We start from the raw sequence: 55,917 nt of genomic DNA, 5'->3' as shown, positions 1-55,917 counted from the left end.
ACATTTCTTTATTTTTTTAAATTAAACGGGTTTACGGGTTGACCCGGTAACCCGCCGGGTCAACCCGACCCGACCTGTTTGATTAAACGGGTCAAATCTGTGAACCCGAACCCGACCCGTTTATCAAACGGGTCGGGTCCAACCCGGATTTTCCGGATCGGGTCCGGGTCGGGTTGTCGTGTCGTGTCAAATATTGACACCCCTACCTCTGTTGCCTACCGATTATTGTTTTGCCAACCAAACAAACATATTAATATTGATTCATTCAAGTCCCATTATGTAATGCATGTTATATGATTATTACATAAGTCAAGGCCTTCCCCCAAGGAAGGGCCTCATTTATAATCAACTACAAATAATAGTGGATTCATTCAAACTGGGCCAGGCCCCATGATTTTTCCTTTTTTTTTTCAGAATTTTCCACGTAAAAATTTTAGTCTCTTATGAATATTGCACCATATCTTTTATCTGATTATGTGTTGAATCTTCATATAAAGCTAAGACGTTAAAATTTATATTTCTCTATTGCCACGAATATTCTAGGACGCAACAGGCTTAATTAATATCAGTTGATTAAAAATATAACTGTTTATGAATATGAAATAGTTGATCATCTCTCATAATCTTTGAGTCGGGAATAAATTTGATTGATTTGTTAAATTTTAATATTCCTATGATTTATCTTTAACAAGTGGTATTTAGAACTGATGGTTTATATTGGATCAATCATATATTAATTAAGTAGCTTTGTTGCATGTTAGAATGTTCGCGGCAGTAGATAAATAGAGTTTAACGACCTACGAAGATATAACACACACAGAGATAAGAGACTCGTGTCAAAATCTAATAGTTTGTAGGAATTGAAATTTGGATTGTTATAAATTTAATTTAGGAAATTTTCAATTTGAATATGCTTTGAGATTTGCGCATGATTAAGATGATTTTTGGTGAGTTATCAAATTTATGATTGTGATAGATAATTTTCTAAAAATCTTTGCGAGTTAAATATGAGAACATCATCTTGTTATTACATGAAGCATGTTTGAGGCTTTGTTTGTGACAACTTCCTTACTATTTTTTGAAGCAATTTTTTTGTACAAAATTTTTTAGTTTAAGAAATTTTAGTACTAAAAAGTTGTCATCTCAAACGAAACCTGAGTGTACTAAAAAGCCTTATTTGGGCAAATATATGAAGTGGGATAAAAGTTGCTATTTCAATACTTAGGTTTTTAATTTTAGATTCATAATATCAAATTCACACTTATAGAAGTTACTAATAATTTGAATCTTATTATTTAGGAATTAAAGTATAATTCAAAGATGCTAGCAAAGATAATTTATATTTAGATATAAATAATATAATTTATTATAAAATACATTATTTTATAGGCACATGAAAAAGCGACAAAATGATATAAAAAGTAATTATTCAAATGAAATTTGTTTTATGAAGGCAATTAATGATGTGCATGAACCATACCATATTTGGCATATTAATCAAAATAATTGTATAAGTTTAAAATGTTAAAGTTTGTACAAATTGAAATAATAATAATAAAAGAAAAATAAAGCTAATCTCCACAGCACCACAGATCTAAAAAATATTACTAAAAAACCAGAGTTTGTTTTGTTTCCTTTCCTCCACTCAAAATAAGGGTTCCTTTGGATATGATTGTGACTAACTATTTTATATTTTGTTCACTTTTCAATCATAATTTGCAGCGGCCCACAGCGGAGGTTGTGGCCGTTTCTCGTTGTTTGGCCACGTGGCATGGGCCCATTACTCGGGCCCATATAAGCGGTTAGAAGCAAAACGTGGCTCTCTTTTGACGGCTCTCTGATAGTAAAACAGTAATAAGAAAAAAAAAGAAGACCGATGCATTAAAATAAAAAAAGAGGCAATTTTTACGCTGAGGAGAAACCTTCCGTAGGGGAAAAGGTGAAGAAGATTAAAGAATCGTAGCCATAATGGGCGAGGCAGAGCCGATAGTAAACTTTGGCGTCGTACTGGAGGAGATATTGGCAGAGAAATTACCATTAAAATGGAAAATTTTGCAAGTTTTTGGTCCTATTAAGGGAGAGAGAGAGAGGTCAGGAGGAGATGAGAAGAAGGCTTTAAATGCAGGCACATGGGTTGGAAGGAGGACTTCGAGCAAGTGCTGCGGTTTCTCCTCTTGTCTGCCTCCTAGATACACAGGAGACTTCACGTGTTCTTGCTTTTCTCGTCTCTGCTTATCGCTTTCTGTTGTTTTTCTCGGGCATCGGGAGCGGTAGGGTAGAAGAAAGGAGAGGGCTTTTGGTCTATTATTTGCCGTTTCAGCGGTTTTGTGTTGGCTTTGTTATTTTGTTGTTACTCTGTTGTTGGTAGGGAGATGGAAGAAAAGAAATTGTCTTTCGTCGATGAGTTTTTCCCTGAAAAGGAGCCTGCTTTGCCCTCAAAATCCGATATTTTGAGTACCATCTTCCCTCCACGATCGCCGGTATTATTTCGCAGCTATATTCTGTTTGATTTTGTTGTTTGGCGTGCTTAATCGTTGCCCTTTATTTTAGGTTTAGGGTTATTGTTTTGTAGTTCTTTTGAGGTGGTATTTTGTTATAGCAAAACAGTGTAAACCGCTATGTTAGTTATTAAGTTCAAGTCATGCATGCAGATTGATTTCTTTTCTTGCTTTTCATTAGAATTTTGAAGGATCGATTTAATTATTTGGGTAACAGGTTGCAGTGAAGGATTCAGTTCATTATGAAGTATCGGCCGTGAGGGCAACAAAACAAGAGAATGAGGGCCAGAGTTTGACTGAGCAGATGGGAGCTTCAAGTATATTAACTTGCCTCTTTCTTCTATCTTGAATTAGTTATTTGTGTTTTCTTCGAATTGCTAGAATTTTATTTCTTGTTCTAATCGAAGAAAGAAGGAACTTTTGGGTTGTGTTTGTGAATATCAGAATCATGCTTGTTTTCAGGTGGCAGTTTCCAAGTTAGCCCTGGTAAAAACCAGGAACAGGATGGGTTGAAGAAAAACAATGACCCCAATGTGCCTTGTGAAATAGCAGAGCCTTGTCTTATGAGTTCATCTGTATATTATGGTGGCCGGGATGATTTTATTCCTGAGATTTCATCTTCTTACAAGTCTGATAGCGCAAACAATGTAAGGATTGTAATTTTCTCATGGTACTGTTGTTCTAAAAGATTATTAGGATGGTGATAACATTTTGAGCAAAATTAAATGAAGATGAGAGATAAAATAAACTAAAGATTTCAAACACAAACACATAAGTTCACATAATTTAACGAGATCCATCTGCATCCATGACCCCACAGAGATCAACTATTTCACTAGCTTTCTAGAGGTATATTAAGAGATTACAATTTATATGAATTAAGATAATACCACTTTTTATATTTTAATGATTGAGAAATAACACAATCTGCTGTTGTGAATATGGGGGCTGGACATGAAGAATAAGTGGTTGGCGATGCTCTCCTTCACTCATCTCTTTTCCGCTGCAAGATTTTGTTCCTCTTATCCCTCTTCTCTTCCTCTTCTTTCCTTCTCTAACCATTAATTTCTTTCATTTTCAACCATTAATTTCTTTCATTTTCATAGTTAGAATATAAGGCAGCGGGTGTGAGGAATTAAGTATGAATAGAACTTGACTTAGGTAGTCATATTCTTATAAGTCAAGTATAAAATAATCTCGAGTTAGTTATTTACAATGCGGAAAAATCAAGAATGAATAAATTAAGAGTTGGTAGCCACAAATATTAGAAAATCACAGTCAAATTTTATTCAAGATAATTAATGGAATTTAGACTGGACGCTTAGCAAAGACTTCTCTAAAAGCTTATGTGTAGATCACTTTGATAGTATACTTGTTTGAGATTGGGTCTGTGGTCGATGGAAGAAATTCCTCCCATCTCACCTGGGCTCAAATCCCCTAATTGATCCCCAAAAAAAAAGTATACTTGTTTGTTCACAAGTTACTGAAATGAGTCTCTCTAACCACTTTGTAGTTACCCAAGAGATCAAGTTGGCCCGAGTTCTAGTACCAAGACAAAAGTTGTCTTTATTATTGGATGGGAAACATTTCTCAATATAATTTGCCAAAACTTGTTAAAATCTCATCACTGTGTTAACATTCTACTTCAATTTCAGTACAAGAAGGATAGTGAAGATGGTAATAATTCGGATGTGGCTAATCGAGGGGAGTGGTGGCAAGGTATAATTTGCAGAACTGATAATATTTTGAAAAATATGCTGATTAGTTCAAATAATTTTTCTTCTTAACATTTTATTCTGAACATTTCCTTGTTTGTAGGTTCCTTTTACTATTGAAGATATTATCTGAACATATATGCTCTCCATTTAGGTATGACAGATTTACAAGTTGACTCTAGAGTTTGTATAATTAATTGCATCTTTTATTTTTGTAATGATTTTAGTTATTTTATTGGAAAAGAATGTTTATGTTCTTGCACGTCTTGCTCTTGGGAGCCTTGACTTGTTAATATTTTATTATTGGTTTGCCAATAAAATATGATCTCAAAGTTTGGTTGCAATAATATGTCGTCTGCCTTTAAAAGCTACATATATATTTGCGTCAAAAAGGTCCATACTTGCAAGAAGAAAGTGGGAAAGAATTGTACTGTTTGGAAAAATAAAGCTTTGATTAGTCAAATAAACATTAAACCTTTGAAACAGATCAAAGATTTTATTTAAAGTGAAAAACTGACCGCATCTTAATAGATTTCATGCACGGTATTGCATTGCATTTATATAAATGTGGATTGTTGTCATTAGCTGTGCAGGAGAATTGACATTTATGATTAAAAAGCACGTAAAAACACTTTCTGTGTGGCTTAAAGGGCCTTACATTTTAGAAAGTGTGGTAAGATTTTTTATATGCAAACAGGTGGTTGCCAAGATTATTTGACCTGGAGAAATCGTAAATGCTATCATATATAAATATTCTACATATTGTACAATTATTCTCTCATTGTGTTTTTTGTTATTATTGCTTTCTTCTTCGGGCTTTATGTAATCCTTGTATTTGTTTGTATAAATGCAAAATAGAATATTGAGCCATCCTTCCTCAAATTTTGCTCCCATGGATATCTCTCTTCCTATGCATAAATGGGCTTGTCAAGCTTCTGTTGTTGTCTTTTGAAGGCCATGTAGCAGCTCTCTCGCTTGCTCTTAGATTCGCAAATGTCGCCGCCTACTAAAGCCCGAAATATTGTCACCTCCTCTCGCTATGGTTGTCAACCCTTTTCAAGCCTTCACTCTCCATATCAACTAGTTTTTATTATCTCCTCTTTCTCTGTTTCCCTCTCTCTCGAATCTTCTCTTGGTCAAGCACAATTGTCACCCTCTCCTACTTTATTGTTAACCATTGGCAATTTTGTTTCTTAAGGTTATTTTACTACCTTATTGCCTCATCCTCAGTTAACAACCATGAACAATCTGAGCACATGCATCCACACTGCTGTTCTAGATTGCTCTAACTATAGATTTCCTTCAAAGCTAAGAAATTTCTCAAAAGCTTTCGAGTGCAAGAGTATGTCATTGATGATGATCCTATACTTGCAACTTTTAGATGTTTGCTGAACCGTTGGCTGAACTTGTGACTGTATTGCGACATCTTATGGCTTGCGGCGGCTGGTTTATTTGTTCCATTTGTCTTTGTTCATCTTCGTTGGTAAACCTGAATGTGCATATTGCTGTCATTAACCTTTTCTTCTAATTTTTTTGACCCAATCTTCACATTATTTCTGCACTGTAGTTGAATCTAATTGAATGTATTGGTGCTTAACAATGTTTCATATGAGAAATTTCTTAAATATAAGAGGGGAATTGATTTTTAAGAATCACAAATATATAACCTAGATCTGCAATGTCTCAACTCTTATTATTCACACAAAACTTTGTAGTTATGATAGTATATGTTTTTCTCACTCAATTTTCTACTATTGATCCATCTCATTGATATCAACTATGTCGCACACTTCATTATCTTTAACAAGCCCTTGGACAAGCTATTAATAACTTTATTGGTGAAGTTCGTTTTCTTTGGGCTCAACTTGATCCAGCTTTTAATTAGGATGGCAACAAGGCCAATCTCTCCTGCACAATGATCAGGATCTTGTTTAGTTCATGAATGTAATATGTGATGAATTTTTACTCAATCAAAGTCATTTTGCTAACTTGAAAACTATCATTTTTGAACTTATCTAAGAGGAGATACTACGCGGTACATCAAAAGTCTATTGGTACTCCTATACATAATTTAGTAGCTCATTTCGATCTTTAAAAAAATTCAAGGTAGGAATGATTTGGATGGCATCAGCCCTAACTAGGGTCTTAGAATGCGTCTCGTGTTATTTCCTAACGATCTTCAACTAGAGGATGAGCAAGTCAACCCCATGAAACTTTAGCCAAACCGATTTACCCATGTCAAATCGGTCAACTATAGTCATTCCATCGATGTCCATGAGGGTTAGAAAATGATCCAGAAGAGACTTCTAGTTCCTCCGTTCCTTTATAAATACCAACTCCAACCAAAAAAGATTTCCAACACCCAATGGCAGTGAAGGCCTACCAAAACGCCTGTAGAATTTTGTAAAAATAAGGTGGATGTTTTGCTCTGAATTCAGCTCTGTGTTTTTCTTCTTCTTTATCTCGTTGCATTTTGTGTGACTCTGGGAAGTGCCCTCAGAGTGAATCTAAGTGCCAGTGAGGCTCATTACATCTGTTTGCTGATGATTTCTGCATTGCAATGATATGTTCAAATTTCAGTTTCTAGATATTTTAAGTTGAGATGCATTAGATTGATAGGCTTATATTTGAGTTGAAAGCCATTATGACATGCCATGATGGTGCTGAATAGCTGAAGAGGATCTTAGATTTAGTTTAAGTCATAAATGTTAATAAATGCTATTATATAAGGATGTGCTGAGAATCTTTGTGATGTAATGTGAACTTGTGGTTGGCCATCTTCATTTACATCTCGAAGTGCTTTGGTTGTGTCCTGCTGGACAAGAAGTAAGCTTCTTCTTACTCATAAACTTATATAAATTGAACGTAATAATGCCCTTCCTTTTTATAATAGGTTAAGAAAATAGTGCAAGATGATGATAAATCAAGCTAGGGGTTGTATGATCGTGTTATGATGTTGCTATTGCTTTGAAATAAAAGCAACAATTTCATAAAAATATGAGCTGCTTCAAAAATCGTTTAAAACTGTTTTTCATTGAAAAATGTTAATATTCTAGCATGCTTTTTTATGAAAATTAAAACTGGTTTTAACAATTAAATGGAAGAAAAGTTGATTTACATGAAGCTTAAACAATGTGAATTGAGGTGCAAAGTATGTTTGGACTTCGAAACTTTAAGCTTTTGGGGCCTTGACCTTTCTGTATATATTAGGGGAGAGTTTTAATGGATTATGTTTCCAAAAAAATTTTTGAAAGGCAAATTAGATAAGGATAAGACACTACACAAAGATTTCGCTCTCATATGCGAGTATTTAAGATTTGAGTTTTAGTTTTCTATAGGTGCAAACCCCTATTGTTAATACCTCTCTCGATAATGGGAGAGCACTTTCGAGTAAGGTTAGTTGTTAGTTAGACACTAAGTACTCTTCGCATAGTAGCTACAGATTTAAATATTTTAATTTGGCCAAATTTTAGAAAGGTGCATGTTTAATGCGTAATTAAGCAAACGAAGCGTGATCATTAAAAAATTTTAAAAGGAGCAAAAACGTCAAATAATTTGTCGTTTTCTATAGAAAATGCTAAATAATTAATAAAACGTCAAATTATTTGACGTAGAAAACGCCAATTAATTTAGCATTTTCCATAGAAAATGATAATTAATGAAGAAAAAGCCAAATCATTTGGCGTTTTCTTCATTTTGGCTTTTTCTTCATTAGAGAGAGAGTGAGGGGGAGAGAGAGAGAGAGATGATTAGGGAGAGAGAGAGGGGAGAGAGAAAGATGGGAGAGAGAAAGAGACAGGTGATGTGGGAGAGAGGAGGGGTGAGAGAGAGAGAGCTGATGGGGAGAGATTTTTAAAAAAATAATTAAAATAATTCTTTTTTAAACAATTAAAAAATTATTAATTAAACATTTAAAATATATTTTTACTAATATTTGAAATATATTTTAACTTATTGTTAAAATTAATAAAAAATATTTTTTAAATATTTAATTAATAATTATCTTAAATATTATTTTAACTGTTAAATGATAATTATTTTAACTATTTATTTAAATTATAAGGAAATCCTTAAACATTTAAGCCACCAGGTCAGAGGGCCTTAGACAATCGTTAGGGGTGTCAAAAAAGATTTTCAGTTTGGGTTCGGGTCCAACCCGGAACAGACATGTCTTCAATTGATCCAACACAAACCCGACCCAATAACACAAATGAGTCAGCTCAGAACACCCAGACCCTCCACCCCAAACCCGAGTCGACCTGACCCGACATTTTACTCGAGCTAGTGCATTGATCGAGCAAGGCGGTGAGCGTAGTGTGTACGTGATCGAGCGCATCAGGAGCAGCGGGCGGGTGCACGCGATGGTTATGATGCAGGAAAACGTGTTTGAGGCGCGGGTTTAGGTTAATTTTGTGTTCCTTTCGAGACCCGAATTCGACCCAAAATCTCAAATGGGTCATAATCCAAGACCCATTTTTCAAATGGGTTAACCCTAGGTTTTTGTGTAATGTCAAATGATCATTTATCACGTGAGGCTATTCGGCCAAGTTTAGGATGTAAATAATTCACAATTTTGTTTATTGGAACCTTGTCAATTCCTCCCACTTGCTAGTATAGAATCGGGTTACATTATCCATTTTTTGAGTTATAATATAAATGTTAAGAATGAAGAGCATATATTTTTTTGACGAGTTTCTTTAAATTAGCCTTTTAAGGCCTAATGTGGATTTTAAAATTAAATATCCTAATGGATTTGTGATTAGATGTTTTCTTGTTTAATCAAAGTAGTGTCAACTTCGGTCCTTTCTAGGAGGAGAACTGATCTTGAATATTTAACTCATGCAATATTTTTGGACTTTAGGTGATTGTATGTTTTGCACGTTTGTCGATGCACATGCAGTGAATTTGAATATTTTTTAAATGACATACATATTTTTTGATGCATATGTATTATGCATTTACATGCTCTTCGGAGTGCTTGCACAATGCATATGCATGCTTTTAATGTTGTGGCATATTTTTTTGTGCACTTGCGCAATGCATTTGCAGGCATTTTGATGCATTTGCATTGCGTATTTGCATGTTTCTTGCTTGCATGTTTTTCAAGGTAATGCATTTTGTTGGATCGTTGCATAGTTCTCGAGGTAGTGATATGCTTCTTGAGTCAATAACATATTTCTTGGGCTTATTGCATGTTTCCCGAGATTGTTGCATGCTTTTGGAGGCGATGATGCAGTTCTCAAGATGGTTTGTTTAGGTTTGGGAATTTGCATTTTAATGTATGTGAGTATTTAAAATATTTAAACTTAAACATTTACATGAGTGTTCGCTATAGGAATGTGTGCAAAGTTTTATTGAGGGACATAGTATATATTTTGTCTGCTTGTTCATTTGTTGTGGATCTAGTGGTATTAAATATAAAGTATATTATGTTTCAAATTATTTTAACTCTCAAATTAGACAAAATTTGTCTTTATATGCGTCATTTTAAAGGCAAGCGGAGCCTTAAGAGATATATGATTATCTTCTGGTGATTGTGATTTTCATCTTTATATTGATTTTATAAAGATAGGTGAAACCTGCTAATTCTATTCCGATCTTCTGATAGTTATAATCATTGTCTACAAATGAATTTTTTAAAATATAGACTTGCGAGTTATTATTTTTCTTCTATAAATAAAAAATATTTAGTTCATTTTTTTTATTGAAGTTCTATTCACAGTGTAAGTCCTTTGAGGTTTATATTCATTCGTGTGTTAATGAGGAGTTTTTATGCTTGCAAGGGAGCTCTTCTTACTCATCTCATATTCCTTATAATTCTTTTAAATTTTATAAAATTCATTTAATTATAATTTATTTTCAATATTTATTTAGGTTTGGTTCCCTATAAATACATTTAGTTTGAATTTGGTAGCCTTTCAACATTTCCTCTATATAGAAGAAATTTTGAGGTGCACTAAAGCCAGTCTGCCACAGTTATTTGAAGAGGGATGCTTGGTGTCAGGTAACACCATGGTCGAGAGTCTTCTTCCCCAACTCGCTTATCAAAAATTTATGGGGTCTTCATCACATTTAGAAGCGAATCTTCCAGTAATGCTTATCAGAAGTGAACGAGTACTTAGGTTTACTAGTTATTCTCGTCCACATTTATCAAAAGTGGATATATACCTATATTGAGTTTGAAATTATACCAACTCAGCTTAGCTGTCATCTGGTTATAGTTGCCTTGAGCATATAATTTCAAAACTCAATATAAGTACATGTTTACTTCTAATATGCACGATGGGGAAAACTTACAAACCTAAGTATTCGTTCACTTTTGATAAGCGTGGTTGAGACATTTGCTTATTTTGGTGATCAAGATTCTATGTGTTATTTATAAAGTTTGTTGTGGAAGAAGACCCCTGACCGTGGTGTCACATGATATTAATCGTCCCGCTTATGATAAGTGTGATGGGTAGTCTTCAGCGCTTCCCAAATTTTCTCTTACATGGGGGAGACATCGGGATATTGCCATAATTTAGACTAAGTGTATTTATAAGGAATTAGACTTAAATAACTGTTGAAAATAAATTATAATTAAGTAAAACCTATGAAATTCAATGGACTTATAGGAACTTGAGATGACTTTGAAGAACTTGCGAGCACAGAAACTCTTTACCAACACTAAAATAAATGTAAACCTTAGAGAATTTGCTCAGTGAACAGAACTGCAATGAAAAGAATGAATTGAACCTTTGCTATTTATAGAAGGAAAAACAATAACTCATAGGCTACGCATATATTTAAAAAAATTCATGTGCAGACAAAGATTATAGTTATCAGATGATATGGACAGAACTAGCAACCCTACTCATCCTTATAAATGTATATATTAACAAAAGTCACAATCATCAGAAGAAGATGATAGATATCATAGTCTCTGCTTACTTTTAAAATAACTCATATAAGGATAAATCCCGTCTTATTTGAGAGTTAGCAAATATGAAGCAGAATATATTTTGTATTTTATGTCATTAGATCCGCAACTAACATACAAACGGATAGAAGACATGCTTCGGGCCTCAATAAAATTTTGGAGCATTCCAATAGCTAACACCCACGTAAATTCTTAAGTCTATATTTTTTTATTCCCCATATACATTAAAATGCAAATCCTCGAACCTAAAGCATGTTGTTTCGAGAAATATACCACTGCCTCTAGAAGCATGTAACAGTCTTGAGAAGTATGTGAGACCCCCTAGAGGTAAGCTACCGCCTCCAAAAACATGTCACTAGCTCGAGAAGCATGCAATAATTCAACAAAGCGCTCTGCTTTCAAAAGTGCGCAAGCAAATTAAGAGCATGCGAACATACAATGTAAATGCATCAAAATATGTGCAAATGCATTGTGCAATCACATATAAAAGCATGCTACCATATTGAAAGCATGTATATGTATTGTGCAAGCATACCAAATAGCATGCAAATGCATAGTGCAGATGCATCCAAAATTATGCATGTCAGCTAAAAAGAATATTCAAATTTCTCGCATGTGCTTCGACAAATATGTTAAACATGCAAATACATAAGCTTTGAGAATACTGCGTGAGTTAAATATTCAAATCTAATTCTCCTCGAAATAACTGTAGTCGGTATGATTTTGATTAACAAACGAACGCCTAATCACAAATCTATTGGAATATTTAATTTTAAAGTTCAAAGTATGATTTAATTGTGGAATGTAGTCTGCTCCAATTCTTGCTTATTAACTGAAGAGGATGCTAGAATTAGCTTAAGATATAAATTTTAATAAATGCTACTGTATAAGAATAGACTGAGACTCCCTGTAATGAAAATGTCAACTTATGATTGACCATCTTCTTTCACATGTGGAAGCTAGTAGGTTCTTGCTGGAGAAAAAGTAAGCTCCGCTTAGCAAAATAAGGGGTCATAAACATGTCTACATTTACCATAATCTTGGCCCTTCTGGTATAATAGGTCAGGAAATGGGGCAATATGATGATAAATCAATATCTAATATGGTATGATTGACATTGAAATAAAACATTCCGATCTTGCACTAAAATACGAGTTGCTTCTAAAGTCTATTTTAAACTGTTTTTCATGAAAAATGGTAATATTCTTAGCATACTTTTCTCATTAAAATTAAAAAAGGTTTTACAAAAAATTTAACAGAAGAAAAGTCCAATTAAATGGAACTTAAGTCCATCAATTGAGGTTTCTCAAAGCATAGTCAGTGGTTTTCAATATTAAACTGCAATGAAAATTATGTTTGCATATAAATACATTCATTTATATACTTAATATTTTCATCTATCAAGTTCTTTTCAAGCCAAATATAATCTAACATACTCTTGTTTGTGTTCAACTCTTCTACTTCAAAATGAGCAAAATATGACATTTTAATGGAGCTTGAGTTCTTATGAATGCCTTTCATGGCATGCTTTGAGCTTCTATGCATGGAATGTAGAAGTTTTTATTGTTTAATGACTGCTTTTAAGCTATATTGATGCCTATCTGTTGATTGTCTCCTTCAACAGGTTTCATGGAGACCTTATAACTGCTTATGTAGGTAGGAGCTGTGTATACTCCTAGTGGAACAGAGGACTTTTATCAAGCTCTGTTGCTACCGTTATCTAGGAAGTTTGATCGGTTCTCTGGTTTTAAACTTCTTAAGCTTTTTAATGTAACTATTTATGAGGTCTTCAGCCCCAACTTTAAATGTAGGGAGCTTGGAAGGCCGCTTAGCTGACAAATGTTTCAAAACCCAAGATATTAAGTACCGTTATGTCGATGAGTGGCTACTTATAAAAGTTGATTTGAATGTTTGCTTTAAATGTATTAATATGTTTCATTACCTATAATACTTGTTTCACTCTCTTAGATTCTGGAGAACATGGAAGCTAGTATTATTTGAAAGAGTTCGGCTCGATTCATCTTCATTCTTATGGCATTATCGGTAAGTAGAGAAAAGTAGAACTTGTCACAAAGTGAAAGGTTTTTTCTTCAACACAATTGCTACCGATCATCTTCTCTGCTGATATCTGTGGTTTACTATTACAATTTTTGTATTATTAGCCGCATTGGTTGCTGTTGCTCTTATGCGAATGGGTTGCTTTTACCTCTGGTTTGCAGTTATAAACTTATTTTTTGGCTTTGCACCTAAAGAGAGAAAACTCTTACATCATAAATAGTGTTTGAACCATGAATCAAAAATTCTCTTGTATGATTCATATAATGCATCATTCTAGTGTGCATTGGGAAACCCTCTTAACCACCCCAATCATTTTATATCATGAGAAATTATTATGTGCGAAGTCCAGATGCGTGCAGACTCTAATGAGATTGTGTCACATCACATATACGCAACAATGTGTATAACATATACACAATGTACAAGTTCTACACATTACTATGTACAAGTGATATGACACAATCTCATTGGAGTCCGGATGCGAGTTACAACTCCGCATGTAATAATTTCTCTTATATCAGAGCTTTAGGTTGTCATCTTGCAACCCAAAATTGGTATTAATTAACAGGGAAATTTAGCAAATTGTGAAATGAATGAGATTTGGACTACTTTGCAAAATCAATTGGTTAAGTTGTGTTCAGAGATCATTAAAGATCCTATGATCACTATCTAAATTAGATTTGGTTTGAGATTTGATATCATAAAAGAGATGGCATCTCATCACCACATTCTATTATTTGAGGGTGCTTTTTAATTTGTGTTGATTTTGAGCAAGTGTTAATTTTTTATATGTTTGAATATCTTGGGAGCATTTTATTTTATCAAAGTATCAAGTTTAGTTTGTTGGACCAATTTTATCAATGATAGTAACATTATAATTAATAAGAGCACTAAGGCAAAATCATTTGCCTCAGGTCATATTTTAAATGTCCTAAAATTGGTTATTATGCCAATGTGTTTAGTAAGAATATAGATATAAATGTGGAGATGGGAGATTATGAAATCAATGATTCTAATGAGGAAATAGGTGATTCTGAGGATACTTTAAACTTTAATTAATAATTCTTTTGGATGTTTTGGAATCATAGCTACTTTTAAGCTTGAATATGCTTAGAAAAGAATTATAAAATTTCAAATATATTTCTAACTTAAGAAGTTGTTTCTAACTTATGATTGATAAGGAGAGCTGCACATAACTCTCCTTGGCCTATTGGTTGAAAGCTTAGGCTTCCAACCAAGAGGTCCAAGGTTCGAGTCCATGTGTATGCATTGTGTATGTGAGTTTGCCTTAAATGGCCTAAATGTCCCAAAAAAAAGAAGATAAGGAGAGCTGCATTAATGTTGTGTTATGGTTTTTGTAATAAATCACATGAATGTTGACCTTCACATCACCCTCTCAAAACTCTTGTAGAAATTATGGTGAAATACCTATGCATTCGGCGTCGCCCCTGTTGCCTCATGATTCACTCGTCTCGACCTCTGCACTCCTGTTCGTGTTAATGAAACGAGGAAGAACGAAGTTTTCGGTTATGTTCTCCTGCTCGCTCTCTGCTCCCGTCGAAGCATTTCGATCCACTCCCCTGTCTCCAGACGCTCGAATAAACTTCAGCCAAACTCCACCTCTCGCTCCAACCTCCCGATCTTCCACACCTCATGCTGAAGCCTATACCCGTGCCTTCCGCTGTCCGATCGAACAGACCTGTCACTCCGTCCCAGCTCTCTCGTCACCCTTGTTGCACGCACCAGCCGCACGATCCTCCGTTCTTCCTCACGTTCTCGCGAGCTTCAACACCTCTGATCCCCCCCACGGCACAGGAAACTGGCTTCTCCCTATCACGTTCCTTGATACGTCGTACCGACCCCAGGTAGCCTGCAGCCAACTTCGAACACCCGTTGAACCAAAGCCACCGTGCCGAAGCTTCCGATCCTGCTCAAGAGCCGCAATAGCTGCCTCCCATTGCCGGCCTGCATACCAAAATCTCTGCTCGGTCCCGAACCCGCCGATCCAAACGATCCAGCCGACCAAATCTCACACCTTTGCTTCCTCCCTATTGTGTCGAATCCCTCTTCATGCGAGTAGGCCGAGCCCGGCGCCTCCTTGCTTTAAACTGAGCAGCTCTCGTCGATGCGATCCCACTAATCCAGCCTCAATCACACTCCAGCCAATCAGCCTGATCCCTAATTGTCCAAATCCGGAACCTAACCCGACATACCTCATCCATTCCACCTTATAGCTGCTAAATTTCCTATTCTAGCCGATCCAAATAACAAATCTTCCTTCTTCAATCCAATCAGACCTCCTTTCTATAGTTTTTGTTATAAAAAAGAAAAAAAGAAAAAAGAAAAAAGAAAAAATGCAAAAAAGAGAAAGAAAATTGTTTGTCTCGATCATCGTGCCCTCAATACCGGCGCCTCCTCGTTGAGGTATAAATGTCCCCAAACTAAAAAAGCTCCAAACCTTATTTTTGGCATTTGAAGTGTGGCAAGCAACTACATATGCTCGCATTTCTTAGCACGATGGTAGGAAATTCATTGTGGTGCTTGCAATAAGACGGGTGAACCTTGTGCACGTTTTTCTTAGCATAGCGGGGTAAAGCTTAAGTACTCGTGTAGTGTTTTTATGCCTGCAGGAAAAAAATGTATTTTTAAATAGGTATCCTTAAAGACCCATACATGTCTTTCTTGACTTGGTGGGGAAGAATTGTTTGAATAATGATGTTGATGGTGTAAAGTAGAGGACGGAACGAGAAGTAGAGGAGGAATAGGATTGTCTGATTGCTGTGTTTGCCCGTTGTCCGCGGCCGCCGAGGATTTGAGAGGAAAAACAGATTCGTGAAAGACTACATGTCTTGATATATATATATTTTATTGTTAGATAAATTTAGACACTTGTAGCCTTTGTGCTGGGGAGAATAGCCGAGAAACACGCAAGCTTGAGATCTCGTTTCCAGTTTGTTCAAGGTATAGGGTTGGAGCCATGGGTAGCAAAGGCATCCGAAGGTTCTTAAATGGTCGTAATCTGGCGGTTTGTTGTAGAGTTTGTGATATGGGGACTGAAGGTGGAGCGCCTTGGAAGGTAGGCGATTGATTAAGTAGTTAGCCGTTGACACGGCATCAGTCCAGAAAGAATTCGGGAGACCGGCTGCGTGAAGTAGTGTGCGGGTGAGATCCAATAAATGGCGGTGCTTGCGTTCGGCTAAGCCATTTTGTTCCGGTGTGTGAGGGCAGCTTAAGTGGTGGAGAATGCCGAGTTTTGTGAGGAAGTCTTTGAATTCATTGCTTGTGAATTCTCCGCCGCCATCGGAACGAAACACCTTTGGAGTAACTGAGAACTGAGTTTGAATCATAGCTAAAAGATTTTTAAAACAGTTAAAGGTATCACTCTTGTTATGCAAGAAATAGATCCAGCTAAAGCGAGTAAAGTCATCAGTAAAGATAACGTAAAATCGAAACGTATTAGAAGAAGAAGACATAGGTCCCCAAACATCCGAGTGAATAAGTTCAAAAGGATGCGAGGTTACATATTTGCTATTAGAAAATTTTAATTTGTGGCTTTCGCCATACTACACGATTGACAATTAAAATCTGAAGAAATGTGAGGAATGTCGGTTGTGCTAGATCCGATGTTGTTTAGAATCTTGTTATTCGGATGACCGAGTCGAGCATGCCATATCGCCGGAGATGTGAACCTCGTGTGAAAGGCTTGCTGTCCGGGGTCCGGTTCTACCTGAAGTTGGTAAATGCCGTTATGCAGGTGACCACGAAGAAGGAGCTGTTGATCCTGAACATCCTTAATTTCAAAGCCGTTAGAATCAAAGGTGATCGAGACCGAATTGTCTCGAGTTAACTTAGATACAGAAAGTAAGTTGTGAGTCAAATCGAGAACATGAAGAAGATGACAGAGACGAAGCTTACGAGGTGTATTTGGCAGAGGGAGCAAACCTTGACCGAAGTGTTGGATCGGAATGGTGGATCCGCTGGCTGTCGAGACAGAGTCTTGCCCATTATAGATCGAGGGATTTTGAATAGAAGTGTTATCGGATGTCATATGATTGGTTGCACCCGAGTCCAGTACCCAGTTTTGTGTCAATTCTTGATTTGGTTGAGCAAGAAGAGCACGCGGGGTAGAGGAATTCGGCGGGGTGTAGTTGATATTAGTTCGGTGCCAGCAGTTGAAAGCGGAGTGACCGATCTTGGTACAAATTTGGCAGATTGGTCGAGAGCCAGAGGAGTTCTGCTGAGTGTTGGATTGATCGGATCCGGAAGAGTTTCTGTTCGAGTTTGGTCGTGGCTTGTAGTTCCTTTTCATGTTCTTGGAGCGATTTTGGTTGGAATTGGTGACGTAGAGAGCTGCGGAAGCCGGATTTTGATCTTTCTTGGATTCTTGATTGACGTGAATTTCTTCACTGCAGAGGAGCGAGTAAAGAGCGTCAAGATCGGCCGGAAGAGGGGATGACCGAATGTAAGTCTTGATGGGGTTGTAGCAGGCCGGTAGACCGTTTAAGGTGTGAAGGATAATATCTTCCGGATCGACGGAGCTGCCGGATGCTGCGATGGTGTCAACTATGTTCTTGATGTTGCCGAGGTATTGCTGCATCGTGGAGGTATTCATTTGAACGTTATGCAATTCGTTCTTGAGTTGTATGATGCGCGAGCGACTCGAGGATTGAAGTCGTTTTTCCAAGGCATTCCAGACTTCATTAGCGGTGGAGTAGGTGATGACATACGGAAGGATTGCAGGCGAAATCGTCAAGAATAAAGCCGAAACGATGTTGCTGTCAATGAGACGCCATTGAGCGTACTCGACTGAATTTTGATCTGGCGGAGGGGTGGTGGTGCCGGAGAGGTGAGCAGCGTATCCGTTAGCCGAGATATGCTGAAAAATTTGCGATCGCCATAGAGCGTAATTGTCGGAGGTAAGTGTGTAAGGAAGCAGGTTCTTGATATTTGAGATGATGAATTTGAGCGTTGGCGGAAGAACAAGTTCTGCGGTGACCGTGGTGTTTGCCATTGTGGATGCGGGAGGGAGAGATGATGAAGAATCTTGATCCCCCATCTAGCTTCTTGATACCATGTTAGAGTAATTGGAGAGGAAGAAGGAGCACAGAGAGGAGAGCGAATGCAGAGTTAAAGAAACAGTATGAATTATCTTATTAAGTTTAGAAACTGATTACAGATGTATTTATAAGCTTTGAGCTGTAGTGAATACAGTTAGCTGATGTGGGATATATCTACATTGCTGTGCTTACAGACAACAGCTGTGGTGTCACCTGACACCAAACGTACATGCCTTTCTTGATGTGGTGGGCAGGTTAAGACTCCCCAAAATTCTTCTAAATAAGCGAGACGTTGGGATGATGCTAGAATTTTGACTGACATGGAACATAACTAAAATCATAAGGAATTGAATTTGAACAAATTAGGGGACCGAACTTGAATAAACCACATGATTTTTCCTAAATGCGAGAGATGCTGGGAGGACAACAAAAGTGGAATTGTAGGACTCAAATGCGCTTGTTTTGGACAACGACACTTGGACACGTTCAACGATGCGCTCGTGTGGACTACAAAACTCGGACATGGAGGCAGACGACTGTGGGACTCGAATCTTCGCAAGGCTTATGAGTTGGCACGAGCTTATATATAGTGGGACGAGCTCCAGTTCGAGTTCGCCTTTTATGTTAGAGCTACACTCAACCTCAAGCTCAAGTTCAAGTCGGCTTTCTAACTAACGAGTTGAGTTCGATAGTGTCAATAATCAGCTCGTTTATACCTTTAGGTTCAACTGATGAAGCAAACTTACCCATAATTACTTTGATGATGATCGTGTTGATAGAAAATCTCAATCGAAAGGGACCCCAAATATTCAAAATGCCTCCTAAATTCCTATAAAATACAAGCATATGTAGTGACAATAAAGTCATCCTGATGATGACCGTAATGATAGAAAATCTCATTTGAAGGGGATTTTATCTTTCCAAACATTTAAAATGCCTCCAAATTCTCATAAAATGCATTCAATTGACTTTTTTGTATTCATGAACGATATTAATGTTTAAAATTGGAATAAACACCAAAGCGCTTACAAACAACGTACCTATCCACCCTCTGCAATAGTTTGTCGAGGTGAACAAGCTAGAAAATCATTTCAACTCACGAAGAGCGAATGTCTAGTCGAGAATATCATTAGTATTCATTTTGAAATTATCTATTATCAGTAAAGATATGGTGTATGTCTTCTAACCAGTGATTTCGCCGCTAAATCGCACCATATGTAAACGGTTATGATTGAGACCCTCTAATTGGATTTTTTTTATCATTAATTGGTACCACTAAATTACAGTTATGGTTTGAGCCTATATGTTCCCCTAATTTTTTGAGTAATAAATCAATAGGATATGACTGATAAGGCACAAAGCCCTCTATTAGCCAAGATGGCTTCAAATTTATCTCCTTAAGAAAACATCCATCGTAAGTCTACAAGGAAACCTTCAATGAAGCATCCTATCACTGCTGACAAGGATCCTTCGGTTAGGTTGGGTCGACTACCTCCTCTGACTAAAGTAGACTAGGGATCTTGATGACCCAGGATGATGGAACCAAAGGATCTTTATCGAGTCCACCATCATTTCTCCTACCATCCGCTTTAAGTGTAAGTTGCTGAATTTTTAATTTTAGATGTTAAATTTTAAATATCAAAACTCTGCTACTACTATACACCGGATACAACGTATCTTTTTTACGACTAGCCTTAATCGAAAGTTATCGTTCGTCACTAGGAGCTGAGGGATAATTAAATATAGAGACTTGCGCCTATAGGAAACTTGAACTTAGATCCTAAAGTCCTCGTAAAATGAGGGTGAAATCTCTGGGCAATGTCTTATATAAAACCCAATATGCATTCTAAAAATTTGCTTAAGAACTTAAGCGTTAAAACTCTCCTCGACGACAAAAAAATAAAAAAAATAAAAAAGTAATAATAATAATAATAATAATAATAATAATAATAATAATAATAATAATAATAATAATAATAATATAAGAAAGGGGTATGAATATTCAGAGCCCACAATGAATTTGAAATTTGAAGCACATTCATGATCATATAATATGATAGATTGGCCATCAAAGGTGTAAAGTTCCTATTCAGTTAACTATCTATATTGATAAAATTTTGTATGATGTGTTGCATATGGATATTATTGATGATATTTTGGGCACACCTTAATTGTATGATTTAATTGTTATTTGTTTTAGAATAGCTAATACATATGCTTTCAAAACTAATAAGAAACTGGTGATTTTCAGATTATGGCTTTGCATGATGATGTTAAGCAAGTATTGGCTAGTTTTCAAGATATTTATCTTTATGAGCTCCCTAATGAATTACCATTATTTAGGGATATACAACAAGCTTTGATTTTATTCTTAGCTGATCATTACCTAATTTGACTCATAATAAGATCAATCAAATTAAACAGTTTGAGCTTAACAAAGATGTTATAATTTATTGAAGAGGGTTTTTATTGAAAACATGAGTCCAATGGAAGTTAACATATGTATGTGGAGAGTAGTCATTAACAATCTTTTTTATACACACAACTCATCTTAGTGTGTTGGTTGGGAACTTAGGCTTCCAACTAAGAGATTTTGAGTTTGAGTCTTTGTGTATGTATTGTGTTTGTGAATTTGCCTTAAATGACCTAAATGTCCCAAAAAAAGATTATTATAATAAGAACAATTCTTTCATCATTATTATTCATTATGACCTTCGAGGTTTGGTCTCCTTGAATGGACTACAAAAATATTCTCTCACCAGTTTGCTGCATCAGAACATTTCATTAACAATTTTTCTAACAATGAGAAGCACATTATTTTGTTCAAATATGGGCTTTGTTAGCTGCAGTAGAACCATAAAAAATTTAGCCAATCCCAAATAGTTTGAACAATACTAATGATCATAACGAGAACTATACAGCATTTAGCTATGAAAGTCTTATAGAATAGTAGCGCACCCAAGATTTTATATGCCATAAAACTTAAAAGCACAACGAGAAAATGAATAAGAATGGAACAATGTAGCACATCAAAGTGCACTAATCATCAAAAAACCACGCAATATGGACACAAATTTAAGCCCCAACTTCTGCCAAGCTCAGAAGCTCACCTAATTCTTATGGGTTTTCTGGTTCATGCTTAGGATTGGCCGCGACACATCGAGCAAGTTCCTGCTGTTTTTGGCCTTAACTTCCAGGCCAAGGTAGTCTATCAAAACTTTCTTCACACCGACTCCAAGGTTAACAGCCTTGCGGTTGAAGGGTGACCTTTCCTCTCTTGCAGGGCTAACAAGTAGAGAAGGAGAGAAACTTGGAGTTGCATATTGAGTTCCTGAGCAAGAAAATGGGACTCTGTTATGAGAAGCAATGTTGGCTGCAGGAGCAGATGAGAACTGATCAGAATACTTAGCCATATCATCGGCATAAAGTAGATCATCGATACGTGCAATGATGTTAAATGCAAGGCTCTCTAAAACTCTAGAATAGCTTTCTAAGATAGACTTTCCGACATCCTGTAAAAAAAAAAGAGAGAGAATTTCATTAAGGCATATAAGAAGCTGAAACACATTTACATGGAAACCAGAAATTATTAGGTGCGTCTACTGTAAAAACACAGTCAAAGTGCAGCTGTTACAGTAACTACGCTTTTACTGTAGACAGTAAGAAATCCGAATATCTAATAATTTGTCCATGGAAAGAGGAGAAAAGGCATTAATTCAAAACCTTGTTGTATTGAATTTTGGTCATGTCTAGCGTTGTTTGTGTGAGAGCAGGGAACCTTTGCTTCAAACTCAGCAAAAGGCTCTCAGCTCTACCTGCGAGAAGCTCTCTTTTGTCTATGTCTACAATCATGTCTTTTATCATACCCCAAGATGGTTTATTTTTGGAACATGTTGAGTTCATAGGTCGTGCAGTAGTTCTTCGACGCCATAGATATGTTGTTGCTTCGACACGGTTCGCAATCTCTAGAGCTTGGTGCTCGGAAGAAAGGTCAAGGCAAGCCAGGAGGCAATCAGGAGAGAATTGTTCGGAGGTGATGTGACGGTATATTACATCACCAAGGCTGGCCCTTCCATTCTGCTCTCAAAGATTAGATGCAAAAATGTTCATAGCCAAACACTGGCATGGATGATTACAGAAATACATACCTTCGGAAGAGAATCAAGGTATGAATCAGGGATCTCCATTTCAGCCAAGGCATTGTTATTGATAGCCATTGCAGCTTTCAGGATTTGGTTAGTGCATTCGCGATTGTTTTGCAATTCCTTTCTGGTAGTATCTGGGATTCCACCAGGAGGAACACGAGGCACCGGTAGCCACCATTTCTCTTCTTGAAAAGGAAGAGTAAGCTTTCGAAAGGAAGCTGAGCCATCAGTATCTGAGGCTAATATACCTTGATCAACGTACCAGAATTCCGGGTTTCTGAAACCATCCAATAGTTCCTACGATAGTACAGTTTGATTAGAACAGTTTACATAGTTGCTCAAATTGGTGGTAAAAGGTAAAATGATCTCACAAGTAGCATATTATCGAGTTTCCGTAATGCTGGAAGATTAATATATAGATCAGACCGTTGCCTGCAAGTCATGACCTGCATGAAAGTATAAACAAATCATGACAAAGGAAATTTGGAAGGAATGAAATTATTAAATAGGAGCTTTTCATGCTTGTAGGTTAAACCAAGTGGCTTAGAGAAAAATGAAGCAAGAAAGTAAATTCAACAGAAAAGAAGAATTTTTTATAATTTGAAGAAAAGATTGGAAGAAGAAGACCAAATACCTCCAGCTTGCTTCCATCAGGAAATGTTTGCAATGATGGTGTCAACTCAACTATGTGATCACTAATACAAAGAAGCCATTCCATCTCTCTTCTCCACATGGATTTCTTCTCAGATGGTATTGGTTCCAACCTCCATAACTGTCCAAAAATTGTAGCTACAGAAGCAAAGAAAATAAATTATCTTAGTCAATAATCTGAAATATCAAATAGTGTGTGAACCTTCAAGTTACCACTGAGATTTGTAATGGCATTTGAAATCGCCAATGCAGTGCATACACCCTTTCCGCACCCTGACATGTCTTCTCCAAGCAACAATTTTGCAAACCTCTCTTTCATCATCTCAATTTCTGCCAAAATATAAACCATAAATCACCATCAATATAAGAGTGAGTGAGCGAAAGATTGTAGATCGAGCACCTGAAACCTTTGGCTTCATCTTTTCAATTTGAACGCATTCATTCACTGGATCTGACAGAGAGGTATTCTGCAATGGCCATCCCAGTGATTTTTCCTGCTTCAAGGATCCCTCACAGCCACCATTACTGCAACTTCCAGCATCTTCGGGTGAGGAAACTTCACAGCCGCAACTACTTACCCGGCCTTCTTCTTCTTCTTCTTCTTCTTCTTCACCAAAGATCTCATCTTTCTGCACCAAGCTCTCCATGTTGTGTGGCAATTTCAATAACAGAAAGAATAGACCGAACCCAAAGCAGCACTACCCTCTCCCAAAAAGTTTTCTTCACGACAAAATCATAACGGAAAAACAAAGCTTCTGAAAGAACCTGAAGCTAACCAGGAGAGAAAATGGGGTGCAGCTAAAAGGTGGAGTCAGTGCTCTCTGGGTTCCCTTGTCCAGTCCATGAGCAGAGGACCATCTCTGTAAGAGAGAAGTCTTCGTTTTTAAAATGGGAAGGTGGCGTAAGCCGGCAAACTTTTGTAGGAAAATTTATACTCAACTACATGGTCTATTTTGCGTATGCATATGGAGTCGAGCAAGAATTCGAGCGAGCTGAAATTCAAACCTTTTGATTTTGAATTATATTCCATTGAACTTTAGAAATCACATTAACATACTAAATTATTTTTAAAATAAATAATAATAAGTTTATGAAGATGTATTAATCCACTTCTGCTATGTTCCCTTATAAAAATTAGCCATTTATGCCATGAATGATTACAGGCAAGGCTGTCTTCCCCTCTGATTCTCACAACGCGACTTTTAGAAAGATTTTTTTTTTTCTTTCTCTATATCTGCTCCGTCCTTTCCTTCACTTTCTGAATGTCGGAAAAATTGCGAGAAAGCGAAAAAAAGTAGTACTTTTTTTTTAAATATTTAGGGCCGATCAGTAATAAAAAAAGAAAAAAAAAAAAAAAAAAAAAAACGTTAGGTCGTTGCAAATTTCAGAGTGGAAATCAAATAGGTAAAATAATGGAGGTTTCAAAGGCTACAGAAAAAAAAAGGAGGCCTTTGCTGTGAAGGAACAGAGTGCCAGCCTTTTGGACATCGGGAGCTGGCGAAGCAATCACAAACTGTGCTATCTTGAACGGACGGTTGTGATTCATCCACAAAAATAATTGATCGGGTACTAGTATATTGTTCACTTTTATGAATTTTATCCTTCAATTTGAAGTTTAAGCTATCAATTAAACAAAATATTTATGTCAAGATAGAACCGACTAAAATATAATAATAGATTTTAAAATATTTTAAAATTATTTTAAAAAACATATTATTTAAATAATTTATATTATATGGATCCATCTAAACATAAATTTAAAATTTATTCTGATAAAAAAATTATCTTAATATATTGACCTAATTTTTTAATAAGTGTTTGAAATTAAATTTAATAAAAATTAAAAATACAAAAAAATTATTTTTAATTTTTTTTTTAAATTCAATGGAAATATAAATAATGAATATCATGAAATTATTCGCTTCAATCTTATAATTGAGCCAAAGTACTCAGCTGCCTAAAATAATATTATTATTTGATTATGTCGAAAAATAAAAAAAATTGCATTCTTTTTATTTTGATTAATTAATTTAATAAATGGGTCTCTAATATTTTTATTTTGTAAATTTTTTTGATGATTAGAAAAGCTCTTCTCAATATCACAGCTCTGTCATTTTTATTGAAAGAGGTGAAGTAATTTCAAATTTTAATTCTACACTGAGATTGGAGAGATTAGTTTTTTTAATATTATCTTAGTTTAGTTGTATGCAGATAATATTATTATTTATATAATAATAATTTTCAAATAAAAAAGTATCTATATCTGCATTGTTATCTATGATATATAATACATTTTATTTAATACCATGTTATTAGGAATAATGAATGATGATTCTAATTATATTTTTTTGGCCATCAAAATTAAGATAAACAAAATAATATCAATTTAATCATTATTCAAAATATTTCAAAAAAATCTACTACTCAAGAGTAGATCCTATATGTGGGGTCCGGGGGCACAACCATCAAAACATTAAACAAGTCATTTTAGATTAAAAATGGGTTCAGAGGTCAATCAGAACACAACCCGTTTAATAAATGGGTTGAAAAAACCCAACCCAAACTCAAATTTTTTGGGATTGGCTCGGGTCAAGTTGGTGTGTTGGGTTATTTTTTTACACCCTTAACCAGGATGATAAAGACAAACAATTTACTTGATCAAATCTAACGATTTTCAAATACATTCAAATTGAACTAGAGGATGAATTCCAAATACTTCAAATTTTTACTTTTTCATTTTTTTTGCTTCAAATCAAACACCGGCATTTAAAGGACCTTTTACTGATTGAGAATAAGTTTTTTATGTATTGAATCCATATTAAGATTAATATAATAATTAATTAATCACGTATTATATATATGCAAAAATCATCGAATAAAAATTTTACAGATTAAATTTGGATTAGAATATCTTAACTTATTTTTATTTAGAATAATATGTATGTGTATGTCTTTATTACACCCGCAAGACTCAAATCTAAGATATTTTAGTTGATAGCTAAAATTCTCAACCAACATACCAAGATAAGCTGCGTTATTCATCATTGAGTTAAAAATGAGAAACATAACAATAATTGCATGATTGCATCTAATCATACTTTGATGTTGGCTGCATTAATGCAATTTTAAGGAATTGAGCACATAAACCTTTCTGCTTTGTGTGCACATATATGAAAAATTCAAACTTGATTTTCACAATCTCAACAATATATTTGAACTATTTTTTTTAATAGCAGAAATACATATTTGGAGTAGAACTTGAGTCAATAAAATGAGTTAATTTTTATTTAAATATAAATGGCTAATACATCAAGTTTGATTCAGAGGCCATTTTTCAAGTAGAATTTAAACTTGTTCGAGTGTTGATTCAGACTTTGTTTGAGAAAATTTTCTTATGACTTTCAAAAGTGAAAGTAATAAGAAAATTTTCTCAAACGAAACCTTAAAACAACCACCAAACTTTGCTAAGTGGAATATACAGATAAGTTTGTTGAGCCCTATTAAATTTACATGCATACTACTTGCTTTATCTTAAAGCAAATTCTTAATCCCATTTAACAAAACTCTAACATCCTGCACAATCACCTGCCTGCTCCTTTAATCATTATACTACTGGTTCCAACCACCATCTTTAGCTAAGGTTGGAAACTTTCCTCCACATCATACGATTTTCAATCACCAAAATCATCTTTTTAGAAGTATATTTAACTCTTAACGTTTGATGGATTGGCCTTCATTACCAGGAATTCTTCTATTTGTATAGAATTTAGTAGATGGGTCAGTTTTGCATGAAAAAACTTGCAAGCTTAGTTGGTTCATCAAATTAGTAGTGAATTTGTTTGATAGATACAGCTTATTTGGTCAGCCAAATTAGGATGGTTGCCTGAAGATAACTTTACTTTCTTTTAGATATATTGATGAACACATAGAATATAACATGATATTGATATCTTTTTTGGCACTATAACGTCTTTATATGTCAAACTTAAGACTGATTGGATCTCATTTGGGGTTAAGATGATTAGTTTTTATGTTATTAATAGTCATTCAGAATTATATTGTAGAACCTAACCTAATTGGGCCAATCTATAGAGTAGCCTAGAAGATCACCCTAGAATAACACATTACCTCACATTGGCTCAAGGCTAGACATACTTCAGAGAGGATGCAACTGCCCTCATAGTGGACCTGGATCAACATGGTTCAGGATCTGCCCTAGGCTCAACCTAGTTAGCCTTAGTGAACTGATGGGGACATTAGAGCATGAATTGTATATCAGAGGTGCGGCCGACGATCTACGGCCACAATCACGTCGATGTATTTTGAGATTATGTCATGTATTTGTTTTATTATGTTATTTGCCTTTTATTATTAGCTATGTTGTAATTGTTTTCCCTTTTTATCCCTCACTTAAAGGGATGTCGTATGTAAGCCATGAGGGCATTGTTGTCTTTTTTATTTTGAATCTTATGTACGAGGCTATTTATAGCCCCTATGTTCTCTTTGAAAAGCGATGGATGATTATTATGAGAAATTTCTTGCACTTGTGTGTTTTGAGAGCGTTTGAGAGTCCTTGGAGAGAACTATTGAAAAATCCTTAGGAGAGGGAAATTTAGATCACCCACCAATCTTGGAGACGGTCGGGTTCGTGGTTTTACCTTCTCTTTTGTTTCTCCTATTTCCTCCCTCAATTAGCCGCCGGTTTTGAAACCCCTCCCACCTCCTTAAGCCGTTGGTCACCATGCAATTTTCACTCGCCACCGAGTAACCATAATTCCTTCTCCACCCTCACCCGACCAACTCAACGTCATCACCACCCCCACCAAATTTTTCCCCTTCCAAGTCCTCCAAGCCGCCGGCCTCATCTCGCACTTCCTCCCTCCAAAATTCAAATCACACATTGGATTCATTCCTTAAGTATCTCATCTTAATTTTGGAAAGGTTTTAATTTCAAATCTCAAAGGAATTTGAAATTGAAATTTCTTTCCTAATTTAAGATACCTATTTTAGGAAAATTCCTAAATTAAGTTCAATTTGAATTTGAAATTCAAATAGGACTTAATTAAAATCTTTCCTAATTTCAATACCTAAATTTAGAAGCCCCAAATCTATTCCATAAATTCTCCCCCCAAAGCTTGGATGCCGCTGCCCCCCATAGAGTGGGATTAGGAAATTACTTCCTAAAATCTGTTAACATACCGTACACGTGGCAAGCAATAACTGGTTTAAACCTTTGTAACATTAGACCAGGATGTACTTTCTTTATATCATTACTTCTATATATATTCACTGTATACGGCTACCAGATTAATTAAGAATGAAAAACCTTTATCCTATCTCTCTGCTTCCTTTTCCTTGACCGTGAAATGCTCTCTGTCTTCTTTCTTCTTTTGTAATCTGGCAAGATTCTATCATTCTACATGGTATCAGAAGTTCCAGTTATCTTTCCAATCAACAACTATTGATGTCTACAACAGCAATGGCTTCCGCAGACACCAACTCCTCCTCAACTCAGGCAAACATATCCCATACCGACGGTGCTTTCTCATCATCTCAAATCCCCTCCTCTCTCAAATTCTTGATGAACAGCATCAAGAATGTCACTGCCCAAACCCTCACTACCGAAAATTACTCCATATGGCGTTCCCAAGTACAGAAACTCTTTCATGCCAACGGCTTCGAAGGCTTCTTGACCGGTACCACCTCCTCTCCGCCACCCATGATTCCATCAAGCTCCGGGCATGAGATTCCGAATCCAAACTACAACACTTGGATTTCAATAGATCAAAACCTCGCCACAGCACTATACTCCGTAATCTCTCCGGCGATTCTACCCTACGTCCTCTCCATAGATCACTGTTCTGAAATCTGGCACACCTTGAACATTCGGCTACAATCTTGCACGCGCTCCAGAATCGCTCATCTCAAGAACGAACTCCACTTATTGTCTATGAAAGATAAGAACATGACACAATATCTTCTCATTGTAAAATCTAAAGTAGACGCTCTAGCCGCCGCCGGAGCCCCAGTCGACGTCGAGGACGTCATCCATTATACATTAATGGATTACCAAATACCTACCAAGCCTTCAAAACGGCCATTTGTACAAATATGCGATCAGTAAGTCTTGACGAACTTTATACTCTTCTTTGCAGTGAAGAACTTAATCTAGCACACGAAACACTCAAAGATCTTCAAACACACAATCTTGCGAGGAATCAAACGGCTCTCACCGCCGGCCGCGGCAGAGGTCGAGGCAGAACATCTCAACACTGAGGACGACCCAATACACGTCCACAGAATAACCCCAGTCAATCCCGCGGAGATAAGCAAAACCGTCCCTCAATAGCTTGCCAAATATGCGGCAAGTTCGGACACTCGGTGATCAAGTGTTGGCATCGCCACGACGAAAACTATAACATCGAACCCACTCAGGCACTCTTTACAACACCAACACAATCCGCATCATCCGAGTGGTTTCTTGATAGTGGAGCTTCATCCCATCTAACCTCCGACCCCAACACCATCCACCAACCTCAAAGCTACATCGGCTCAAGCCAAGTCGTTCTCGGCAACGGACATCAGCTACCGATCCATAACACCGGTAAAGGTCTACTCCCAACCCCAACAGGTAGCTTCAAACTAAAGAATCTTAATCTTCTCCCTAATCTTTCTTTTAACCTCCTATCGGTGCATAAACTAACCCATGACAACGACTGCATTATCATATTTTCTTCTCACGGCTATGAAATACATGACCGAAAGACCCACCGCCGTCTTCTCACGGGTCCATCTATTAACGACTTATACCCGCTACGTGGCCCAAACTGTCCGGCCGAACACACCAAACAACTAGCACTAATCTCCATTCAACACATACCAGATCTTTGGCACAGATGGCTCGGCCACCCAGCTGCTTCTACCTTAGCCGCCATCTCCAAACGCAACAGCAACATCCACGTCACTCATATAGAATGCAACTCTTGCAAAATGTCTAAAAGTCACAGATTACCCACCTCGAGATCTACCACCGTAACCATCTCTCAGTTCTTGCTCATTCACTCGGATGTCTGGGGTTTGTTTCCCATTGTATCTAATACTGGGTTTAGATATTATATTTCTTTCATTCTCTAAATTTACGTGGATTTTTCCTATTACGCACAAGTCTGAAGTTTTTACAAAATTTATTGAATTTCAAAACTTTATAGATCGTCAATTTAATATCAAAATTCGTACTCTTCGTACCGATAACGGCAGTGAATTCATAAATAACAGATTCTTACATTACTGTCGCACCACTGGCCTAACTAATCAAACTACTTGCCCGTATACCCCTTCGCAGAATAGAGTCGCCGAACGCAAACATCGTCACCTCATCGAGACAGCTCGCACTCTGCTAATTTAAGCATCCTTACCACATCGCTTCTGGGTAGATACCGTCCTCACCGTAAACCTGCTTATAAACTGCCTCCCCTCTCCCAACACACAATCTAAATCTCCTCACGAACTGCTCTTCGACAAACAATCGTACTACAATTATTTCAGAGTCTTCGGATGCCTCTACTATCCGTGGCTCGAACCTTACACTACAAACAAACTCTCTCCCGTATCCCATCCGTGCGTCTTCATCGGGTACGCCACCTCCCAAAAGGGTTATTGATGCCTTGATCCCTTAACAAACAAAATCTACACCTCAACTCTCGTCATCTTCAATGAATCAATGTTTCCCTTCGCTCACAACACAACTCAACATATGCTCAATCAACCAATACAAGCGACACTCCTCCCTCACCCTATACCTCACACAACCAAACGCACCACTCTCTCAAGATCTCTCGGTCACCCGAACCAATACAACCACACAGCCCGCAGATACCACCCAGCCCACCGAATCCGATCAACCACCCCTCACATCGAGACACCACATGATCACAAGACTCAAAAGCGGACAATCTAAACCAAAGAAAATATTTGATCTGGCTCATCTACTGCAACCAACCGAACCTACCACCTAAAATCAAGCCGCCAAATTCGAACAATGGCGCACTGCAATGTCCCAAGAATTTCAGGCACTACAATCCCAAGGCATGTGGGAATTAGTTCCTCCCAATCATTCCTTCAACATTCTTGGATCCAAGTGGACGTTATGCATTAAATACAACTCAGACGGAACCATATCACGACATAAAGCTTGACTCGTAGAAAAAAGGATACACTCAGGAGTACGACGTAGACTACACCGAGATATTCACTCTGGTGGCAAAAAAGCCAACTATACATGTCCTCATTATCCTGGCACTACATCACAACTGGATCATCCACCAGCTAGACATATCCAACGCCTTCCTACACAGGACTCTCTCTGACATCGTCTACATGCAACAACCACCTGGATTTCAACGCTTCATCCGAACTACGTCTGCCGCCTAAAGAAAGCCTTATACGGCCTCAAACAATCTCATCGGGAGTGGTACGCTACACTTTCAAATCACTTGCTTGCCTACGGCTTCCAAATAAGCTCTTCGGATCAATCACTGTTAACTTACAAATTGGGATCTACACGAATCTATATCCTCATTTACGTACATACTTCTTACAGGTAACTCTCCCACCGAAATCAATAAACTTCTTTCTAACCTACACAACACCTTTCAGATGCGCAATCTAGGACCCCTATCTCAATTCCTTGGCATTCAAACGTACAAAACGAACTCCGGAATTATACTCCACCAGCAAACATACGCAAAGAAAATCATTGAACGCGCCGGAATGTCGGAATCAAATCCAGTTTCCACACCAATCCCATGCAAAATCACTCTACACAACAACTCCACCGAACCATATGACAACCCGCATCTATACAGACAAATCATTGGGTCTCTTCAGTACCTCACTCTAACACGACCAGATATACAATTCGCCGTTCAACAACTTTGTCAACACATGCAAAAACCGCTCAAAACCCATCAAGAAGCACTCAAAAGGTTACTTCGGTATATCCACGGCACCACGCAAACAGGTATTCCTCTATCCCGAGACAATCTCTCCTTATAGGGATACGTTGAAGCCGACTGGGCGAGCAATCAACATGACCGAACCTCCATATCCGGGTTCTGCAATTTTCTTGGCCAATCACCAATCTCGTGGCAAGTCAAGAAACAAAGCACAATAGACCGATCTTCCACCGAAGCTGAATACCGCGCTTTAGCCACCGAAGCATTTGAAATCCTATGGCTTAGACGGATTTTGGAAGACTTACACACACCATAAGAACAACCAACCACAGTCTACTGCGACAACACGTCCGCCATAGCCCTCGCAAACAATCTCGTCTTCCACGCACGCACCAAACACATAGAAGTCGCTACCATTTCATTCGGGACTGCATCTAGAAAAATCATATTTTCGTTCACCATATATGCACAAATGATCAACTCGCCGATATACTTACAAAGGCTCTACCAACACAAAGATTCAAGCAAACTCACAGTCACTACACAGCCATCAGTTTGAAGGGAGCTGTTAACATACCGTACACGTGGCAAGCAATAACTAGTTTAAACCTTTGTAACGTTAGACCATGATGTACTTTCTTTATATCATTACTTCTATATATATTCACTGTATACGACTACCAGATTAATTACGAAAGAAAAACCTTTTTCCTATCTCTCTGCTTCCTTTTCCTTTACCGTGAAATGCTCTCTGTCTTCTTTTTTTTTTGTAATATGGCAAGATTCTACCATTCTACAAAATCCCACTTTTCCCTCTTTGGAAGCAATTCAAACTTCCCTCCTCCCCTTTCGGCCGAACCCCCCAAACCCATCCCCCCACCCCCATTCTACACTGAGATTGGAGAGATTAGTTTTTTTAATATTATCTTAGTTTAGTTGTATGCAGATAATATTATTATTTATATAATAATAATTTTCAAATAAAAAAGTATCTATATCTGCATTGTTATCTATGATATATAATACATTTTATTTAATACCATGTTATTAGGAATAATGAATGATGATTCTAATTATATTTTTTTGGCCATCAAAATTAAGATAAACAAAATAATATCAATTTAATCATTATTCAAAATATTTCAAAAAAATCTACTACTCAACAGTAGATCCTATATGTGGGGCCCGGGGGCACAACCATCAAAACATTAAACAAGTCATTTTAGATTAAAAATGGGTTCACAGGTCAATCAGAACACAACCCGTTTAATAAATGGGTTGAAAAACCCAACCCAAACTCAATTTCTTTGGGATTGGCTCGGGTCAAGTTGGTGTGTTGGGTTATTTTCTTACACCTTAACCAGGGTGATAAAGACAAACAATTTACTTGATCAAATCTAACGATTTTCAAATACATCCAAATTGAACTAGAGGATGAATTCCAAATACTTCAAAATTTTACTTTTCATTCTTTTTGCTTCAAATCAAACACCGGCATTTTTAAAACCCTGCATTTGAAGGACCTTTTACTGATTGAGAATAAGTTTTCTATCTATTGAATTCATATTAAGATTAATATAATAATCAATTAATCACGTATTATATATATGCAAAAATCATTGAATAAAAATTTTTATAAATTAAATTTGGATTAGAATATCTTAACTTATTTTTATTCAGAATAATTGGTATATGACTTCAATGGTAGCTGTTTTTTTTTTTCCTCCAAATTTGGATTAGAATATCTTAACTTATTTACATTCATAGTGCTTGCTTTACCTTAAAGCAAATTCTTAATCCTCATTTAACACAATCTGTAACATCCTGCACAATCACCTGCCTGCTCCTTTAATCATTATACTACTGGTTCCAACCACCATCTTTAGCGAAGGTTAAATCTAATCATTGCAAATTATACTTGTTGAACTAACTAAGATATTCACGCTCAAGTCTAAAATGGGAAAGCAATTGGGTTAGATTGATTTAAATGTGAGGCCATAAAGTATTGTCTAAATCTACATATTTATCGTGGCTGATTGGGTCAGTCAAATTAGGATGGTTGTCTGAAGATAATAACCCTTCAATAGCTCCATGGATTTGTCATTAAATTGTCAAATGCTAGACACAATCTTAGGGTGCTTTGACATTTGGTGACACATGTACCAACCTTGAGTATTTATAATTTAATCATATTTAATAAATAGTTTAATTAAACTATCTAATATTTTACTTATATCGAATGATGACATATAAAATTTCAAATTAAGAAATGTGGCAAAAAAATAACCCAACATATATAAAAATCTAAGGCATAAATTGGAATAGTTTCTTTGTTGTTTTTTAGTACCATATTTTTTGTAAATAGCAAAAAAAATAATAGTAAAAAATTATCCCAAATAAAATCTAAATCTTCTTCTGTAAAAATATTTGCAGAGTGCATAAATAATGAAAACAGCAAGAAAGCTCTGTATGGTAGGATTGGCATTCATGACGAGCGGAGAAAGAGAAACAACCGAAGGCAAAGAAAGTCTCACTCACTACAAGTAAAAGTTATAAAACATCAAATCCTCTTCTCGTCTATTTCTTCTTATTACAAAAGCCAAAACATTCAAAGATGTCTGTCTCATCACTGAACTCATAGAAGCAGAACAGTCAATGTTTGAAGTCCGGATCCTTCACGATCGTCACAGGGCATGATGCAATTGACAAAACATAGTTCGACACGCTGCCCAGAAAAATCCTGCACGAAAAATCTGTATAAATAAACTATTATGACTTATAATATCTCCTTATTTATCACCTCTATGCGTGATTCTTGTATTTATAAAAATTTCAATCTAGTAAGAATGTGAAGAGAGATTAAATTTTGTGAAGGGCTTTTTTTTTTTTAATATTTGTTTGTATTCCTATAGCTATTTCCAATAAAAAAGTATTTATTTTGGTAATATCATGTAAAATTTAGGCTTCGTTTAGGACGGTTTTCTTACGGCTTCTTAAAGCAATTTTATAGTATAAAATTTAGAAACTTTATATTAAAAATCTGCTTTAAGAAGCAATAAAAAAGCTGTCCCAAACGAACCTTAGTGTCTTTTGTTTGACTTAATTTCTTTGTTATTACTTTATTTGTTCGTTTATATAGCTCATAGGAGTCATCTTTGTGTAAATAAATAGCTTTTTCTTCTAACGATCATCACATCAGCATTAGCCTTATCAACTATTTAGGTTCAGAAGGCTCAGTTTTATAAATCTTTAGTGCATTAGATATTAAAATTATTTTTCGCATAACTGTAACTTTTATCCATGATATCTTTAGTCTATCAATTTTTTTTTCTAATTCAACAACATTTATTAAATTTATGCAGGTTATGGATACATTTTCTACCATTCATTGTGTTATCCAAATCATCTAAATATATTTTCTACTAGCTTACCTTCAATAGAGGCTATTCCCACCATCATTCTACTATAATCATTCCTATCTAGCTGAGATGAATGCAACGATTAAGCATCACTTAGATAAGGAATTGCTTCCTTTTCTAATATAAATACATAAAACACTAGAGCCTATGTTGCCACAACTCTTTGACGCCCTCCCATTATGCCAAAACTCTTTGTGCTGAAGTGAGTAGCACTGTCAAAGATAATGGCTTTGTGAATTGACCTTATTTCATTCTCGTGCTTTACTATGTGGTGTTATGTTAGGTCATCTCTGCAATTATGGGAGTTTGAATTTATTTTCATGTAAATAGAGTTTGAGACATCATTATCATCCAAGCATTATTCCTTCCAGAGTAGACTCTTTATAAATCGCCCATCTTCATTCCTTCCTGTCAAATGCAATATGAGGTGCTAACTGTCTTTGCACAAGTCTTTTTCAGCGCTTCTAATCTCTTTATTTTTGGTACGCTAATTTTTTCTTCGTCTTCCTTTCATACAAATTTAATAATAGGAAACGGATGCAATTTCTATCAAATTAGCGAACCACAAGAAGAATTTGAAAAGAACACACCACAAAATTTTTTATTACAAGAAATACGAAAAAAAATAGCAAGATACAGTTGGATGTTTAATTGGAGAAGATGATCCGACTCTCCTAAATTCGTAGCCACCGTCTAGAGCTCTCACAATCTAAGAAATCCTAATTTCAGCAAATATAAGCATAATCCCCAAAAGATAATATTTTTAGCCTTGAATAGGCAACCCTAATTCCATCACAAATCAACTTCCTTTTCCTAAATAGCCCCCCATCAAAAGTTGAATTCAAATTAGATCTATTTCCCTAACTAATTCTCTCTAAATTAAAATTAAAACTTTCCTAAACAATCTTCCTTGATTCCTCCTCCATAATGGATTATAGCTTTGTTGGGCCCCACAAGGAGGGCCGAACTCCCTCTCTGTTGCTTTATTTCCTGCCCAGCAGAATTTTGCTAGGTTTAGCTAGTATGGGCTGGACGGAGCCCCATGCTCCTGCTTGCCAAATTCGTCACAAAATTCTATTATTGTCTTTTTTTGTTTATTTTTTTTTATTTTTATTTTTTTAAAATTCTATTATTGTCTTATTCATATATTTTTGTCGTTTCATTATATATGCCCAAACTATCTAATTCTATTCCAACTAATAATACTCAGAGTGACTCAAGCACATTTTAATATTATTATTTTTAATTTCATCATTGCTAAATTGATCACAAATTCCCTTAAAGAGTCTAACACCAGCCTAAAAATTTTGATTTAACAAGTAACACTAGGTATAAATTAGAAATTTAAATTTTCCATCTCAAGTTTCTTTACTAAGAAATAACTAATGGATATAATATAAATAAAACACACAGAAGACACATCAAGCATAAATGGATAAAACACATTAAAGTTCTTTAATATAGACGCTATTACGGGAATTCTATACAAGCGCCAAAATATTCAACCTAACCTTCATTATTATGTACATAATAAGAAATCATCTATACATGTATGCATTCACTTCTTAGTAGAGGAAAACTTCCTAGTTTAAAATCTAAAATCTATGTTTTTGTGAAGACGGTGTAGATGTCAAGCAACAAAGGGTGACTTTTTTAAAAACTATTTCAAAAGCAAATTCAAAAAAGTTGGAGTTAGTGTATATTGATGTATGAGGTCCTACACCAATTTCTTCTGCAAAATATTCTTTGTATTTTGTCACTTTTAATATGATAATAGTAGAAATGTATAGGTGTACTTCTTAAAATATAAGTCAGATGTGCTTGATGTTTTTAAGAAGTCGAAGGCCATGATTGAGAACGAGACATGTTTAAAACTGAAGTGTCTCAGATCAGATAATGGTGGCAGGAATCATGAGTTCAATATTCAAAGAACACCACAACAGAATGGTGTTGCAAAGCACATAAATATTACTATCATTGAGCATGCTAGGAGCATAAGGCTGTATGATAGCCTACCCAAGCAGTTTTGGGCAGAGACGATGAATACTACTATTTATTTGATTAATCGTAGACCATCAATTCCACTGAATGAGGGGTTGCTTGAGGAAGCCTGGACTGATAAGGAGGTAAGTTTATCTCACCTAAAAGATTTTGGTTGTACATCTATGTTCATTTTGGTACAAGATTTAGTAGTATGTTTGATCCAAAATCTATCAAATGTACATTCATTGGATATGACTCAAATGAATTTGGCTATAAATTTTAGGATTATCATAATCGAAAATTCATCAGGAGCAGGGATGTCATACTCTAGGATTTAAATTTAATTTGAATTTATAATTCAATTAACGTTCCTAAATAGGGGTGTGTACAACCTGGACTTATTCTTGCATGGAGTTAGCTACAAGCTAACATCCTAAATACAATCAATCGACATATGAATGCAAGATAGGATGGCTCTATTCCTAAGGAGTCAAAGATTTTAAATCAGGGCTATACAAAATATGTAAATGAATCTAGTTAATGACATGCATGATGTCTGAAACAAATATATAAATAAAAAAATTTAATTCATTTACTTGATACATATATACATCCTAGAGTCATACTAAAAAAAATAAGATAACCAAGTTCCACCACAACATACTTGAGTTTCTACATCTATAAATAAAGTAAGTTTAAATGTAATTGTTTATTATCTTTTGGCTCCAAATCTCTTATATGATTCCAAAATAGAACGCATTCCAAAAGAGAAGGGATTAACTTTTGAAGCGCCTATATTTATGTATAAACATTCACCTTCAACATTTTACAACCCTTTGAATTTGTACAATTCAATCCAAATATACAATCTAGACACTTTATATATACAATTAATCATTTGAATATGCATCTACACCTAGGTACATTCTATTTTTACTTTTTATTTTTCTAAGCAATCTTAGATACATTATGCTTTACTTGCGAACTCAAGTATTTCCTATCATGATTCTAAGTAATTAATACACCGTCAATTAAGCAACAATACCAAACAGGTTTCCTATCTTGATAGTCGATGACATGCTAGCTGTTGATCTACTCCAAAATTGAACTTCGTTTCAAAGACCACTAAGTTCGTATGGCGGAGGCAGACATTCACAAAACGATCTTTTGAACACATGATGACAGTTATAAACTAATTGTGATGGTGTTTGACCTCGCCAATGCACCCTCCACCTTTCAAAGCATTATGAATAATATAATAAAATAATACTAACACAAGTTTGTTATTATTTTTTATGGAATTCTTGTTTAGAATACTCCACTTCCATCATTCAACATTCACTTGCCTTCATACCAACAAATTACACTTATGAAGGTCCAAATGTGCATTGGATGAATCCCAGGTGGAATACCAGCACTTTGTAGTAGTCGTAAGAGTTGGTCCAAATCAAGACAATATTCAAGCCATCCAATAGGTCATTCCAGAAACTATCAAAGCTCATCATGGTTTCCTGAGATTAGCAGGTTATCACCGCCGCTTTGTTTGGAACTTCATCGCTATAGCAGGTACCCTTATCAACTTACTTCATAAGGATGCATTCCTTTGGAATGACCAAGCACAACAAGCCTTCCAAAATTTAAAATAATTTATTGCAAATCTTCCGATCATGTTTCTTCCAAATTTCTCTAACCATTTACCCCAGAGACGGTTGCATTCGGCATAGGCATTGGTACTATTTTTTCTCAAAATAATAAATTGATCACCTTCTATGGTAAAAAGCTAAACAATCGCATGAAATAGGCATCATCATATGTTCGGGAGCCATATGCCATCACCAAGGCGATTGTCAAATGGCACCAAAACTTATTGGGCTCAAAATTTACAATTCAAACCGACAAGAAGAGCATCCACGACCACGAGTTGATGTGCCAGTTCATCCAAACTCCTTATAAACAACGATCCTAGCCAAATTACTAAGAGATGAATTTAACATTGAATACAATGCTAGACAATTCAAATACATGTTGGACGCTCTGTCAAAAGATGCATGAAGATAACACTTTCAAAAATCAACAAGCTCAACTCCCCACATTAATTACAAGACCAATGTCCGCAATGCTTTGCACACTCTGTGAAGAAAGATTGAAGATGATGTAGAACTAAATGCTTTAAATGAATGAAATAATAATTTTGCATGATTCTTTGATTAGAACAATAAGGATTAAACCATTAGCAATTAAAACGACAAAAATAAAACAAGTGAAGGGTGCCTACGCTTAGGCCAAGCCACTGGCTAAACACTTGGAAAATCAAAATAACTCAGAGATTCAATAACATGCTAAGTAAATAGGCTTCAACAACATCCCTAATCTAACAATGAGATTAGAAGCAAATAAAGTGCACTCAATCCCTACGTTTACTAAGCTCGGCAGAGTTTGGTAAACAAGATTTTCATGAATCTATCAAATCACAAGAATAAGTTAGACAATGAAAAAACGAGAAGAGGGAGATGGGCAAACCCTTATCACGATTGTGTTGCAATACTCCACTGAATGGTGCCAAGTTGTTCTTCAATGGCCTCGACAAGGGTGTCTAGAATGCGCTCTACGTACTCTTTTACAGTGTTGTCGATGCACGGGTTGACGTCGAAAAAGGTCGAGTGAAGGATGCAAATAAACCCTTGTTCGTCGTTGGCGAGACCGTAGTCAAGATCTGGATCGGCCATGCATGTCCTTTGGAGGTTGAGATGTTGACGACGATCGATGAGACTTCCCTTGTAGACTCCTCTTGAGATGGAGGAGATAATCTAGAGAAATCAAGAGGGGAAAGGGGATGAAGGTGGCCGGCCAATGATGAGGGCAAGGGTGAGAGATTTTGTTCAGATTTTGGGAGAAGAGATGAGGGGAATGAAGATTCAAATGCTTCCTAATTATCCTCTTGATTGGGGAATAATTAAGGAAGAGAAAGAAAGAGATAGGGGCGGCAGGCAAGGGGAGAGAGAGAGGGTTAATTTAATTTCATTAGGAGAGACTCCCTTTAGGAAAGAAATTAAATCAATAGGAGCATAAGGATTTCGGCCAAGGAGTGAATAGGGGATTTGTAATTATTTCCAAAGTAAAGAATTGGGTTATAGGAAAGATTTCCTATTCCAATCATATAGGGGGAGCGGCGGCAATAATGGGGAAGAGAGATTTAGGCAAGTGTTAATGCTTGCTTAAATTTGGGAATTTAAATTAGGGAAGAGAAATTAAATCTCCCTTTAATCAAATAGTGATTTGAGGATGAGATTTAAAACTTCCCAAAAATAGATTTTGTATTTTAGGAAAGATTTTGAATTTCAAATCACTTGGATTTGAATTCAAATTTATTCATAATTTTATGCAATCTAAATTAAAAAAATAAGAAAAGAAAACAAGGGGGGAAAACTCAAAGGGGCTGGCGGCTAGGGTGGGGGTGGCCACCGGTTTTGGTGGTGGGGTGTGGTCGGTGGGTGAAGAGGAGAGGGGTTCGGTGAGGTAGAGGCTTGACCATGGGTGGGGAAAGCGGGTAGTAGGGGCCGGCGGTGGTGGTGGGGGAAAGGAAAGGGAAGAGATAAAAGTAAAACCACGGACCTGACTCGTCTAGGTTGGTGGGTCATGTGCAATCCTCCCTCTCCTAGGGATCTCATTCTGATTTCTCAAGCTCTCTTAAGAACTCAAAAAAAAAAAAAAAAGTTGGAAAACTTTATCATTCAATCATTCATTAACATGAAAAGAGAATAATGGGGCTATATATAGCCTCGTATAAAGACTCAAGAAAATAAAAAACGAAAATGCCCACAGGGCTTACATACGACCTCCCTTAAGGGGTAAAAATGAAAACACTAATAAAACAAATACAATATGACATAATAAAGAAAATAAATAATACAACTCAGAAATACATCGACTCAACAATGGCCGTAGATCGACGGCCATGTCTCTGATAGACTTTCCATGCTGTGATGTCCCCATCAGAAGAATTCTAAAATTATACAACTTCAACAAAAGGTAGAGTAGCAACCACATGACCATCCTGCATGAAGTGTGCAAAATGGTTTGGTTCGAAAGCAAGGACTTTGACATCATTTGCAAAGACTCAATTGCTCGAATTATATCACAGAAGTCATTACACTTCATTTATGCACATTTCTTTTGTCTACATATGATATAGGTCGTTCTCGGCTTTGTTCAAAGTTGCCCAATGTGCCAAGAAACTAAATAATAGCTCCCTGCACTTGCTGGCTACTCCAACTATTTGTGACCCCAACTACGGCATGGGATGATATTACCATGGACTTCATCGAGCAACTTCGTCTAATATAAGAAAAATCCACTATCATCGTTGTTGTCAACCATCTGACAATGTAAGCCCATTTTACTACGATGCAACCCTAGTTCTCTGCCATAGAGGTGTCTCTATCTTCATCTCAGATATTTTTCATCATCACGACATGTCAAAGACGATCATCTCCTGACTGAAATTGCCTTTTCAAGTGAGGCTTTTGGAAAATATTATTAAAGGAGCTTGGTACCAAGCTATAATTAAGCACAACCAATCACTCGGAGGAGTATGAATAATCGAAGGTAGTTAATAGGGGTCTAGATTATTATTTATATTGTGAGATCACGAAGAATCAACAAAAGTGGCTGAAATTTAAGCCATGGGATGAATTCTCCCACAATACCTCCCTACATTATTCTAGGGTAGGACGCCATACCAAGCCTTACACGGACGTTCACTGCTTCCCATACATCCACACTCGGGCGTACAATGGAACCCCAGGACATTCACAAATGGATGCCTAAATAAGATAAGGCATTATGCAATTTATGCAATTACCTCGCATGGGCACAACATCGCATGAAACAATAAGCTGAAAAACATGATAGAGACATCGAGTGGGCCATCTCATTCTCATTAAGTTCCAATTGTATTATCAAAATTTCCTCAAGAAAGACCACTATACAAAGTTGTGTCGGTGCCTCGTTGGTGCTTTTGTCCCTTCACGATGTCAAAATGAATTGGACTTATTGCATGTAAACTCAACAACCACATCATTCTAAAATCCATCTAGACTTTCATATGACCTTATTGAAAACATGCAAAGAAAACACAACTATGCATTCCACTTCACTTCCACAAGAAACATGGCAAGATCACCCGGTACTAAAGCCAACCCACATCCTGCAATGACTCCAATCCCTTAAGATAACAATACACAACAACAATTCCTAAAATGGAATGGTGTTCCCCTTAAGGATGCAACACAGATCGGCGAAAACAAAGTCCATGTTACATTTCCAAACCTCCACCTTGAGGACAAAGTCATTCTTATAAATTGATCACCTTCTATGGTAAAAAGCTAAACAATCGCATGAAATAGGCATCATCATATGTTCGGGAGCCATATGCCATCACCAAGGCCATTGCCAAATGGCACCAAAACTTATTGGGCTCAAAATTTACAATTCAAACCGACAAGAAGAGCAACCACGAGTTGATGTGCCAGTTCATCCAAACTCGTTATAAACAACGATTCCTAGCCAAATTACTAAGAGATGAATTTAATATTGAATACAATGCTAGACAATTCAAATACATGTTGAAGGCTCTGTCAAAAGATGCATGAAGATGACACTTTCAAAAATCAACAAGCTCAACTCCCCACATTAATTACAAGACCATTGTCCGCAATGCTTTGCACACTCTGTGAAGAAACATTGAAGATGATGTAGAACTAAATGTTTTAAATGAATGAAATGAGAATTTTGCACGATTCTTTGATTAGAACAATAAGGATTAAACCAATAGCAATTAAAACGACAAAAATAAAATAAGAGAAGGGTGCCTACGCTTAGGCCAAGCCGCTGGCTAAACACTTGGAAAATCAAAATAACTCAGAGATTCAATAACATGCTAAGTTAATAGGCTTCAACAACATCTCTAATCTAACAATGAGATTATAAGTAATAAAATGCACTTAATCCCTACGTTTATTAGGCTTGGCAGAGTTTGGTGAACAAGATCTTCATGAATCTATCAAATCATAAGAATAAGTTAGACAATGAAAATATGAGGCGAGGGAGATGGGCAAATTCTTATCATGGTTGTGTTGCAATACTCCACTGAACGGTGCCAAGTTGTTCTTCAATGGCCTCGACAAGGGTGTCCAGAATGCGCTCTACGTACTCTTCTACGGTGTTGTCGATGCATGGGTTGACGTCGAAAAAGGTCGAGTGAAGGATGCAAATAAACCCTTGGTTCATCGTAGGCGAGACCGTAGTCAAGATCTGGATCGGCCATGCATGTCCTTTGGAGGTTGAGATGTTGACGATCGAAGAGGCTTCCCTTGAAGACTCCTCTTGAGATGGAGGAGATAATCTAGAGAAATCAAGAGGGCAAAGGGGATGAAGGTGGCCAGCCAATGACGAGGGCAAGGGTGGGAGATTTTGTTCAGATTTTGGGAGAAGAGATGGGGGAATGAAGATTCAAATGCTTCCTAATTATCCTCTCGATTGGGGAATAATTAAGGAAGATAAAGAAAGAGATAGGGGGCGGGCAAGGGGAGAGAGAGAGGGTTAATTTAATTTCATTAGGAGAGACTCCCTTTTGGAAAGAAATTAAATCAATGGGAGCATAAGGATTTCAGCCAAGGAGAGAATAGGGGATTTGGAATTATTTCCAAAGTAAAAAATTGGGTTATAGGAAAGATTTCCTATTCCAATCATATAGGGGGGGCGGCGGCAATAATGGGGAAGAGGGATTTAGGCAAGTGTTAACGCTTGCTTAAATTTGGGAATTTAAATTAGGGAGGAGAAATTAAATCTCCCTTTAATCAAATAGTGATTTGAGGATGAGATTTAAAACTTTCATAAAATAGATTTTGAATTTCAAATCACTTGAATTTGAATTCAAAGTTATTTCTAATTTTATGCAATCTAAATTAGGAAATAAGAAAAAAAAAATAAGGGGACAAAACTCAAAGGGGCCGGCGGCTAGGGTGGGGGTGGCCGCCGGTTTTGGTGGTGGGGTGTGGTTGGTGGGTGAAGAGCAGAGGGATTCGATGAGGTAAAGGCTTGACCGTGGGTGGGTAAAGCGGGTAGTAGGGGCCGGTGGTGATGGTGGGGGAAAGGAAAGGGAAGAGATAGTAAAACCACGAATCCGACTCATCTAGGTTGGTGGGTGATGTGCAATCCTCCCTCTCCTAGGGATCTCACTCTGATTTCTCAAGCACTCTTAAGAACTTAAAAAAAAAAGTGGAAAATTTTAACATTCAATCATTCATTAACATAAAAATCTGAACAATCACATGAAATAGGCCTCATCATATGTTCGGGAGCCATATGCCATCACCAAGGCCATTGCCAAGTGGCACCAAAACTTTTTAGGTTCAAAATTTACAATTCAAACCGACAAGAAGAGCATCCAGAGTTGATTTGCTAGTTCATCCAAACTCCTTATAAACAAGGATTCCTAGCCAAATTAATAAGAGATGAATTTAACATGGAATACAATGCTAGACAATTCAAATACATGTTGGATGCTCTGTCAAAGATGCATGAAGATGACACTTTCAAAAATCAACAAGCTCAACTCCCCACATTAATTACAAGACCAATGTCCGCAATGCTTTGCACACTCTGTGAAGAAACATTGAAAAATTCTAAAATTTATACAACTTCAACAAAAGGTGGAGTGCAAAATGGTTTGATTCGAAAGCAAGGACTTCAACACCATTTGCAAAGACTCATTTGCTCGAATTATATCACATAGAAGTCATTACACTTCATTTATGCACATTTCTTTTGGCTACATGTGATATAGTTTGTTATCGACTTTGTTCAAAGTTGCCCAATGTGCCAAGAAACTAAAAAATAGCTCCTTGCACTTGCTGGCTACTCCAACTATTTGTGATCCCAACTATGGCATGGGATGATATCACCATGGACTTCATTGAGCGACTTCGTCTAATATAAGGAAAATCCACTATCATGGTTGTTGTCAACCACTGACAAAGCCCATTTTGCTACAATGCAACCCTAGCTCTTTGCCTTCGAGGTGTCTCTATCTTCATCTCAAAAATTTTTCATCACCATGACATGTCAAAAACAATCATCTCCGAATAAGATTGCCTTTTCTAGTGAGGCTTTTGAAAAAAAAATATTAAAGGAGCTTGGCACCAAGCTATAATTAAGCACAACCAATCATTCGGAGGAGCATGAATAATCGGAGGTAGTTAATAGGGGTCTAGATTACTATTTATATTGTCAAATAATGAAGAATCAACAAAAGTGGCCAAAATTTAATCCATGGGATGAATTCTCCCACAATACCTCCCTACATTCTTCTAGTGGTAGGATACCATACAAAGCCTTACACAGACGTTCGCTGCCTCCCATACATCCACACTTGGGGCGTACCATGGAACCCCTTGACATTCACAAATGGATGCTTAAATAAGATAAGGTATTATGCAATTCATGCAACTACTTCGCATGGGCACAACATCGCATGAAACAATAAGCTGAAAAAACATGAAAGAGACATCGAGTGGGCCATCTCATTCTCATTAAGTTCCAATTGTATTGTCAAAATTTCCTCAAGAAAGACCACTATACAAAGTTGTGTCGGTGCCTTGGTGGTACTTTTATCCCTTCACGGTGTCAAAATAAATTGGACTTATTACATGTAAACTCAACAACCACATCATTCTAAAATCCATCCAGACTTTCATATGACCTTATTGAAAACATGCAAGGAAAACACAACTATGCATTCCAATTCACTTCCACAAGAAACATGGCAAGATCACCCGGTACTAAAGCCAATCCACAACCTGCAATGATGTCAAATCCCTTAAGATAACAATACACAACAACAAGTCCTAAAATGGAATGGTGTTCCCCTTAAGGATGCAACACAGATTGACGAAAACAAAGTACATGTTACATTTCCAAACCTCCACCTTGAGGACAAAGTCATTCTTCTGATGAAAATGGGAATTGATATAAACACACCTTGTGAGGTGGAGAAAAACATGAACGAACATATCACAAGTAGCCTTTGATGATCCAATTGAGGATGAACCATACCAATGTGAATGAAGGATTACCTAGGTGAACAAAAGCTAACGAAGGGGTCGATACAAATGTAATAAAATGAGCAAAAAAGGGATATTCTAGTTTCTATAATTAATTTGATAGATGCTCAATTTTTATTGCTCAAGCTATTAAGGTTATTAGCAATAATGGGCATTTGTCATTATTTGGGTAAGTAGATGAGGGTTGCAATCCTTGGGGGGGTGGGTGGATATAATGGGTTATGTCCCTGCTTCAAAATTGGAATGAATTATCTTATATCAACTCACTCTTCCTCCTCTAATGTCCAATTTGCTTCTTACCATTCTATGATTTCGTTCATCTTCTTCCATTGAATTTTTCCTTCTTCCTTAACCTCCTCTTGCTACAGCTAGGCGTGTAAACAAATTGAGTGAAACTTGAGACATGCTTGTCTTGAACTTGATTAATTAATCGAATTTGAGGTCGAGCATAATTCTACAAGTTAAAGTCGGCTAACGAGCCAGCTCATTTATTATGTAAGGAAAAAAATGATCCTAACCGAAATATTTTTTGCAGTTAAATGATAAAAAAAAGTGAGAAATTAGATGATAAACAATGATAAATCACTTAATATATTGAAGTGATATATAATTTTTAATTATTTTAAACAACTTTATACTTAAAACTTGAATTATAATATATTATAAGTGTAATTTATATTAATATTTAGTAATCAAACTAGCTCACTTGCTAACAAGTTAAGTCAAACTTGGCTTGAAGTTGACTCGTTAGCTCATTGAGCTAGTTTAAGAGTCATTCATCGAGACGAGCCAAATCTAGCTCATGAGTTGGCTCGGCTCAATCACTCCCCAAGCTAGAACCACTGTTCAGCTTCTAATCACTGATCATCCCTCATCAGATGCTCATCCATGCATCTGAAAACAGGGTCTTTATACAATTAGACCAAAGCATTGAGCCAAAATAGCCAAGCAAGCACGCGAGAATTTTGACTAAAATCAGCAGTCCCATAAACATTGAAAGATGATCATTTCTACAAAAAATTATTTTGAAGCATATCCCGGGCAATTTTTATTAAAAATTTATAAACGTCCTAATCTTAAACGCAAGCACGCGAGAATTTTGACTAAAATCAGCAGTCCCATAAACATTGAAAGATGATCATTTCTACAAAAAAATTATTTTGAAGCATATCCCGGGCAATTTTTATTAAAAATTTATAAACGTCCTAATCTTAGCCAAATCTGAAGATTATTTTCGGATACATTTTAAAATAATACGGATTAGAATATGGCAGATACCTCTGAATCAGGCTATGGCCCCTGCTTCCCATGATCAGCGAGTCCAGCTTCAGATCCTCAACGGCCTCGCATAGCTTCTCCCTTGCGTCCCCCCAGTAAATCTTGAGCACGATGTTGGCCTGCTTCGTAGTCACGTCATAAACTAAACTCACAAAAAGAAGGTAAAGAGGGCGGAAGAGGGTGGAAGGAACCTGTTTCTGCCTCGAAGCAGTGTCGAGCAAATCGAGCACTTCAATGTTGGATTGCACACCATATTTCTTCATGAACTCAGGTTCCCGAAACTCTGATAGTGGTATCAGAGCTGAAGCTCGCACATAGATTTCCGATTAGCATTCAATCAAATACATAAACTGCAAGAAAATAATGATAGATAGGAAGGATTGCAGAGAGCATACGAGATCCGGATCGGGAGCCGGCGCTGTTTTTGGACTCATCGGACTTGGATGGTTGGACATGGACGATGAAAAGAGTATCTCCTTCGTCCAGGAGGTTGTCGACCCCCCATTGAAGTGCCCTAATGCTGCCCTTCGAGAAGTCCAAGGCTACCCCGATCTTTCGATCTCCTCCCATCTTCTTCTTCTTCCTCTTTCCGTGGCTTCTCAGATAAAACTGCTTGCCTTTGTCGTATTTAATTTTGTTGTGTACTTGAGAGTTGAGATTATAGTGGTGGGCACTGGGCACTGGGCACCGGGAAATACAAACGGACAAGTAACACGATGAATTTTTAATAATTTATATATTTTTGTAAAAATATTTTTAAAATATGATAAATTTTTATTACTTTTCGAAATTATGATTTACATCATAAATTATCTGATTTGATTCCCTGATTATAACTATGAGCCACGTGATTAGAGTAGTACAAGAATAATAGCGATATCGAACTTTTTTTCAAGCACAAAATTATATAATTTCTTTCTTAATATTATGTAAAGATTTATATAAGTAGATTTAATAGCTTATGAATTTATATTCTAATATAATATAATTTATGAGTACGATATTTTGATTAAAAATTTTAAATTAAAAGTTATTAAGTTTATACAAAATTAATATGTTTATATATAATATTCATTTATAATCCAATATGAAAACCACGTCCCAAATCAGTTCAAAACGAGTCAGGCCTGGCCACGTGCGTTACCTCGGGCGTAGCATCTTGTTATATGACGGCGTTAAAGACTTGGCAGAAAAGGAACGGACAGCTGTGATGAGCTGCCAGGTTTTCACGGGATGTGCTACCTTTGTAATTAATGCTAAAAATTAAATTAGAGAGCATTTTCAATTTTTCAAATGTCATAATTATCTTTGGTCTGTCAAGTCGCCGCATGTATATATATATGTCAAATTTTGAGAAAGGTAATTTAAAAAAAAATTTAAGGATAAAAAACGGAAAATGAAGGATAAAAAACGGAAAATGGATTCGGGTTTTGTAAGAAAACGTTAGACAGAGAATATATTTATAAAAAAAAAAATGTTTACGTTTTTTATAGAAAAAACAAAATAAAATTTTTAAAAATTTAATTTTAATTTGTCTTCTTTATAAAGAAATTAATATTTAAATTTTAACTTAATATAACATTTTTTTATTAATTAAGACTTTATCATTTATTTGATATATTGTTTGCATAAACCTGTCACATTATGTGAGTTGTATAGTAGTAATGTCCAATCAATTATTATTGTAGTAGATTAAATAAATTAGGTATAATATTAATATATATTATATTTATTAATATGTATAAAATATTTTTACTTTGACTATTGGCATTTAAAATTTTGATCATTAGTAAATTATTACTTACAAGAAAAAAAATTTAAATATTATACAAAATTATATTAGACAATATTAATATATTTGTACTTGTTGCGTCCTGGAATATTTGCGGCAGTAGAGAAATAAAAAGTTTAATGTCTTAGCATTGTACGAAGATCCAACACACAAGTAGATAAGAGAGAGGGTGTAGCGTTCATAAGAGACATCAGAGTTTTTAACGTGGAAACCTCTAAAAATGTGGAAAAATTACGGGGCCTGGCCCAATTTGAATGAATCCACTAGTATTTGCAGCCAATTACAAATAAGGCCCTTCCTTGGGAGAAAGCCTTGGCTTGATGTCACAAATGTACATCGTATAGAGCACATTATTACATGGTGGGAGTTACAATAATCAACACAGACATGTTTGTTTGGTCAGCATGATCATAGTTGATAAGATAGAGGTCGGAAAGATCGTAGTTGGCAGGAGACCGGGGTAAGAAAGACCGTTCTCTGGTGATGGAGGTCGGAATGACCATAGTAGGCGACGGAGGTCGGAAGGATCGTAGTTGGCAGGAGACAAGGGTCCGAAAGACCGTAGTTGGTAGGAGAACGAGGTATGAAAGACTGTCGACTGGTGATAGAGGTCGAAAGGACCGTAGTCGATAGGAGACAGGGGTTCGAAAGACCATAGTTGGTAGGAGATCGGGTTCAGAAAGACCGTAATTATAGGGCAGAACTCCAGAAGAATTCTAGGCATCAGGTGGTGGCCTAGCAAAAGTACGAGCCTCAAGTGGTGGTCCGGCAGAAGTTTGAACCTCATGTGGTGGTCCGACAGAAGTTTAGGCCTTAGGTGGTGGTCTGGCAGAACTCTGAGCATCAGGTGGTGGTCCAGCAGAACTTCGGGTGTTAGGTCCAACAGAAGTCCGAGCCTAAAGTGGTGGTCCGGGAGATGTCTGGGCCTCAAGTGGTGGTTCGGTAGAAGTCCGGGCCTCAAGTGGTGGTCCGGTAGAACTCTGGGTATCAGGTGATTTTCATGTAGAACCCAGGGCCTTAAGTGGTGGTTCGGCGGAGCTCAGGACCTCAAGTGGCGTTCCAGAAGAACTCAGGGCCTCAAGTGGTAGTCCAGCGGAGGTGAGGGCCTCAAGTGGTGGTCTGGCGGAGCTTAGGGCCTTAAGTGGTAGTCTAACGGAGCAACGACGTAAGGTGGTGGTCCGACGGAGCAACGACGTAAGGCGGTGGTTCAACGGAGCAACGACGTAAGGCGGTGGTTCGGCGGAGGTGAGGGCCTCAAGTGGTGGTCCGGCGGAGCAACGACGTTAGGCGGTGATCCGATGGAATTCAGGCGGTGGTCGATGAGGAGCGAGGAGGCAAGAGCGATCTCCGATCTCTCTCTTTCTCTCTTGCTTGGAGCCCCTTCCTTCAAGAGAAAGGAGGGGCCTATTTATAGATTTTTTGAGTGGCATAGCTCGTAAATAGATGAGAGATCAAAGGTAAATGGGGAGTGGTTGGATGGACGACCGATATTAAATCCCTTGATCATGAACCATTCGTCAGATATTTGAAGGTCTTAATGATGTTGGAATTTAGCGATCTTAGGCTCGTTGGATTTGTCTCGTCAAGCCGCTCGATTCGACTATAAGCACGTAATATTTGGAAACCGTTTGGTAATCCAAATTGTGGTTTCAACCTTCCAACTACGCTTCGGGTCTTGATTTGGACTCATTTGGGCTCAGATTGAGTCGAATTTGGTGTCGTTGTGTTCGTATTTTCGAGACGTTCTGTTTGACTATAAGTTTGCTGAAATCAAAATTCATATGATCCCAATTTTAATTTTGATGTTTCCAACTTGATTTTGCTTTGAGATTCGTGCCTGATCAAGATAGTTTTTTGATGACGTATCAGTACTATTTCATAGTACAAAGTTAGATTAATAATACTCGCTATTTTAATTTAATGAGAATAAAATAATTGTATACTTATATGTGATAATTATTTTAATTTACATATAGTTATTTTAAATAAAAAAATATTACATATAATTATAGTAGGAAATATATATATTTAATTTTGAATTTATATTTTGGAATATATTATCAGTTTATTATTAAATATATAAAATTGAACTGAATTTAGTTAATGAATGAAAAATAAATTTAATTTATAAAATAAATCAGCATAATTCAATTAAGTTAAAATAATTAGATTTGCACTCATTAAAATTAATAAAATAAATCTACAATATGCATAATTATATGTAATATTTAGTTTAATTTAGATATAAATATTAATTTAATTAGAATACACCATAATTATATTATGTATGAAAAAACTTATCTCTGAAAACTTGGACTTAACTCCTCAGTTATCTCTCCAAATTTCCTCTCTAATTTCTCTCAACCTGTGGTGCTCTCCTCGACTGAAATTCGGTTCAACTTATTTGAATATTTGAATCTCTGCAGAATGTATGGTTAAGTTAGTTTAAATTTTATAAAAATATAAAATATCTATCAAATCAAAATTGAATAATGAAAAAAAAAAATTGATTGTTGAGTAGTGAAAATTAGTTGTTTTTTTATTGATCAAATAATTTTTTATAAATAATCAATTAAGAATAATTAAAGTTGGTGTAAGTTGGTTTGGTTGTTAGCATTTTAAATTTTAAATAACAATAATTCAAAGTATTATAAGGTTATATTAGGATGGAAGGAAGCTAAAAATTTAGAAGATTGAATGTGTATGTGACAATGATCATGAACTCCCATTAATATTAATATTAGTATTTGGGTAAATTTGAGAATTATCAAACTTGATGAATATTTTGATTTAACATCAATGTTATCTTAATGATCATAAGCAAGAAATTCCCAATTTTTACATAAATAATCAAAAAGAAAAGAATCATGAAGTACAACAAAGTTGAAATAATTTTACTAGTAGCAGACAAGAATTTTAAAACGTCACATCTTCCTAAATAGGAGAATAAGTTAGTACATAGCCTACGAAAGACTAATATTTTGCAAGTATCCATAGTGATTATGATATAAGGAGGTCGAGGGATTATAGGAATGGCCAAATGATCCTCATCTTGGAAGTGGATGTGCCAAGATCATAGGGTAGTACAATCCAAGGCCTCTTAGTTGGTAGCCTAAGTTCCCAACCAACATACCAAGATGAGCTGTGTAAATTTAAAAACACTGGCTCACCTCCTTTTTTTTTGGAGAAAACTCATGACTTGTAAAAATTACACGTTAATACTTGTAAGAATTACATGCCCCTAAAGAATTAGAATCTCGCTAAAATAACAACATTTTAAATAAAACTTGAGAGCTTGAGATCCTATCTATTACAGGAAAAGAAAAGCAAAGCAAAGCAAATAAGAAATACAATAAAATCCAAAAAAGAAAGTCACCAACATCAGTAAGCATCCAAGTCAACATCCCAAAAATGACTAATAGAAATAATCAAATGACCAGGAAGCATTCCATTTTAGGAAGGGAATAACATGCAAAACATACGAAGCAAAATAGAGAAGAGGAAGGAGATAATCATCTCCCCCAGCCCCAACACCCAACCAACAAATAACCGATCAAATAGCAACCAACAACGAAATACCATAAAGCGAAGATAAATCCACTTAACAACACTAAATAGAGCTACTTTCTAGATTTTCTTTGACGACGTTTACAGCAACACAAGAAAGCTTTCTCAACAACTTGACAAACATCTAAACCATACAAGTCATAACAAGAATCATCCTGCACATCACCAACATCATCACTCACCTCATCATGCGAACAATGAGACCCTTCAAGCCAACCTGAATGCCCAATATAAGTAATCCCCAAATTGGAAACAAAACGAGCATTCAAAAATGTTAGGGGACATAACAACAATAGGCACTAGGGGTGTCAATTTGTGTCGAAGGGTTGGGTTCGGGTCGAACCCTAGTTGACCCGATTCTAAATAGGTCAACTCAAACCCGACCCATTTTTGTAAACGGGTCGGCTATCTCAACTCGGAGCTGAACCGTGCGGGTTACCAGGTTGACACGGCCCGACCCGGTTATCTCAACTCGAAGCGGCATCAGCAGTAGGCGCACAGTTGCAGGTCGCAAGCAGACCAGACAGCTCTGCGACAACAACCAGCTAGAAGTCAGCATGCGTCGCTACTAAACCCGAAGCGGGTGCTGGCACATGAGCGGCAAAGCTTAAGTGGGCGCTGAACGGGAATTCAACTAGGGCAGTCAACAGTGGCACACGAACGGGCATTCAAAGCGGCGAAGCGACGCGACACAACGCGACTTAACTTGTAGGGCAACATAGGCAGCCGGGCAATCGACTCGGGCAGGGACCATTTCTGGGTCATTTTCGGGTTTCCGGATCAACCCGAATTCGACCCGAGTTTTGAAACGGGTCAGTTTATTGAACCCAAATCTGACCCGTTTCACAATCGAGATGACCCGAACCTGAATTTTTTTGGGTTGAGTTTCAGGTCGTGTCAAAAATTGATACGCCTAATAGGCACCTCAACTATAGCCTCAGTTCCCAAAGATCAATAGTTGCAGAAGAAATAGAACCACCACCAGTCCCCATAAGAGTAGGAGAAACTGACCTAACAACAGGGCCAGGATTAACCACATCCTCAGACGAAACAACACACACTCCAGCTTGACCAGCAGCCCATTCCACCTCATTTTCAACCTCCACCTCAAGATGAGACAAAGCTATAGCACCAACCTCCACATCCTCATATCCAACCAGAAGCCCACTTGCCACCTCCTGATTAATTACAATAGGAGATAAAAAACCTTAATAATTATGAAAAACAACATCACCCGGATCCTTAGCTAAAATAGGCATAATCTCATGCCACGCAACATTAGGCAAAGGAGAAGCACCATCATCATCATGAGCACAATTCACAACTTGATTCGGCACCAACTCACCTTGAACCACCCCAACTGAATCATTGACTGGAAAAATACCATCAAGGTCATGCGAAGCAGGAATATCGGCCACAACCCTCTCCTTCACAACAGGAGCATCATTCAACTTTAGAAATAAAATCGGACAACCATCCTTCAAATGACCTAAGGTTTTATAATGAAAGCAATATGAAGAAAACTCTTCCATTTCAACCGATTTATTGTAGCCCATAGACTCAGAACCAAGCCAAACTTGAGAAGTATATCTTTGAGTAACATCTAATTCTACGGGTATATATGTGAGCAACATAAGGTCTAGAACCATTAATTATTGCATTAACCTTTCTCAAAGGTCTTCTAAATAGAGACCCCAATCCATGAAGTATGCGGGGTGTAAAAAGATGCAGGTGTAAATTGGGAAAAGAAATCCAAATGGGAACTATAGGGGACTCCACATTAGCATCAAAATGGGGAGTCCACTTAAAAGCTTCATTTAGCAATTGCTAACAAAATAGAAGCAGAGAGAAAAATATTCTATAATAATCTAAATCATTCACAAGTTTAATTTCAAAACTGTAACTGAAAATGCACCACAAAGCTTCAGGTTGAAGAAAAATTTGCTAATTGTATCAAGAGGCAGGTGTCAGCCCAGGAACTTCCAGACTAATGCAAACTGAAAAGGTGCAGCAAGTGATAACATTTCCTCCTCCGAAATCAGTAAAGCAGGAAAATCATGGTGGGAAGAGACTTTAAGTGGATGAAAGTCAGGCGAAACTAATTCACCCATCAAAACATCTCTAACGACTTTAGATTTTGGCCTTCCATCCAAAAACCAAGGATCCCTTAAACAGTCCGCAGCCATACGAAAGAAAATCACAAGAAAAAAGGATTAAGGAAGGAAAGATACCCAACCGAGACGGTGGTCAAGAGCGGAACCCTTAGACATCAGCCTATAGAAATAGGTTTCACAAAATTAAGGCTTCGCATCACCGGCAATGTTAAGAAAATGATTAGATGAAGTGATTGTAAATACTATCTGAGTGTCCACACTGAAGCACTTAAGAACGTTTTATTAAGTAATTTATCAATTGCCTGAAATAAATATTAAAGTAAAAAATATCAAGTAATTAATTTCTATTTATAAACTAAAACTTTTATATTAAAAATAATTTTGATTATTAATAAATCTGACTCAATTTTAATCTTTAGATTTACACACTATTATGAGCTTCTTTTTCTTCTTTAAGATTAGCAACGCAAGCTTCTTATAATATAATAATTATAAGAAAATTATTGTTAAACATAAAAAAAACATCTTAAAAAATATCTTTTTTTAATAATTATTTTATGTCAATAGAAGTATTAGGTGAGCTAGAAAATGATTTTCCATGAGAAGAGAGATTTGAACTTGAACAAACTTTGACATTTACTTAAG

General features: G+C 36.4%; 4 protein-coding genes across 4 annotated transcripts; 1 reads left to right on the top strand and 3 right to left on the bottom strand.

The window, feature by feature from the left end:
- The first annotated feature begins 1,953 nt into the window (after positions 1–1,953).
- LOC110114850 lies at positions 1,954–13,095 on the top strand. The gene is made up of 7 exons (XM_020847875.2): positions 1,954–2,270; positions 2,369–2,480; positions 2,716–2,815; positions 2,961–3,145; positions 4,154–4,217; positions 4,317–4,367; positions 12,757–13,095. The coding sequence occupies exons 1-6, from the start codon at positions 1,969–1,971 to the stop codon at positions 4,331–4,333; spliced, it is 780 nt and encodes a 259-aa protein (XP_020703534.1). The 5' UTR covers positions 1,954–1,968; the 3' UTR covers positions 4,334–4,367; positions 12,757–13,095.
- An 8,262-nt stretch (positions 13,096–21,357) lies between these two features.
- LOC110114823 (rop guanine nucleotide exchange factor 7) lies at positions 21,358–23,173 on the bottom strand. The gene is made up of 5 exons (XM_028694431.1): positions 23,027–23,173; positions 22,764–22,838; positions 22,396–22,689; positions 21,971–22,324; positions 21,358–21,759 (listed from the first exon to the last, which is right to left on the bottom strand). Exons 1-5 carry the CDS (start codon positions 23,123–23,125, stop codon positions 21,358–21,360), a joined length of 1,224 nt encoding a protein of 407 aa, XP_028550264.1. The 5' UTR covers positions 23,126–23,173.
- A 39-nt stretch (positions 23,174–23,212) lies between these two features.
- On the bottom strand, positions 23,213–23,718 carry LOC114579541 (rop guanine nucleotide exchange factor 7-like). Its single transcript, XM_028694413.1, has 2 exons — positions 23,444–23,718; positions 23,213–23,373 (listed from the first exon to the last, which is right to left on the bottom strand). The coding sequence occupies exons 1-2, from the start codon at positions 23,688–23,690 to the stop codon at positions 23,213–23,215; spliced, it is 408 nt and encodes a 135-aa protein (XP_028550246.1). The 5' UTR covers positions 23,691–23,718.
- A 10,727-nt stretch (positions 23,719–34,445) lies between these two features.
- On the bottom strand, positions 34,446–48,433 carry LOC110114835 (universal stress protein PHOS34). Its single transcript, XM_020847851.2, has 4 exons — positions 48,195–48,433; positions 47,991–48,100; positions 47,800–47,918; positions 34,446–34,737 (listed from the first exon to the last, which is right to left on the bottom strand). Exons 1-4 carry the CDS (start codon positions 48,367–48,369, stop codon positions 34,650–34,652), a joined length of 492 nt encoding a protein of 163 aa, XP_020703510.1. The 5' UTR covers positions 48,370–48,433; the 3' UTR covers positions 34,446–34,649.
- Between the last annotated feature and the right edge of the window lie 7,484 nt (positions 48,434–55,917).

Source organism: Dendrobium catenatum, unplaced genomic scaffold (assembly GCF_001605985.2).
Source record: "Dendrobium catenatum unplaced genomic scaffold, ASM160598v2 fragScaff_scaffold_484, whole genome shotgun sequence".
NCBI classification, from domain to species: Eukaryota; Viridiplantae; Streptophyta; class Magnoliopsida; order Asparagales; family Orchidaceae; genus Dendrobium; species Dendrobium catenatum.
Note: the sequence above shows the minus strand (reverse complement) of the source record. Positions and strands in the feature narration are given on the sequence as shown.

What these genes read in the sequence shown, in the direction of transcription:
- LOC110114850 (XM_020847875.2), top strand. Translation starts at nt 1,969, where the DNA reads ATGGGCGAGGCAGAGCCGATAGTAAACTTTGGCGTCGTACTGGAGGAG. An exon ending in TTTCTCGGGCATCGGGAGCG is followed by an intron (nt 2,271 to 2,368) that starts GTAGGGTAGAAG and finishes TGTTGTTGGTAG; the next exon opens with GGAGATGGAAGAAAAGAAAT. An exon ending in TGAGCAGATGGGAGCTTCAA is followed by an intron (nt 2,816 to 2,960) that starts GTATATTAACTT and finishes GCTTGTTTTCAG; the next exon opens with GTGGCAGTTTCCAAGTTAGC.
- LOC110114823 (XM_028694431.1), bottom strand. Translation starts at nt 23,125, where the DNA reads ATGTGGAGAAGAGAGATGGAATGGCTTCTTTGTATTAGTGATCACATA. An exon ending in AACTCGATAATATGCTACTT is followed by an intron (nt 22,690 to 22,763) that starts GTGAGATCATTT and finishes GTACTATCGTAG; the next exon opens with GAACTATTGGATGGTTTCAG. An exon ending in ACCTTGATTCTCTTCCGAAG is followed by an intron (nt 22,325 to 22,395) that starts GTATGTATTTCT and finishes CTTTGAGAGCAG; the next exon opens with AATGGAAGGGCCAGCCTTGG.
- LOC114579541 (XM_028694413.1), bottom strand. Translation starts at nt 23,690, where the DNA reads ATGGAGAGCTTGGTGCAGAAAGATGAGATCTTTGGTGAAGAAGAAGAA. An exon ending in GATGAAGCCAAAGGTTTCAG is followed by an intron (nt 23,374 to 23,443) that starts GTGCTCGATCTA and finishes ATATTTTGGCAG; the next exon opens with AAATTGAGATGATGAAAGAG.
- LOC110114835 (XM_020847851.2), bottom strand. Translation starts at nt 48,369, where the DNA reads ATGGGAGGAGATCGAAAGATCGGGGTAGCCTTGGACTTCTCGAAGGGC. An exon ending in CGGCTCCCGATCCGGATCTC is followed by an intron (nt 48,101 to 48,194) that starts GTATGCTCTCTG and finishes TGCGAGCTTCAG; the next exon opens with CTCTGATACCACTATCAGAG. An exon ending in CTGCTTCGAGGCAGAAACAG is followed by an intron (nt 47,919 to 47,990) that starts GTTCCTTCCACC and finishes ACTACGAAGCAG; the next exon opens with GCCAACATCGTGCTCAAGAT.